The 72,089-nt window shown below is 43.0% G+C and overlaps 1 long non-coding RNA gene across 1 annotated transcript; it reads right to left on the bottom strand.

Moving 5' to 3' along the window:
- Positions 1-63,894: 63,894 nt before the first annotated feature.
- Positions 63,895-66,283, bottom strand: LOC124154754. The gene is made up of 3 exons (XR_006864007.1): positions 66,193-66,283; positions 66,018-66,088; positions 63,895-63,968 (listed from the first exon to the last, which is right to left on the bottom strand). It is a non-coding gene; the product is annotated as an uncharacterized LOC124154754 (long non-coding RNA).
- Between the last annotated feature and the right edge of the window lie 5,806 nt (positions 66,284-72,089).

Here is a 72,089-nt window from a genome sequence, read left to right as displayed (position 1 = left end):
TTAAATGACAATATCTATTTTTCGCGATTAAATGAAAAGTGAAAATTTTCAAGCGCGCGAAAACGCGACGCTCAAGTATGAATGCTGGGAAATATCTCCGTACGTCGTATTTCTGGTTCCCCCTCCCGCCCGGTGAGGTGACCTTGAGGCGAGGCTTAGCGCTGATACGTCGCAGGCTGCCAGCGGGTAGCTGAGTACCTTGCTGAAGGGTAGCGCTTGGCTTAAAAAAGGTTTATTAATACCTTATCAAACGAAGAAAACTTTCTGACCTTAGCCAGTTTTAGTAGGTGATTATTAAGACATGTTTCCCTGAGCTTTGTGCCTCATGCATGCATTGGTAACCTCAGACGATGTATAACTCCTATCCTCTCGTGTAGAAACTAGGTCCCTGTGACGTCACGTGGAGTGGAATCGCATGGGCGCCAATCTGGCCTTTTTCAAATGAGGATAAAATTTGACCCTTGCCATTCGTCTAAACCGGTATTTCAAAAACCAAATAATTTGTGTATTATGAATACACTAATGGTGGGTAACGAATCGCAATCAATGCCTTTCGTTTTCTTTGATGAAGGAAACTACCCTATTACCGTCATATTAAAGGAATTAAGATTAATGGTTACCTTTTGAAGCCTGGGTTGGTGATTTTTCATAAAATTGTGGATAGTTACTTTAGAAGTATCTACCTACCGTCATGGTAAAAAAAATCTCAAATATCTCTCTTCTCCACCATCATTAAAAAAAATTTTTGGGGAAGACCTGAGTCAATATTTTGCATTTTATTATTTAACTTTCAAATGAGACCATATCATACAAAGCAGGCAAATAACTTGTGCCGTGAAAAAACACTACGCGTATTTTTTTCTTTATCATATATTGAAATAAAAGAGGAATTATTTACACCAATGATGAAAGGTGCTATGAAAAAACATTTGGCTCAGTAAGAAATTCAAACCTGGATCTCGCAATTTCCGGTCAGTCATGTTACTACCTAAATCACCAAGTGAATCTGGGAATAACTTGAGTAAATATGAACCCGTGCGTAGCGTAACAAAGTATTTGGACCCAAGAGTGAGACTGCACCATTTTCATTTACTTTTTACATTAAAAACCAAGTGTTAAACTATTTTAAAGAATGCGAATAAGTAGCCGTGAGAATGGGTAGCGAGTCGGTACCCGAAACGTCGCACAGTGGGCTAGAATCGAAAAAAGCTGGCCAAAACCTCAAAATCGATTTTTTTGAGCTGGGAAATTGAAACTTCGCATACATATTCTCAAATAAATTGTACGTACCTTTCCAGATTATTTATTTCCTGTGTTTTCACGTTAACAATATATGTGAGGTCAAAGTTGAACAAATTTAGCGAAAAACGACGACCCTCGATTTTTTCTGAAAATTGCCAACTTTATCCTCGTGCACTGGTTTTATGAATAGTTTTATCGACAAACTGTTATACGATCTTAATTAACATTTCTTTTTCTTTCATTTGAAGGGTTTTTAAAGATTTTGTTTCATCAATACCCATAGATATATAGCAAAATGGCTCAAACGAATTGCCTTACCGTTTATGATTCCCCGATCGCCCCCGGGCCCACATCATCCACTATATTCCCCGCATTTCAGATTTTAAGCCTCCTCTCCAAGCCTTATCTTTCGCAATCCTTTCCTTTTACTAGACGGTTGTTTGGAAGATGCAAAATCTGACCTAGCATCCTCAAGATAGTTTTTCGGACCCGCATTTTCTTTCTGAAAATTTTGTATATTTGGTCTAGAAATGTTTTGGTTTCTCCTTCATCACGGAATGATCTACATCTTTTTATATACATGGATAATGTGGAATGCTTAATACACTTTCGGCACTCTCTGATCACATAGAAATCATCTCATCAGTTGACATGTTGGGAAACCAGGGGGATGTTACTCGTTTTTGCCATTGCATAGTTGCTTCTTCTAATCTTTGCTCGGCGTCTAAACCAAGGACTGGTTACCCGTGAATCACAGTAATAGCGATGTGGGATGTGTAATTTGTGTTGCATCGTGCATGCATACTATCCGCGAAGGAACGTGTCATAGAGACATTATTGTTGCATGGGATAGTCTCTGCAATATCGGCGTTCCTCAAAGGGGGCATTTCTATGGATTCGTGTACCTTTTTCTTTGTTCCCATACACGATTCCATTTGATATTCTTCAGAGCTGCGTGCGATTTCTCAGTCACCCGTGGCTAACCCCTTCAGTCTAATCCCTCTTTCCCCTGTCTCTTTGGCCAGCCACCCCTTCCCCCCTCTTTTTCCTCCACCCTTTTCTTCTCTACTAGTCGTTGGTGTGAGGGTGGGGGGTGGGTGAGTGGAAGGGGGGGGCTGTAGTAATCATTTCCCTTTTGCCCCCCGAGGGCTCCCCGCGCCTACCTTGTTTCCCTTGACGGACGTACTTTGGCAAATCGCTAATCCGGGCGATGTCTTTGGCCCCTATTGATCCCTTCAATCGTTGAGAAGCGAACGCAAGAGATCCCTCAGGGTTTTCCGAGTAACTTTTTTGAGGCTGAGGAAAACTTAATCCACGAGATTACACGCTGACTAAATTCTTAATCTACCTGACCTACGTTCGTTCTTGAGTTTTTTATCCCTTTATTTCTTCGGAGGGATAAAATTATGCAAAATGGCGGGATTCATCGAATAATGCTGTATTTTACGTTAAAATGTTGAGTATCGTGTTATTGAAAGGTAAAATGAACTCTCTCGAAGAAGTTCAAATCCAATTTAATTTTCTGACTTCTCTGACATGTTTAAAGCGTCTTAAAGTATTTTTAACAATGTTCAAGTCACTTCCAGGAAGAAATAGCTACTCTGTATTTCACTGAATAATTTTGTGTAGGCTCAAATGAGGACATCAGGCTTTTTGCAGCCTTATTAGGAAAAAATATGAATGATATTTTTCGACCTTCATGTATTAAAAAATATGCAATAATTAGCATTGAATATTCCAGATGATGACAAGTCATTGATAGTGTTAAACTATTACATGTCTTAAACGATTTTACATTTGTTTCTTGCTGAAATCATACAAATAGCTATCCATGCGGCTAATTAAATGATTTTTTAATATTTTTTCTTAAAATTGGGTTACACTTTTTGGTCAACCAACGCTAGTTTCCTTTCGCCAACGTATTCAAATGCATTCATAATAATAACCTCAACATGTTTGCATTCGGAATTAATTGCATATCATTACTTGGTCTTTAAAATAATAATTATTAACGGAGGTGCACGAATAAAGCTGATGTAATGGAAAGAAATTATTGTTACTGTTAGCCGACTGAAAAATATGTGCTGAGGAGACATTTTTAATATATTTACTCTGTGTTTCAATCCAATGGTTGAATTTATTAAAATAGTGGTCAACTGTAGTTTCATTATTCCTTTAAAAAATTCTAGTTACTTTTTAGTATTGTCTACTCAGCCAACGGTGAAGATGAGAAAGTGGTTTCATCCCATTTTACCTCAGACCTTCACGTTTCCCACCCTCAAGCATTTTTGGTAAAGCGCGTGCGGAAAAATGTGTGTAGACGTAATGTGGCGCATATTTTTATCCGCAGAGGTCTGTCTCCCTTTCTCCGTCTCCTCTTTGTGTGGTCCTCTGACATGGCATTCCTTGGACGCCAAGCGTATTTGCGATGACATCCTTCGGAGATTCAAGAAGAATGGAAGGAAATGCGAGGAATGGGTAGCGGGGAGGAGAACGAGGGGGATGGAAGTGGGAGGGGGGGGGCAAGAGTGGAGGGAATTTGGCGAAGAGCGAATCGGGCTTTAGGAGAAGTGTAGAAGAAAACACAAAGGAAGAGAGGAAAGCGTCAATGGTTATGCTTCGTCATGGGATGAAATTGAGGCAGGCAGGGAAGGTACCAGAATCTCATAAGGACTTTAATGGCGGGAATAGTTTTTAGCTCTTTCAGAAAATATGTCAAAAATTGCATTGACTTTATTATTAAGTATGCACATCAATAGTCACAATGCAGGAAAATTGGAGAGGCTATTAATTGGCTGCGTGAAAAGTTACATTGCACACGAATAAGACTGGCAATGGGTATAGAATTGGCATTAGATGAAAAGTTTGTGGTAAAAGAAATGTTGAATTTTGATTTTTTGAATATTTAAAGATAAAATATTTCACAATGAGAATGTACACAATGTGATCTAAGAAGGCCTATCCCCGAATGATCTCTACTCTAAATAAACCGAATTTATTTTTAAGCCCGAAACGCTAATTTATTGTTCAAGAAAACTTTTTTAATTTGACCGGGTCTAATGGTTTGGTAATATTTATATTTTAACGACGAATAATACGGGGATGAAAAGGGAGTCATTCGCAAAACGCAATTATATATACCATTTCAATAGCCATTTAGTTAGCTAAGCAATACGAGGTTATTACGTGACACAACGATGGTAGTGCTGACGAAAGTTGAGCTCTTGGAATCGTAGATTACTTAGGCTCAATGACAATTCGGCCACGTACGCAGTGGAGTTCTGGCACAGCTCATTGACGCTAACCTGAGCGTTCCCCCTTGACTGTTCACGGGAGAACCGTTTCACATGAGAACAAGTTGAAGGGTGGATGGTAATATTCGATGAGTATCTTGTGACCCTGCTGTGTTCGCAATGGGCGAGTACGGTTCGCATTTCAACTAATGTTCTTGACTCCTTCGAGTGGATCTTCAAACAAGTGACCCATCTGATATTAATGTTACCTTAAGGCCTAGGTTGAAGTTGACCCACGTGTGCAGCAGACAACTGTCACGCGACGGCCAAGTTATCGCAGATGAAACGTAAGAGCGGGACAAAAAAGTAAAAGTAAAAACTTTTCCGTGTGGTAGGTCTTATTCGGTGCTCCGGCAGAAGAGAAGAATTTTGATACCCGAGTCGACCTGATCCAACAATGGGGAAGGGTTCCATAAAGAGCTTGAATATTAAATCTAATTAACCATGGAAATGAAAGCAATGCTGTGCTGGCACGGACCGAAATATCGGTCTGATTGAAAACTTCAAAGAAATAAAGGAGTTAAAAAATGATTTGGGAAGAGAAAAATTTGCACCTCAAACATTATGCATGATACCAATTAGTAAAATTAAATGAGGCTATTAATTAAATGGTGATAATGACGAATTGCCTTTTGTACACCGGATAACATTTTCTGAAGTGATTCATTGGAATATCAAGATCAAAGTTCACTTTTCTACTATTAGCAACTGTTACAGGAGAAATTGATTGTCACATCGCACAATTAGGTTTAGAGTAAATGATGGATCTCGCACATAATCACATCAGCCCCTTCACCTTGGCAACCAAAGCAATTGGTTCCAGCATCAACCTGGCCAGTGATGTGGTACACGTCGTAGGAGCCTGTGGATGAAGTTATTTTAAGAATACTTTCCGTTTTTCAATACGAATTCTAGCAGGGAGCTTGCTGACCACAAACAAACAACAGCGGTGCGACCCCAGCTCCTCAGGGCCATCTCCTCTACAAACATTGAGAACAAATTTAATATGGAGGTTTATTTTTTAGCAACTCGTCCCGTGATTGCATGATTGATCATTTTATCTACGTGCTACCCCGCAAGCCACCTCATTAAGCTCGTGGCGGGGGTGTCAGCATGACAGCCGTTTACAAAGCAAAACAGAGGAGGAGATGAGCCTATTGAGCTCCACCTAGCATTTATTGAAGTCCTCTTTGTTCGGATAATGTCTAAGAATGACTACAGACATTCCTTCGAAAAACATATTTCGTAATTATTCGTTTCTGTCTGTCTGAGAAATATGGTGGGGTTCAAAAGTGTTTTCCTTGTCGCTCTTAGACTTGTATAAACTTACTTTCTCGAGAAATCTAAGACAAGCAAGTAGCCTCCGAATCTCCATTGGATCAAAGCATAATTCGTACATAAAAGAACTAGCTAATTAGTTGACTGTAATTATACAACAAAATGGAAGAATAAGTTAAATTAGCCTTAAAAGACCAACACCAGTATAAATGATGGGTTTAGACTTATTTTTAGCGTAACGCGTGTTTTTTCAGGAAATTGCAACACTGTATTGAATCAGGCAATGTTTATGTATTTTTAGTACATTTATGCATTTAACATTCCTTACTACATTATGAATGGAAGTAATAAGTATATCTGCCATGCGGTAGGCCAGGCAAGGGGAAGCAGGGGCGACGTAAGCGCTCTTCATTATTAATTTATTTTGTAAATTGATAAGTGAAATACTACTCACTTGTATTCATTAATAAAGGAAAAGGTTACATTAAATGACGTAATCATTTGATTTTAACGTAAACAAAAAAATATTAAAAGCAATTACTGTTTGTCAAAATGTTGGGTAATAAGCGTCCATTAATTACGTGAAGTGATTTTGGTGATTTTGAAACCTCCCTCCCCGTTAGTGACATATCGTGAGATTTGGCTCGACCCCCTCACCCCCTCCCTCTAGTCTCACGAAAGATTGTTCAAAATGCGTATTTTCAGTGTAAATACGTTAATGTATGCTTCATTGTGTTGGATTTATTAAGAAGGAAAATTTTAAATCATTTTTATGAGAAGAACAGGTTTTTCTCCATTTAACCAAGTTTTCTCACAATTTTACCCTGTTTCTTGCGGAAAAAAAACTTGCCATGTTCCCACCCCCCCCCCCCAGGAGATTGGTTTAGAATCGGGTTGACCCCTATACGCCCCACATAATTAGTGGATGCACCCTAATGGTCCTTGTGGGCAGCCATACGACCCTGGTCCTTATAGTGTTCTGCAATGGAAAACATCTGTTTCGGAGATTATTTCCTGCCAAATTTATATATGGCATATTGATTGCTTGTTTCTGACGTACGTATTCAATGGACTGTCTCCTTTTTTGTCTAGCTCTGTTTCCGGGGGCTAGTGGTCTGCGCGACGTTCGCATCGAAGTGCCAGAGGCGGTGCGTCGCGGCGACCGGGCGAAACTCAGCTGCCACTCCGACCTCGAGGGCTCGCCCCTCTACTCCATGAAGTGATACTGCGGCGACGAGGAGTTCTACAGATACGTGCCCAAGGAGTCCCCATCCTCAAAGGTCTTCCCGCAGCTCGGCGTCAACGTGGATGTGAGTCTCATCCCTTCTCTAATGTTACGTCAACTATTCTTAACACTGTAAGAAGTTGATAAATGTTTAGATTGAGTTCACTGTGGTAAAAGGCGAAAAGAAATATATATGATTGTAATCACTTTGAGGGCTAATGACGTAAAATTACGTTCTCGCGAAACTTCGTAAACTGCGGGCATTGTAAAAGTTCGTCAGTTTGAATTTCATCGTTTTTTATGTTGCCGCCGTAATAATAAGCGATTTTCCGATTACAAGACCACCACTCGTATGTGGAGCCTCACCATAATAAGTGTTATAATATCGAAATCGTATAATATTTTTCAAGATTCTTATCTATGATAAATAAATAATAATTGCTGTTATCTAGAGGTTTTTGTTTTATTCCATATTTATTAAGGGTTGCTATATTTTCCGCAATATTGTACATGTTTGAATTCAGAACTGCTTTAAAGTTATATACATGGAGCTGGATTAGAGTTGTGAATAATTTGGGTTTATTTGAGCCGAACTGGTTCTTCTGTCTAGAATATCTTAGAATTCCTCCAATTTTATTGTTTGTAGCTTAGCTTAACACTGCGGCAGAACGAAATACATTGATGATTTTTCGCTAAAAATATGCCACAGCTTGGATACCATGTATTATCAAAGCTCCTTATGCTGTGTACGTTGTACCGATAGTATTTATGAAACAGTGTATCATGTACTCTTCTCAAAAAAACGTATTCTAGGGTGCATCTTTTCTTTAATTACCACTTAAGAGTCCACTTGGATAACGGCACACCGCGTACATGCGCCCTTTTTTCAAGTAGGAAAAAATAGCACATAGGTATGACACCCGTGATTCGGTGCTGACTTTGAGCAATATTTTTGCCGAATTTATATTGTATATTGTATGTATGTAACTCTTATGCGTTTATGTTGGAAAGTTTGTTTTCCGTGCGTAGATTTTTGAAATATCACAAGTGAATGCAATCGGTAAGATAACAAATCACTGAATACAAAGAAAGAAATTTACTTTTCACAAAATGTTTTTACACCAGACCTGTACAAAAGGTGTAAGATTGTAACCCCAAAACTATTCAATAAGGGGTGTCTATACCTATATTCCACAATTATTAACGTGTTTTCTGATGTAATATATTTGAATATAAATGGAATAAAGTTATACTATTATTAAAATAATTCTAGCTGTACAGGTCTTTGAGTCAAAAACACAAAATAAACGGACCGCTAGATAGGAGTTTTACATCGTCTGAGAATACCAATGCATGCATGAGGCACAGAGCTCAGGAAAGCATGTCTTAATAATCACCTATTAAAACTGGCTAAGGTCGGAAAGTTTTCTTAGTTTGATAAGGTATTAATAATCCTTATTTAAGCCAAGCGCTACCAGCTAGCATGGTACTCTGCTACCTGCTAGCATCCTTCGTCGTATCAGCGTTCAGAGACTCGCCTCAAGGTCACCTCAGATGCGGCAGCGGGAACCTGAACGACGTCACTCGGAGTTTTTCCTGGCATTCCTACTTACCCGTCGCGTTTTCGCGCGCTTGAAAATTTTCACTTTTCATTTGATCGCGAAAAATAGTATTCGTCATTTTAAAATCTAAAAGCGTTAAATACGTACTCCAGGAGTAATAATCTTTCGATTTAGGCAATAAAAAATTATAGGAAACTACCCTATTGTGGATATTTCCCAGAAACGGTAATCAAATAACGCAATTGTATTCTACACTCAAGCTATAAGCCTACTGGTACTTGGCTTGGTACTGGTACTTGATATTATTATTTATTATTATTATAGTATTCTACCGATTAAGGTAGGTTTCCATGGAGTATTCGAGAAGCGATCTGGGAGCCTCTCTTTCCATCCAGCACTGCCTTCTTTAATTCACTGTAAGGCCTACTCTCTTTCAATTTATCTAAAAAACCTATTCTTTTCCTTCCCCTCCCTCGTTTACCTAACATTCTACCCTCCAACACCATTTTCAGCATCCCCTCCCCGCTAAGCACTAACTCCATCCAAACCTTCTGTCTCCTGCGTATCTCATCAAAAGCTGCCTCCCCTCGCCAACCATATCCAGCACTTGGTCGTTCCTTTTCCTCTCCGTCCATTTCACCCTCTCCATTCTTCTCCATGCCCACATCTCGAATGCCTCCAATCTTCTCTCGTCTTCTTTCCTCAGTGTCCACGTTTCCGCACCGTAGAGAGCTACACTCCAAATCAAACTCTTCACCAGCCTTATCTTTAAACTCTTACACAACGATCCTCTCAGAAGCTCCTTCCTGTTCATGAACGCCTCCTTCGCTAATGCTGTTCTCTTCCTGATGTCCTTACTACTGTATCCATTTTCCTCTAACGTACTGCCTAAATAGTTGAATTGCTCAACCTGCTCAAGTTTTTCATCGCCCACCTTTATCTTGAGTCTCACATTCCTCGCTCGTGATGCTTTACAAAACCGCATAACCTTAGTTTTCTTGTGATTAATCATCATCCCATACTCCTCGCAACGTTCGTATAACGCATCCACTAGGGCCTGAAGCCCCCTCGCTGTCTGGCTGATCAACGCTTGGTCATCCGCGAATCTCACTGATTTGAACATCATTCCTCCCACTTTTATACCAGCTTCTAACTCATCCCACGCGTCCCTTACCATCTCTTCAGCGTACACGTTAAAGAGCAGCGGCGATAGAGGACAGCCTTGCCTCCCACCTCGGCCAATGCTTGCCCACCCAGATTCTCCGTCCGCTATCCTCACCTGCGCAGTCTGGGCCATATACAGATTACGAATCAGTCGTCTATCCCTCCAATCTACACCCATTCTCTTGAGAATAGCCATTAGCTTCACCCAGTTCACCCTATCAAACGCTTTTTCAAAATCCACGAAACACGCATATACGTCCTGGTCATATTCTAGCCTCCTCTCCACGAGGGACCTCATTATTGCTATTGCATCACGAGTTGACTTCCCTTTTCTGAAACCAAACTGATCTTCGCCCAAATGTTTGTTTGTTTGCCCTCGCCTCCATTCGTCTGTTCAATATCCTCAGTACCACTTTCGCCGCATGCGATATTAGGCTGATAGTCCTATAGTCTCCGCATTCCACAGCTTTCTTCTTCTTCGGAAGCGGAATTAAAACCGTCTTCACGAAATCTTCCGGCCAACATCCCTCTTCGTAGATCCTGCGCACTAGTTCGAAAAACCTATTCTTACCTTCCTTCCCTAGATTCTTCAGAAGCTCACATGGGATATTGTCCACGCCTACTGCTTTCCTAGCCTTCATATCACGAAGTGCTCTCTCTATTTCCGAATCTAATATCCCCGGCCCAAGATTGTCCTCCTCCACTGCACTTTCCTCCTCTAGAGTCAATCTCTCTGGTCTGTTCATTCCGTCATACAGGTCCTCCACGTATTCCTTCCACCTACCCTGTACCTCTGCTCGCTCGGTTAGCATCCTCCCATCCTTAGCCTTAATTTTAGACATGGTTTGTCCTCTTTTGCCGCCCAATAGCGACTTAACTTTGGCGTACAACGCGCCTACTTCTCCATCCTTCTGGAACTTTTCCATTTCCTCGCACTGTCCTTTCCACCAAGCCTCCCTTGCCCTCTTAGTTTCACGTCGTAATCGATTATTCAATTCCCTATGCATTCTTTTGCCCTGTTCTGTGTCCACGTTCTTCCACTTCCTTCTCTCCTCCATTTCTTTTACCATTGCCTCCGTTATCCACGGCTTCTTTATCCTTCTACTGTCCACGTAGCCAATTGACTTCTCCGCCGCTTTGACTATTCCCGTTTTAATATTATCCCATCTTTCCTCAACAGTCTTGGTGCTGTCAATGTCCCGCATACTAATGTCCACTAGTTCCTGATATTCTCTCCTCATGCTCCCTTTCAGGGCTTCTACGTTCCATTTCTTCGTCTTCCTAACTCTTATAAGTCTTTTGAATTTTACGTTGCATTTCATGAGCACTAGATTGTGGTCCGAATCCGCATCCGCTGCAGGGAAGCTGCGCGAGTTTTTCACACTATTCCTAAACCTCTGTCTTACCATAATGTAATCTATTTGATATCTCACCGCATCCCCTGGACTTTTCCACGTGTACCTTCGCCCTTTATAATGATTGAACCACGTGTTTGTGATGAATAATTTGTTTCTCCTACAAAATTCTGCTGCTTTCTCTCCCCTGTCGTTCCGTTTTCCTTGACCAAAATCTCCTATTTCGTTTCCATCCCTGCCTTCCCCGACTGAGGCGTTCCAGTCCCCCATTACTACCAGATTTTTCGTACCCGGTGTATCTCTAATTATTTCCTCGAGCTGTTCATACACCTCATCTACTTCTTCCTCCCTATGATTGCAAGTGGGCATGTAAACTTGGACCACCACAAGGTTGTTGGGCCGCGCCTCAATTTCTACCACCAGAATCCTATCGCTTACCTGGTCTATACCTACCACACGCTTACCCATCTTCCCGTTTAGTACTAAAGCTACCCCTCGCTGGCTTTCTTCTCCTCCACTATATATAACCCTATACCCATCACTCCAATAGTCCCCCCCATCCCTCCACCTCACCTCGCTTAATCCTAAGATATCTATCCTCCCTTTATCCATTTCCCTTTTGATATTTTCTAATTTCCCCGCCCTCATCATAGTCCTCACATTCCACGTCGCTACATTTACAGCCGACGTCTTCTTCTCCATCTTCTTGGTCTTATTTTCTTCTTTCTTCATTGCTGCTGCTGCTGCTGATGGTGATGATGATAAGTCTCTGCAAGGATTTCGCATATGTGCGACCCCGAGGACCTTGCCGACCTCGCTGCCGTGCCCGACACCCGCACTTTGCGGACCCTTCGACCTATCTGGCATGGGTGGCCCTACCGGGAATAATTTAGAATTAATCCCGCCAGTGCAGCTCTAGGGGTCATAGGTACGCGCAAGCCTTTCCACCGCGACTAGGTTGTAGCCCAAGGGAAAGGGAAATGGCAATAATTGACAGAAAATTAAATGACAAGTTGTAATATTGTGGGAATAAAACGTACTTTTTGGAAAACATCTTACTTATACCTATTGCATGCGTTTTTGGCAGAGATAATTTTGTGGCGTACAATGAAGTATAATATTATAGAGTCTCAGTGACATCCCATGTGTAGAATACATGCAAAAGATAATTGTGGCACATTTTAAAGTTAGGATTCATCAATCTAGAAACGATAGTAATATTTTTTCTCTTAAACACTCTTGAATATTATTTCGTAAATGTGAAATTTAAGATGAATTACTTGGGAAAATGTTATATTGTCACTTTAGAAGTGAGTCAGTGAATATTTGTGGATAGACTAAATTTTTTGTTATTAAATAAACTGATCAAATGAAATAGTGTGAATTTTCATCTACGTTCCGTACATAACCGCAGTGATTTAAAACGAAATTCGTAGCCATTACCGGTTAATTTAAAACTGAAATATTTTAACTCGCGTAGATGTTTTGTTTGTACCCGATATTGGTTCCAGCACCAGAAAGTTTTCACGCGGAGTCCTGAGGATTTTTCCTGGAACACTAACGTAGATGTTGCAATGAGTTCTAATGCGGTAGAGCACCCCCAAACAATTACAATAATACAATGTCATGAATGAACTTCTCACGTTAAAATAAAATTGGTGAGAAGCTACTGTGCCGTTGGGAAAAACTCCTTCGACTATGAAGTGTATATTAAGCCGAATCTGATTAAGTAAATCACAATTTGTAGACGTGGAAAACTTTGTTCACGATAGTAGGTGTTCTCAGTGAAGTTTGGCCTCCTTAACTAAAACATGATCTTCCTCCCTGGAGTTTCTCGGCTATAATGGCGTGGCCTCCTAAAGCATTACTGTATGCTCATGGTGAAGCATACGTCAATCATCATCCAAATATCTCAAATTTTCTGGCTCCATAGCTCTACTTCCATATATGAAACCATTCACCATGTTCTACAAATACAGTGTGCAGTATGTTATCCTATTAATCTAATGCATCATTATGAATTGCAAATATGTGCTAGTTTTTTTCAAAAACGTGTGTGATACGATTTTTTGAGTGCCATTCCCGTGTTTATGAGGTTGAAATACATATAGCTCCTCTTATCCCTGTACTTAGAAAAAATGAAAATGTCTCAATGTGCGTGTTCGCACGCATTTCACTCGCAATTTTATTAACTTCACTGATGATTCTGCTCGGAAAAAGTCATGGCCATGCGAAGTTGAGCATCTGCAAGGAAAGCAGGATGCTAAATATTTACCATTGGTTTTATCCTGACGCTGCTACCGTTGAAAAAAAATACAAATTCATGTCATAGGATTTTTACTAAGACTACGGCGAGCGAGTTACTGAGGGTTCCTTATACTCCTCATCAACGAGCAAGAACTCGACGTCTAGATAATTATATTTTTACTTGTTAATTTCTTTTAGTTTAGTATCGCTCATTAACGAGCGTGTTATATAGCCAGCGCTTCGCAGCGATTCTCAATAACTCTTTAAGGCTATAGATAGCCATTTAAGGAGAAATTTTAATTGAAAATGGTTACCATTTTTTTATGCAGCGTTAAACACTAATTTACGGGCATACACTCGCTTTAATCCCTCGTGGAGCGATAGCATAACTGCAGTTTTGGTGTGCGCGCGAATAAATAATTGCTTTGCAAAGTTGACCGTCAGTACCGCGGGTGAGGTCATATTTAAGCATTTGTTTAATCCGCACGCAGTCTTTAGAGGACATACAAGACTGCACATTTCACAGTGCGATGTTGAATGAAATTAAGGCTTTATTTTTTATGAGTTATTCATACGTAATCGCCGAAGCTTTTTCCTTGAAAATTTGACTGTTAACTTACACAACCACATTGAGGGAGATCTGGATATTCTGACCTAATGGGACTGAAAACCTTTGCCTTCGGTTTTGGAGGCGAGAACTTTATCCCACCGTCACAGGGGCTGGCACATTTTTTCTCTAATTATTTAACACTAGAACCGCTGAAATTTCCAACTCCACCAAAACCGCGGCATGGGACTTTTTTGTCCCATTGTCCCGTTGATCCTGTCACGTTTAAGTATAATTGACGTTTTTTGTGGTTTGTGTGAACAAAACACGTGTATAGGTAATGCTTAAAACGTTTTATTAAGTTTAACTAGGAAAACAGTAAACTTATTTTGACGTGTTGGTTGCAAGCTCAGACCTGCAGACGCGCCGGGCAGAGGTGACGCGGCCGGCGCAGTGGTCGGAAATCGAAAAACGCGGACCAAAGTCCGAAATGGCTTTTTTTGAGGTAGACAATTGAAATTTGGCACAAATACGGGGATATAGTTGCTGATTTTGAAATAGCAAGTCATTTTTATTAAGTCTCGGCCGTTATAGAGTTACGGAGGCTTAAACATGACGAAATTTCGAAAAACTTGCCATTTATCATTTTTCTTCGAAAATGTAAAAAGTTACGCAGAAGGTAGAGCAGTGGATGGATTTTCATGAAATTTTTAACATGTTTATCTGTCATTATAGTTTCTTCCCTGTACTTTGCATAAGTTTCAGACATTTTGGTTGATATTTGTGTGCTGTAATGTATCAAAATGGCGGAAGCTTTTTTCAAGCAAAATTTCACCTAAAGCAGTCATTATCTTTTTTATAAGAAATATGTATGTCGAGATATTTCGCCCGGCAGAAAAAAACACTGATGTAAACCTTAGAAAAAAAAACTCGGTAAGGATTGCTATCACTCACACTCAATATCGCGAGTAAAAAAATATTTCATCAGAACAGATTTCTCCCAATTCACTTCACCACATCACTTCACCACATCACTTCACCACAAATACCAAGATAGAACTACTGCTCAACATGCATTTTCTATAGGGAAGGTCCACCCAGGGAAAACCCATCATAACTGTTAAAGGGTGCGTGGTGTCATAAAAACTCCCTCAGGGACCGAGTCGTATGGTGCTGTGAAGGCGGAGGGATTTGGCGGCTTGCAGTTTGAAAATGCAAAGAGGGTGGAAAGGGAAAACAGCCAACCCCACACTCTTCCACAAAAGAGGGTATGAGGGACAAAACACCCTCATGTGCACTCAGGAATTGAAGGAGTTCATAATAGGAGGGAACACTCAAAATTAGAAATTGGATTTAGTTATTTTAAACCAAAAAGATTTTTCAGCTTTTTCTCTCGTTTTCTTTCTTATTTACAGGTTTTTTGTATTCGTAATTTCGCTGTCAATGCCAATATGATTTAATTGAAGCTAATGCAAATTTTTTAAATTAATAAAAAATATGGTGGATAAAAACCTGAGGTCGGCGTTAACGTACCTACAGTTTGCCGGCCTCGGTGGCGGTGGGGTAAAGTCCTCGCCTGCCAAACCGTAGGTCGTGGGTTCGAATCCCGCCTGGGTAGGTGATCCCTAACCAGGGCATGGATATTACCTTGTTATTATTGGAAACCCTCGTTGTAAAAGGCCGTTATGTGCTGTTTACGGGGGATGTGATAAATAAATAAATAAGTCTGGCAAGAGTAGTCGCACATTACATTGTATAATTGGACACTTATTCTTTTTCGATTGATGATAGTTCAAACTATTTGCTAGTATTCATTCAGTACGCATTTTCCTTTGGTTTCTCTGTTTTGTTGTAAGATTAGAAAAATTAAAAAAGAAATAAAAGTTATTATTTACTATTTCTGCTTCCATTAATAAATCTGGCGGCACGGTGACTCAAATGTGTTTAGTTCTGCTTGCTTTGAGTAATACGATATCGTAGTATTTCCTAGAGTACAAATTTGTGATTATGATGTATTACTTTGTACTATTTGGCACATCACCAGGTTAGCGTCGAAGACACTTTCCGTTACACTAGTTAGCTTTTAATGCGCAAGATAGATACAAAGAGTGAAAACCGGGGAAAATATGTAGTAAATGCACACGAAATAATCATTAAATCCAACATTAATTGAAACATAATGATGTATTTGCAATTAAAAAGTCAAATTTCCCGTTAAGCGCGTACGTATTTTAGCTAATACGAAATTTTGCTATGTGTAGCCAAAGACAACAAAAGGAGTAATGGAAACTAAATCCCATTGAGAAGCAGAAGAGACTTACATTAAAATGGCCCTCACTAATTCTATAACAGCCCATCTCTGAAGGAATATGCTGTCTCCATGCGACGTCGTACCACCGCCTTCCTCGGTCTGGGTCGTTTGGCACTGCAAAAAAAATACTTTCCTTGTGTTTAACGAGAGGTAGATTCACATTAAGCACACAACAGTACACGTAAGGTTTCCTCCCACTCATTTAAAATTTTCCGTTTCATCTACCATTTATTTATACTCGAAAAAACGCCTGCGATAATGCACTCCTTATGCAAGCAATGCAGACATAATGAGGTTCACACGTCATCAACATGGCGTCGCCCTAGAAATACGTTTTTGGCGCGGAATTCAAGTTGAAACTTCAAACTCCTCTAGGGGCGAAATTATTCAGCGCTCAATGGTAAAACTTGGTGAGAGGCTTTCTTACACCCATTGCTTTATAAATCAAGAATAATATTTGGTAGTGTAATCCCTTCTATTACTCGGAAAATTCCGTGGAGTAACCGAAGAAAAGCATATTCATCACAGTTAGGCATCACAGTCTACAAACACATGCGCTGGATATAGTATCCCTCTATGATAATAAATATATGGCATTTGGTTATCATTGACAGCATGGATGTCTTGAGTAAGGCGAATACAGGACATTAAGGTCCTCAGAAATTCGTCAGTGTGGGGAGTCGGAGTTTCGAGGCCGCGCTGAGCCGAGCCGGGCCGCGAAACGCGATCGAAAATTGGAATTTTTTCTCAGGGTCGCAAACTTTTTCCACAGATTTTTGTAGAATACTTTAAAATTATGTTTACTTAATATCCTGACAAAAAATTATGATATACATTTTTCTAAAACCAGAGATATTGACTACTTTATGTTAACTTTTGCCTAACAAAATGTCCGCCATTTTATGACCTAATGACCAATACTGCTTTCAAAATATCTTCGATAGAGGACCTTAGGGAATCCACAAAAGTGTTTTTTGCTTGAAAAAGGTAAATTTGAGGAATTTAGGTGCAAACCACTTCAACCATCACACGCAATAGATATTACCGGGGTCCGCCGCGTGGAGCCGGACCGCGATGCGCGGTCGAAAATTCGAATTTTCTCTCAGGGCCGCAGCCTTTTTCCCAACCCTTTTGCAAACAAACGTTTAAATATGTTTTCTTAGTATTATTGCGAAATATCTCGACATACATATTTCTTATAAAAAAGATAATGACTGCTTTAAGTGAAATTTTGCCTGAATAAATCTTCCGCCATTTTGATACATTACAGCACACAAATATCAACCAAAATGTCTGCAACTTATGCAAAGTACGGGCAAGAAACTATAATGACAGATGAACATGTTAAACATTTCATCAAAATCCATCCACTGCTCTACCATCTGCGTAACTTTTTACATTTTCGAAGAAAAATGATAAATGGCAAGTTTTTCGAAATTTCGTCATGTTTAAGCCTCCGTAACTCCATAACGGCTGAGACTTAATAAAAATGACTTGCTATTTCAAAATCAGCAACTATTTCCCCGTATTTGTGCCAAATTTCAATTGTCTACCTCAAAAAAAGCCATTTCGGACTTTTGTCCGGCGTTTTTCGATTTCCGACCACTGTGCGGCGCAGTGGACAGATTATTCCCTTCTGCGCTTCTAGCTGGCAGAATAAAGGTATCTGTGCATCGATACCCTTCCAATAAACTGTTATTATGCTAAATACAAAACAAGTGTACCAAAAAAAACTGAAATAGTATGCTTTCCCCATATGGGAAAAAGTCCCATCCCGCGGTTCTAGGTAAATCGTCGTTTTTCTCGCGAACCAAACATCGTTCAATATTTTCGTTATGACAGTAAATTTCAAAGGGATCAAACCACTAGTACATGAATGGCAAACGTTTGCAAAGGGCGATGGGACAAAAAATTCCCGTCCGCGGTTCTAGTGTTAATATCCAATTATTAAGCGCCTTTGTCAAAAATAATTCCATAAGTGTGAAAATGGGACGTATTAGAAAAATTAACTATTACCTACTACAGCTCATTATAATAGTTAGTAAGTAATATAATAGTTTTACCTCGTAATTTCATCACCTTTTAGATGAGTAACTGAGTATTGGTCAGGAGAATATATTTTTACAAGCAGTTATATTCATCAGATTGCTTTTTTATGCACAGCATGAAATGAATTGTAAGCAATGAAAAATTAAATTATTGGCCAATTATTGATTATTCAAAGAAATTAATAGTTATGATAATGCGTTTCGTTAAAATAAATAGACTGGCGAAGATGGTCTTCGACACGGCGGCGGGCGAGGTCACATTCAAGATCTGGTTCTATCCGTTCGAGGCCGCTGTTGACCTTGTAGCTCTAGGAGTTACACCATACGATGTTGACTATAGTTGAGATTGTCCTTTCAATTACAAATAGCCCGAGCCAGGTATTTTGTACGAGAAGTGCTAAAAAAAGAACAATGGGAATTTTCTTAGTAATTAGTTCTTTGAAAAAGTATTTGTTTATTCGTTAACGTTTATGTGGTCGCCTCGGAATAGTCTCCATTTGATATTAATGAGGTCATATGTTCATAACCGCTTCTTTAAATTTTCCTGCATTTTCATCGGTTTTTGGTGTGCCGAGGTGTTCGTCAAATTCAACGTCTTCACGTCTATCTTGGAAGCTCTTACGCCACTCATAAATTCATGTTTCACTATTGCCACACTGTTTTAGCAAACGGAAATCCCTGAGCTATTAAAAAAATGTGTCTAACGTTTGTGGCTGCCACTAAAAAAGTAAACAATGAATACAACGGGGAACTTAATCATATTTCGGGGGAATGTTTATAAACACATTAAAAGTAGTTGACAGTCAGACTCTCCAAGCATGCGAGAAATTTAAAAATTCCCGTTAGTTTCGGAAGACACCTCGTAAATGAGTTTACGTGCACATCCATGCTCAAGTAAGAGTGAATTACGTACCCTGACAGTACACAAGTCGCAGATTCCGATTTAGAAAATGAAAATTCTCCCCCAAAAGCACCGAAGCTGGTCTGTTTTTCTTTCTCATCTTTAAGTGCATTATAATCACATTGAAAAATACATATAAATGTAACAGTGTCTTATTAATATTATTCAACTTATGGATAACTACCTCCTTTAACTAAGAATTGGTTGAGCTCATTATTTTTAACCGGCTTCATTTTTTATGCAGTTTATTAATCAGGAGAGTTCAGCAATTAAATACGACCTTCATGGTATTTAGTAGAGAAATAAATACGCTCATCAGTGTCAATTTTTAGCATTCGTAAAATATTTAAGTTTGAATACGCTGATGATCTACCCCAGATCGATTGAATTTCAGCAAATCTGTGGTATTTAATGAAAAAGCAATTCCCGTGGAGAAGATTGCTCTCGGCGTAGGTCCCATTTAAGCACTTTTTTTGTCCACTCGAAGCTGCAGTTGAACAGGCAGCACTGCGCATTACTTTAAACGGCGTTGACTGAGGATAAAATTGTATTTCTAATGTTTATACTTGTACCGAATAGGCAAAATAAATTATTTATTATTTAGTGAATGATCTTAGCAATGATGATTGAGATTTTATTTGTTACCGTGGAAGGACTTGTTGCCAAAGTTTTGGTTAAGTTGACGAAAATTTTATCTCACCGCCTTCTATTTCTTTCATATCTTCATGTCCATTTTGATTTTTTGACAATAATTCCATAAGTGTGACAGCTTTGAAAAAATTTATGGAAGACAGGTAATTTTGTAACGAGTAACGTGAGGTATTGTCGAGATAAAGCATTTTAGCCGATTGATTTAATTTTGGTTGAGTTTCTCATTCATAAGAGTGCCTTTTAAGTAAAAAAGCCATAAGAATGACTTTTTTATTTACGGGTATTGAACATAAAAAGTTGAAAATTATATTGATAGCCACCTACAGAGACTTTAGAGTGATGAACATTTAAAAATTGTTGCACGCGTTATTTGTCTAAATTAAATTCAATTTTTGGGCAATCTTCGCCTTGACTTGAAGCGATTGCATTAGAGTCATTTGCGTTGGTGATGAAATAAGTAAATAGCCGGGCTGGCAATCCCTTACAAAAGTCTTGCTGTTATCCATACGAGGCCATCATTTAAAGATCATCCATTGTATGGTGCGATCGCGACTCAAGGTAATACAAACTTGCCAGCAAACAATTCCACTGCCCCCTTCCCCTCCAAGGCGATCAAGTATATTTATTATCGGGGACCCAATTAAGGCTTTCATTAGCTGTGATAATTCACTGAGCTCCTCTTTCTACCATCCTGGCCCCCCGTATAGTGCCTCCCTCTGCGTGGATATTTATATCGTGAGCCTCTTCCCACGCAGAATTCCACTCCGTCCGCGCACTTCATAAGGCGAAGGGATCTTTTGTGCCTCTCTGCATAACCGGACGGCCGGCATCCCCACCATCGTGCTCCAGCATCCTCCTGCTCTTCAATTCTGTTGCTCCTCACTATTTCATTCCTTTCTCAGACGACGAAATAACCCCGTACACTTCTCCTGCACCATTGTCCCCTGAACACTCTGCTCATGTATTACGCCCACATTTAACTGAGCCAGAATCGCAGGACGATGCAGAAAAATCAGTCATTTTTGGTCAATATTTCAATTAATAAATGGTTTGCTCTGTCATGTTTTTTTACCTCCCAATATTTGTGCACAAATTAACCATACGGGTAATTTTATTTCATGCAAACATTCAACGCTCATCGTAATACTAATCGAGATAGTATTACATGCATTTGTCACTAATATCACCATTGGCAAGGATAAATAAAATTGGAGATCAGTTTTTAGTTTTTAAGATCAGAAATTAATTTAAAAAAACCTTTATCCCCCCTTATTCCATACTTATTATTGTATATTTACAGGATATAGTCCAACCATTGCCAAAATTCCTATAAATAATAAATACTGTTATTGCTACGATTGTAGTTTTTATTGGTTGCCAATGAATACAAGAATGATTTTTGAGAACAATATGAGATTATTCAACCAAACAAAATAATTTTAGGCGAAGTATGAGACCTTGTGGAAAATCGATGCGAAGAATTTTAAACCTCCGTTATTAACCATCACATGAAGCTCAGCCCTATTTTAGGATTGAAATTTTTATTGAAAATCAAGATATTGATCCGCTACACAATGCTCAATAATTGGACCACGAGGGAGGGCCTTAAGGCTTCTGCTTGGAAAATTATTTTTGCTATGGTTGAACTTAAAGATAATTGACCCATTACATAAGCCAACTAACATGGTGATCGGTGAAACTAAGTCGAAGTATATTAGCGTCTGATATTGGTATAAGAATCTTTTTTACGGCCGTCCGACGGCCTTTCCTTCCTACCACAGAATTCTCTTGGTCCAATTTATTTCGTTCCTTTTCCAGTTTTGTACATAACCCACCATTGCTGCCCTCGCCCGTTGACCGCTCGAAATTGAACGACCGGCTTGCAGCTAGTTGCAATTAACCAGAGATGTCACTTGAATGACAACACATCCTGCGCATTTTCTAATTTTGCTTACTTGATGAACATTTGAATAAATCACTGTTATATTCGCCAACAAAATACCTTTCAAAATACCTTTATTTACAATGCACTTTCGTCGTAATAGAATATAGTTAATTTTCCTTGAAAAGGATTGGTACCCTAACTCACCCCTCCAGCCTTTAAGAATGTTTTACTTTCAGAATAATTTATTTGTGGCAGTTCCGTAAAAAAGTACTCTCTAATTACTTACTACGGGAGGTAATTTATCAATTTTTTAATTAATTTTTAATTTGAATCACTGGTCACAAATCATTGATTTTTTTAGCTTAATTTATTTTACAATACATGCACATAATCTATGATTGATTGTTTTAGTAAAATATATTGTTTTTTTTCCAACATTTTAGATGATTGGTAATAATTCAATATTTTTCTCCTTTAATAACCTAGTGTCTTGAAGATTGAAAATACTCATTGGATAAGTGATCAATTCTCTTTCAAACAAAAGTTACTTCGAGCGTAGGTTTCCGCGGCGATGGTTTGATCTCTGCATTTCTCCAGGGTTTTCTTCCGCGTCAGATTGTTGGTTGACAACAGTTTCGCTGGCTATCCTGCCAGCGTCTTCAGGTCGAAGGTGTCGGCTGCATCGCATCGCATCGCATTTCTGGTTAACGTATTCGTTAATGTCACGATATTCAGCATCAGCTGGTAATCGGCGAGTTGGGTTTTAGTATATAATGGCGTTTGTGTGATTTGTGGTTAATTAGTCAATTTTGTTCAGCGGTTTGGATGTGTAATGGCTCTTTTGGGTCTGTTGTATTTAAAGTGTGGGTTTTCTTCGTAGTTCCAAATTGGTGTGAGTAGCGTGTTGTTTGTTCTGTGCAGAGAGTGTTCGAAGGATTTGGCTATGTCGTGTAGGCATTGTGTAAGTGTTTTAATTTTGAGGTTGTCGTGAATGTATTGGTTGCGGACGAACCAGGGGGCGCCCGTGATGGTCCTTAAGACCTTGTTTTGTAACACTGTTAGTTTGTGTAAGTGAGTGTGTGCTATTGATCCCCAAGCCGGGTAGCCATAGGTGAGATACGGTCGAATCATCGCCGTGAAAAGTAGTTTCTTGGTGTCCAGCGCCAGGTGCTGGCTCTTTAAAAGAGGGTAGATGGACGCTGCTGCGCCCCTTGCTTTTCGGATGGCTGCGGATGTGTTGGCGCTCCAGGTGAGTTTCTCATCTAGAGTGATGCCCAGAAATTTGGTGGTGGCACTTCGGACGATCCTTTTGTTCCCGTAATAAATTGGCGTGGACAGGGATTTTTTCCTCTTGCGTGCAAATTGCATGACCTGGCTTTTGGTTGGATTCAGCTGAAGTTTCCATGTGGACATCCATTCTTCCACGTCATCTAGATGATCCTGGATGTGGTCGGCGGCCGTGTCTGGATCAAAGGACTTGGAGAGAATGGCGAGGTCGTCTGCATAAAGGTAGGTATCGGTGTTTGGATGGGATGGCAAATCGTTGATATACAAGTTAAATAGGGTAGGGGAGAGGAGTGATCCTTGGGGAACGCCAGAGTTGATAGGGTATAATTTGGATTTTGAATTGGAAAAGGATGAAAAGAAGGTTCGGTCAGTTAGGTAGGATAAAATAATTTTGGTGAGGTATGAGGAGACGGGGGAGGTGTGGAGTTTGTGTATAAGTCCCTGATGCCAGACACGGTCAAATGCCTTCGACTGATCGAGGAATACGCCAACGATGTATTTTTTCATGTTATATCCTAATTGGATGTATTCCACGAGCCTGGTAATCTGGTGGGAAGTGGAGTGACCAGTGCGGAAACCAGCTTGTTCGTCACGGATGATGGCGTTGTCGATGAGCTCAGGTAGCAGGCGATTTAGGATAGTCTTCTCCAGGATTTTGCCAAATGCCGATAGAAGACTAATTGGTCGGAAGTTATTCGGGTCCCGTGGAGACTTTCCCGGCTTTGGGATGTGAATGACCTTGGCGGTCTTCCAAGGTTTGGGGAAGTAGGATAGCTTGAGGCAGGAGTTTAAGAGGTGTCTGAGGAACATGGTATAGTTTGGAGGCAGTTGCTTGATCAGGTGGTTGGAGAAGAGGTCCGGGCCTGGGGCTTTCTTTTTCGGCATTTGCTTGACGATGGATTGGAGCTCTGATGGAGAGACCGGCGGAAAAGGCGGTGTAGGACATTGGAGAACGGTGGAGTGGGAAATTTGGCAATCTTCCGCCATGTCTGAATCTGCTGAGTCCCGGAAAGTTTCTGCAAGCAGTTCCGCAAACTTGTCGGCTTTCTGTTGATCGGTGGCCGCTTGTGAGGTACCGAAATCGACAGGAGGAGAAGGGGTTTTTCTATTTTTTAAGGAACGCGCTAGTTGCCAGACGGAATGGTCCTTATGGCTTAGAGAGGCGATTTTATTATCCCAAGACTTTTGACGGTGGTCCCTGATGAGACTGGTAACTCGGTTGCGTAGCGCTTTGTAGAGATTCCGCATAGCTGGATCATGGGTTCTTCTCCAGCGGAGAAGTGCGTTGTTTCGGCGCTGCATCAGCGGAAGAACTGACGGCGGCAGAGAGTCGTCAATGAGGGGAGAAGGTTTGGGCGTGAAAGAAGCTTCAGCAATGCAGTGGTTTAAACTGTTGTTTAGGAGGGTTACATGGTCTTCAAGATCCTCGGTGGTGCTGCAGGTGCGTGGGTCGGGAAGAATGACCTTCGAGGCACAGGCTGTAAATTTGTCCCAGTTCACTATAGGGGAAGGAAGAGTCATCGGGTATGAGAGAGGTAATGAAATTGAAATCGGGATATGATCAGATGAAAGTTGTGGAAGAGTTGTAGGCAAGAGGAATGGAGAAAGGTTTTTGGTAAGGAAGAGATCTAGTATGTCAGCTGAACGGTTGGGATCGGCAGAGATGTGGGTGGGGTTTGGTGGTGGGAGAATAGTGAACGGGACTGTTAGCTCTGCATGATGCAGATCTCGTCCTCTTGAGTTTGTGATGCGGCATCCCCAGGCAACGTGTTTACAGTTGAGGTCACCGCCGATGATTGCGGTGTTAGTTAGTACAGATGCAATGGCGTCAAGATCGGTGCGGCTGATGCCATGCTGTCGGGGGGGGAGGTAGGCACTCCAAACATCGATACTGCCGTTGCAAGTGGAGAATTTAGAGCCGACAATTTCCAGTCTATCGGTGGTTGGTGACTGTAGTGGCGTTTCTGATAAGGACTTCTTGTAGCCAAGCATCACACCGCCTCCACTTGTCCCTTCAGCGCGGTCCTGTCTTCTGATGTTGTAGTTTGGGACTGAAAAAGCATCTCTCTGTTTGAGCCACGTTTCTTGCACGAGGAAAATGTCCGGTTGGTTGCTGTGGACTAGGTGTTTGAATTCCTGGGTTTTTGGCCGAAGGCTGCCCGCGTTCCAGGACAGTATTCGGAGATTGTGGACTGTTCTGTTTTTATAATCCATTGAGAAGGATCATGGCGCCTGCGATGACTTCTTCTATTAAGATGTCCATTCTGGATTTGCCCTGTTCCGGTGCAATGATTTTTTTAATGAGCCCGGAGAGCCAACCTTTCAGTTGACCCTTCCAGGAATCATTATGAACATTTGGGGCCGATGGCGGCTGGCTGTTTTGCGGCGGTTGTGGGTTGCGGCGGGGGAGATTGGTAGTAGCGGAAGATGTCGAGGGTGCTGAGGGCATTGTTGTGGTTGAGGGTGCAGTCTGGGTCTGAGGAACTGTGGGCGGAGTTGTGGCTGGACGGTTTGTCGTCCGTCGCTGCGTCCAGGCGTTCGTAGGAGGAGGTGGAGGAAAATTTGTTTCGTTGTTGACCGGAGCTGCGGGGGCTTCTTCGGTTGGAGCGTGTTTCAAGCGCAGCGCGAGAGCGAGCTCTTTATATTTTGGGCAGCCTCTGTATGTCGAGATGTGCGCTCCTTCACAGTTTGCACATTTCCCCGGCTGTTCCTTAGGCTTAGTGCAAGCTGAGTGGTGATGCGGGCCTGCGCACTTGAAGCATTTGATTGCCAGGGCACATGCTTTGTGTGAATGCCCAAACGCTTGGCATCGTCGGCACTGTATGGGACCGGGAGTTGCTTTATAGACTTCGATCTTGGCAGTAAGGCCAAGCATGTGGTTGATTTTGGTAAGATTAACTCGTTGCTCCGGGTTGTCAAGGCGTACCTGAAACATGGGCAGCGGTTTCAATTGGATCGGTGGCAGTTTAGCGTTAGGATCATCACGACGCATTTGAGTGCGTGCGCGATTCTCAGCTGGCGTTAGGCGCGACGTGTGCAATTGATGCACGTGTTCTGTGCGTACTCCTTTAGATTGGAGTTCGTGAGCGATTAGTTCAGGCGGTGAGTCGGCTGGAAGGCCACGTATCACAAAATGTTGCTTTTTATCCTGTTTGAGTTGATAAGAGTAGTGCGGAATCTTATGTTCCGCAAGAAATTTTGTTGTGGCTCTAAAATCGTCCACTCGCTGGCATTTCACCATGATGTCGTTTTTCCGGAGGGAAGCGACGGGCAGAAACTGGCAGGCCGATTTAATCAGCCGCCATTTTTGTGACCATTTCGTCGTCTCGGTAATAAAGATTGGAGGGATATTGGAATGGCCTTCCCTAGCGTTTTCGGCTTCTTCTTCTTCCTCGGCGTCGCCTTCCTCCATGTCTGTCGGGGCGATGGCTGCAAACTGGTTGGCTGTTTCTATAGATGGCTGCTGCGGCTGGTCTGCTGGCGGAGTGTTTGGGCGAGTCCGTTTGGTGCCCACAACGGGCGTAAAATCAGGTGGAGGCGCGGGTAGAGATTGGGCTGCCTCTGCCTGGCTGGCGAAGAAAGCACGCAAATCGGCACTACGTTCGCTCAGGAGCGCCAGAAAGCGCGGATCTTGGTCGATGGGTAGATTGGCTACCGCGGCGGGAGAGAGTGGAGAGTCGAGGGACTCCATATTGGCGTGTATATGTGGGTTTGACATATGTAACCTATTGCATGTGTGTGTAGTCCTAGCGAGGGGACCCGGCGGGTCCCCCAAGACGTGCAGTGAGGTTTCCCTCTGCCTTGGGGTTGCCGACCGAGAACGACCAGGGTGTAGGAACGGTCAAAGCGCCACCTGGGGATTGCACCCGCCTCCCCCCAGATGCCTTTGCCGAGTGAGTGTACCTAACGTGTGAGTATATTTGTGTAAATAGGCCTCGGAAGGCCAATGTTGGTTGTGAACAAGTGGTGAGTAAATCTACGTGTAAATTGTGAAAAGGCCCTTAAGAGGGCCGATGAGCTTAAAAATTGGGTCTTTATACGAACCAGAAGCCACGGAGGGCTTAGTCCTTGAGGGCGCTGTGCCCGTCTAGATGTCTGGGTGCCGATGCGATGCCTTCCAAGAAATTTTCGATTTCTGGCGAAAAGGTCCTCTTAATGGCCTCTGCGGCCAAAACCCGTGAGGGCGCTCGACTTCTCTTGGAGTCCGGATGCCGGCGCGATGTTTAGTAGACTCTGACCAAGAGTCACCAAAATGGTCCTCTTCAGGTCCTTGAAGGCCTTTTCAGGCAGGCGGAGTTTGTCGTCGGGTGGTGGCAGGAGACCTTCTCGACTGCCGGGGGGTTGGCTGGAGTGCGTTGTTAGACGTCCTCAACGGCCGGGGAGTTGGCGCCGGTTGGCGTCGATGCCGCGCTCAATGCCGCAGCAGAGTTGGCTGACGCGGAGCGTCGATGGCGTGTCTGATGGTGACCAAGATCAATGACCAAGTGAACCAGGTAGCTACCCAAGCTCTTAAGGTTGTAAGCAGTGGAGTCATTCCAGAGCAGAATCAAGGTGTCGGCTGACGACGACGACGATCCTCGCGCAGATCATTAATGGTCGCGCCGGAGGCGCGAATACTGGGGCTGTACCGGTGAGTCAATTTCACCTCAACCAGCCTTTTGACATTTGCATTAAAAATTGGCGCATGTGTACAAAAGTGTCAGAGTAAAGTGTTGTTTGCGTGAAATTAGAAAAACCTAAGTTAAATTAAATTTTGAAAATACATTTGCTTCGGAGGAATGTCAATATAGTCTATTATTTTATTTTTTGATGTTCAAAAGACAATTCTGTTCTCTATCAGTTATTGCTTTTATTTTGTCTTTTTGTATTATTTTATTTTTCCGAAGCATTGAAAAATTGGTAGAATTACTGTTTTCTCAAGAAAAACATTCAGGAGAATTAAAAACACTAGATTAAATTGAATAATGAAAGACATACGAAAGGCTCATAGTCGAGAAATTTAGTAGGCAGTGTAATGTGTTGAATTTAAATGTTTTACAAAATGCCAACAGCCTGGACTCCTACCTAACAATCAGTTAAGGGGATTGAAGCAGTAATAATTGATGGAGTAAGAACGACTTTTTTTCATTTATTGATTTTAAGGAATTTAGTTTTGAGTAAATATTTGAAAACCAGGTAAAAAGTCCCTGGTTTTCATCAGACGGAGCGGAAAGGTTTGGGGGAGAATTAGCAAGAGAAGGAAATGAGTTTTGATATTCCAAAAGCCCCATCAAAATTGAGAGGATCGATCGATCGGTGATTTTGAAAATCAGGGAAAATTGACGATTTAAGTGTATAGGGACCAGTGTTACCTTTCCAGTGTTAGTGAAGGAGAATTAGAAAGACAGGCTTCTAGTGAGCATGTGCAAAAGCACTCTAAAGTTAACAAGACTACATACTAACGGCGACTGAAGCCGTGAAACGGCCCTGAGTGGCCCCAAAATGACACTTCAAAAATTTATATGACACTTCTTTTTTGATTTTTACACAATTTTTTCATTTTTTTGTTGCATACAATGCATTTTGTTCATTTTATTATTTTTTTTTGTACATTTTATCAAGTTTTTATTATTTTTTTGCTTGATTTTGAACAATTTTATATATATTTTTTTTTGTTTTAAGTATATTTTCTTATTTTTTCAACAACAATACAATACTAATAATTATTTTGAAAGAAAAGACATAGGAAAGAATTCGGTATTAGCGAAATAATATTTCTTTTGGAAGTCTGTAGCTTTTGAAGCGTTTAAAATGTACTGGGTAATCCCATAGAGTTTTTGTGAGCGGGTTGCGTGAAAGGGAGTTCTGAAGTCGCACAGCTTGTGACTTGATGAACTCGTGTATCTTGGGTACCTTGTGAGCGCGTCTTATTTCAGTAATTGGTATGAGTCTACGTTGGTTTGTGATGTAGCGCAGAGTACGATTTTGGAATGTTTCTAAGCGTTTGATATTCGTAAGGGAAGTGCTGCCGAACACTTCGCACCCGTAAAGCAGCCGAGGTCGAATGTAGGATTTGTACAGCGTCACCTTGTCCTTTCTAGCGATCGCAGATCGCGAATTTAGAAAGCAACTAAGAGCTATCCTAGTTGCTGTTGCTGATTTCAAGGCTTGCTTTACGTGCGCGGACCAGAGTAATTTGGAGTCGAAATGTAACCCTAAGAATTTGTGTTTTGAAACCATTGGTACTTTGCAGGAATTAAAGGTAAGGGAATTGGAAATAGGTTTTTTCCGTCGTTGAAAGACGACAAGACTGCTTTTGGCAGCGTTGATTGTCATCTTCGATGAAACAGTCCACTTTTCAAGAAGAGAAAGATGGGTTTGAAGTTTACGCAAAGCGTAAATGCCGCTCCAGGATTGAGCCGCTATTGCGGTATCATCGGCAAACATGAAAGTTTGAGTTTGTGGAGAAGAAGGAAGGTCATTGACATAGAGGTTGAAGATTGTTGGTGACAAAATGGCGCCCTGGGGAACGCCACAGTTTGTTTCTCTCGCTTGCGACAATTCACCGCTTTCAGCTACCTGGAATATTCTCTCGTGCAGGAAACTCTGTATAAGTTTCAAGAGATCGGGCGGAATGTTTGCCCTGCAAAGCTTAAGAATTAGGCCCTTGTGCCACACTTGATCGAAGGCCTTGGCGACATCGAGGTAAACCACTGCCGTATACATACGGCGTTGATAACCTTGGGCAACAAATTCAGCTAGTCTTAGGACTTGGTGCAAAGTTGAGATTCCTTTACGGAATCCCATTTGCTCCGGGCGGAGAACGTCATTTGTCCGTAAGTAAAGGTCGAGACGGGTTTTGATGATTTTTTCGAACATTTTTGAGATGTTCGAAAGTAAGGAAATTGGGCGGCGGTTGAGAGGAATGGAAGGGTCTTTGCCGGGTTTAGGAATGAGGACTAAGCGCGCTGCTTTCCATGCAGATGGAAAATAACTGGCGGCCATGCAGTTATTAAACAGCGCTAGGAGATGGAGAATGACAGGTCTTGGTGCATTCATCAGCTGTCTGTTCGACACCTCGTCGAGTCCAGACGCTTTTCTTGGATTGAGATACTTGATGAGTAGTCTCAATTCAGTCTCAGTCGCAGGAATGAATGGAGGAGTAGGAGTATTTGCAAGTGCTGAATACTCTATTTCTGCTTCTTGGTCGTCGTCAGTCACCGACCAATCAGCTTTTAGTGTCATTGTGGCCTGAAAGGCGTCAGCTAAGATCTCTGCTTTGTCCTTAGCGTCATGGATGAACATGTCATTTTGTCGCAAAGGAACCTGAAACGGCCCTTTTTTAGTCAGGGAACGCGCCAACTTCCAAATGGAGTTGTCGTCAACAGAAAGAGAATTAATTTTGTTCATCCATAATTCCCTACGATGTCGTGCAATTTCTTGCTTCACTCGAGCGGCAAGAAAATTGTAAAGTTTTCTGTCAGTAACGTCATGTCTCCGAATCCATCGTCTACGCATTCGGTTTCGTTCCTTCATGAGTTCAAGGATATGGTCAGGAAGGATATTTGGATCGGCCGGTGGCCGGAAGTACGGAAGGGAAGCAAGGGCATGGGCGTCAAGGAGTTTTGATGTTATTAACTCGACATGCGCGTCAATTGCATCAGGGGTGGCTAAGGTTGGGATTGGAATTTGGGAAAAGGAATCGTTAGAATGATTGACAAAAAATTGCCAATTGGTTTTCACTGAAGGTGACGGAGTGAACTCTTCAGGCGAACACCAAACATGCATTTGGATCGGGAAGTGGTCGCTAGAAAGATCGTCAATTACTTTGGGAGTAGAAATTCGGTGGATATTTTTAGTCACGCAGAGATCGAGAATATCCATGTTGCCACAGGAATCAACGTGTGTCGCCGTGAGCGGCACTTCGACATTACACGCGCCATCAGAGACGAAACTGTTAAGAATCGTCCCACGCGCGTTAGTGCGTTGACAGCCCCAATCTACATGCTTTGCATTCCAGTCGCCGGCAGCGATGATTTTTTCGTCGGCGGATAACAAGAAACAAACTTCGTCACGCTGGAGAGGTTTGGCCGCGGGTTGGTACACAGAATACATATATAAATCGCCCGTTGGAGTAGGAATACAAATACCAATGGTTTCTAGTGTGCTAAAGGCATTCGAAGGCAGTGCTTTATGTTTGATGGTTGATTTTACTGCGATCAACACTCCACCGCTACGGTTCGAGCGATCACGCCGATAGAGTTTGAAATTGGGAATATGAATATGTTGTGAGGGAATTAGATGCGTCTCCTGAAGGGCGATCACATCAAAAGTGCCAGAGTTAATAAAATTTAAGAATTCCTGTTGTCGGCGTCGGATACCGTTGCAATTCCAACAGAAAAAGTTAATACCGCTGAGACGATTAATTGTCATTCTCGAGCAGTGCGCACATCTGCCTGAGAAGAAACAATTTCTTCTCGTTGGTCGTCTTTAGAAGACTCAATTGATCACTGATGGTCAAGAAGAAGGTGAAAAGGTTGTCGGAGGAAGTATTTTCGGGTTGCTGGGTCGGGCAAGATTGAGTGCCGGCGGATGTCGGCTGAGGTACTGTGGGAGTGGGTCTTGGGCGAGGCTGGGTTAGAGAAGGAAAGCCACTTTGGTCCGTTGCGGGACCTCGTGACCAAGCATTGAAGGAAGGAGCAGGAGCAGGAGTAAAAGATTTCCCTTGGGCTGATCCTTGGGCTTTATCGCGAGCCAATTTCTGCTGTTGCGCAAACTTAAACGCCTTGCAACCGCGGTAACTGGCAGTATGGTCACCTCCGCAATTAACACACTTCGGTGGTGTGGAGCGGTCAACTCTCAAACATTCGGCTGTTTCATGCGACCCGGCGCACTTAACACAACGTGGCCGAATATTGCAGTAATTTTTAGAATGCCCGAAACCCTGGCACTTGTGGCACTGTAAAACACCTTTAGGCTTTTGATAGTGAGTGACCTTGACGCGCATGCCAAGCAAATAAAAAGGTTGATCTAAATTGATTTTGATAGATTCTTTAGTAAAGATTACGTGGTACACGGGCGTGAGGCGCTTCGCGACCGAGTTATGTCCTAGATCTCTGTCTCTCTGAGTGGGCCTTGTGGTTGTCAGTTGGACAACTGACTTCGGGAGAAAGCCTTTTTTCTCCAAGGCCTCCTTTACTGCTTCAGCCGGGGTGTTCCGCTGGATGTCACGGAAACAGTACTCGGCCAGCTTGTCTTCTGCAGCTTGGTAAGAGTGAAATTCCAGCTTCCTTCCCGTCAGCACGTTTCTGGCCTCATGGTAGTCCCGCGGGGATGACGTTGATATGACCACCGTGTTAGGGCCCCTCAAAGAGCACTTTGGCGGCACCACCAGCTTTGCCTCCAGTTCAGCATACAACGGGACCCACTCAGAGACTCCGTACACAGTAATGTTAGGCATCTTAGGGGACCTAGTTTGCTCAGTAGTCCCAATTGGGGACTCAACAACATTATTGGAATTTAACACTTCAAATGAATTGGCCGTGGGGACGGGCGCAACCGGATCTGCTCGGTTTCGCTTTCTAGCGGCATTTTTCCCTTGGACGACAGTGAAGCCGTCGTCCCCTTGGTCATGCGCGGTTTGCGTGGTGTCATGCGGCATTTGTTGTGCAATAGGGGGGACAGTACTCACCGCCGAAGAGGTGGCTTTGGCCCTTCTTGGGTCCTTGGCTGCCTGCCTGGCGTATTTTGCGGCAGCTGCGGCAGCTGGCGATGGCGGCATCTGGGGAGTGGTGACCGGCGTTGCCGTAGTGGTTGTCCCAGCATCAGGAAGGCCAGGGGATGCATCAGGGGCGGCAGCAGGCGCTGCTTGCTCGTCCGGCAGAACTGGTGAGTTGGCCAGTTGGCATGGAAGAGGACCAATCAGCGTTGTGGTGGAGGCAGCTGCAGATGATGGTGCAGTGATTGCCAGTTGGCACTGTTGTCTCGCCTTGTCCATGATCCACATCACCTCAGGAGTCACCGGTGGCTGGCTAGGCATGATTTCGGCGCCAAAGGCGCATAGTCCGGGAGGTGGACCGCAGTTCGTATATAATAAGATGAATTTCCGTCGGAAATTTTACGTAACGGTCTCCGAAACGGTACGATACCGCAGAGTGCCTTAGAATCGCTATTCGTGAGATGGTCTCCGAAATGGTACGATATCAAAAATACACTCGGACCGCTCTCCGTGAGCGGTCTCCGAAATGGTCCGATACCCTAGATAGGGTCTCGGAAGGAAATTTTTGAAAATTTTTTGCAGGTTTACGGAAACGGATTAAGCGTTTAGATCCTTAAACCGGCTGCTTTGGCTTCCTTGTGTTTTGCACACCCTTTGTAATTTGCCGGATGGGCACCACCGCAGAGAGCACATTTTGCTGGTAACTCAGTCGATTTTTGGCAAGCTGTATTAGGATGGTCTTCCCCGCAGCGAACACACCTCGGCGGCAAATTGCAATGATTTTTTGTGTGTCCAATGCCTTGGCAACGGTAACATTGGACTGGAACTGCAGGTTTTTTAAAGTCGGAAATTTTGATGGATAAGCCAACTATGAAATTTAAATTTAAAAAGGAGGGAACATCAATGGAAGGATCGGCAGATACATGGCAAACACGGGTCGGGTAGGAGGGAACAGAATTGGTACCACTAGCTTTTTGAGAAGGAGACGGACGGGTTGATTTGATGCGATGAACGGTAATAATCGGGAAACCAAGAGATTGAAGATCAGAGAGAATTTCGCTGTCAGGTATTGAAGGTAATATGCCTCTAATCGCAAATTCCCTACGGCGATTTGCTGCGAGTTGGTAAGTCGTGAAGGGCACATCTAGAGACTTGAGGATTTCTTTGGTGTTATTAAAATCTACTACTGACTTGCATTTAATGATCGCAGAGGACGAGCTGGTTGCGTGGGAAACGGGAGGGGAGGAACAAGACTTGGCAATTTTGGGGTAGAATGAAGACCATTTAGTGGTGTCAGCTACGCAAATTGGCGGGATTTTGACCTTTTTAGGTATACTAGGGGGAGGAGCAGAGTCTACGTCATTAGATGAATTTTCATCAATCAAAGGGGCATCCGAGAGAAGAGTGTATTGGTTGGAAATTTTGATTTGGACAGGAGCAGAGGGAACTTTAGTTGCAACGGCCTTTCGGCGAGCTGGCACCACTGTAAAGCCGTCCAGGCTGGAACAATTGGCATGCGCACTGAGAGATTGGCTGGTTGAGGGAATTGGACTCACCAAAACTGTATCAGCGGCAATGGCAGGGCTCTCAATTGGCAGCGCAGCATCCACGGCTTTGGCCCTCTTTAGGTCCTCAGGCTGGCTGCGGGCAGGTTCCGGCGTTGTTGGTGGATGGGTGGGAGAGGCGGTGGAGCCAGATGGCTGTGCGATGTCTTCAGAAGACTGCGGGACGGCTGCAGCTGGTGGCGGCGACGCCCGTGGGGATTGCCAGGTGGTACAGGACGCTGTCAGGAGGTCCGCAGGCAGCTTGTCAAGTTGGTTTTTGATGGCGGTGGCATCCTTGTCCCTGCTCGGTGAAGACTTACTTGCCTTCCTTCTAATGACAGCGCGAGGTCTTTTGCTGCGCTCAGCTGCCCACAGCTGTGGGACGTTGTCTATTAGCAGAGTGTAAGATGGCCCATCGGTCGACGGGGGCTTCGGAGCCATCTCCGGGGAACCCCGCGGCCGGTGGCCGCCGAGGAGTCGACCGCAGGCTCGGAGTTCGGGCGTTGGATGGGTTTTTTAACAAAACCAATATGCCGATTTCGGAAATCACCTCACTCCGAAATGGTCCGATAGCTGTGATATGGTAATATTTCGTTGAAACTACTACTATATAAAGCGTTGATTACCTTTGAGTTGACCGACCGTTGATGACGACGATCCTCAATTTTGGCGGGCTTTTATACCCTTGATTCGTCGATCGATCGATCCCCTCAATTTTGATGGGCTTTTATACCCTATATCCATCCAGCCTCCGGTGAGTATATATACCACCTCTTCGGCGGCGGTGATTTTTTCGCAAGTGCGAAAATCAGGGAAAATTGACGATTTAAGTGTATAGGGACCAGTGTTACCTTTCCAGTGTTAGTGAAGGAGAATTAGAAAGACAGGCTTCTAGTGAGCATGTGCAAAAGCACTCTAAAGTTAACAAGACTACATACTAACGGCGACTGAAGCCGTGAAACGGCCCTGAGTGGCCCCAAAATGACACTTCAAAAATTTATATGACACTTCTTTTTTGATTTTTACACAATTTTTTCATTTTTTTGTTGCATACAATGCATTTTGTTCATTTTATTATTTTTTTTTGTACATTTTATCAAGTTTTTATTATTTTTTTGCTTGATTTTGAACAATTTTATATATTATTTTTTTTTTGTTTTAAGTATATTTTCTTATTTTTTCAACAACAATACAATACTAATAATTATTTTGAAAGAAAAGACATAGGAAAGAATTCGGTATTAGCGAAATAATATTTCTTTTGGAAGTCTGTAGCTTTTGAAGCGTTTAAAATGTACTGGGTAATCCCATAGAGTTTTTGTGAGCGGGTTGCGTGAAAGGGAGTTCTGAAGTCGCACAGCTTGTGACTTGATGAACTCGTGTATCTTGGGTACCTTGTGAGCGCGTCTTATTTCGGTAATTGGTATGAGTCTACGTTGGTTTGTGATGTAGCGCAGAGTACGATTTTGGAATGTTTCTAAGCGTTTGATATTCGTAAGGGAAGTGCTGCCGAACACTTCGCACCCGTAAAGCAGCCGAGGTCGAATGTAGGATTTGTACAGCGTCACCTTGTCCTTTCTAGCGATCGCAGATCGTGAATTTAGAAAGCAACTAAGAGCTATCCTAGTTGCTGTTGCTGATTTCAAGGCTTGCTTTACGTGCGCGGACCAGAGTAATTTGGAATCGAAATGTAACCCTAAGAATTTGTGTTTTGAAACCATTGGTACTTTGCAGGAATTAAAGGTAAGGGAATTGGAAATAGGTTTTTTTCGTCGTTGAAAGACGACAAGACTGCTTTTGGCAGCGTTGATTGTCATCTTCGACGAAACAGTCCACTTTTCAAGAAGAGAAAGATGGGTTTGAAGTTTACGCAAAGCGTAAATGCCGCTCCAGGATTGAGCCGCTATTGCGGTATCATCGGCAAACATGAAAGTTTGAGTTTGTGGAGAAGAAGGAAGGTCATTGACATAGAGGTTGAAGATTGTTGGTGACAAAATGGCGCCCTGGGGAACGCCACAGTTTGTTTCTCTCGCTTGCGACAATTCACCGCTTTCAGCTACCTGGAATATTCTCTCGTGCAGGAAACTCTGTATGAGTTTCAAGAGATCGGGCGGAATGTTTGCCCTGCAAAGCTTAAGAATTAGGCCCTTGTGCCACACTTGATCGAAGGCCTTGGCGACATCGAGGTAAACCACTGCCGTATACATACGGCGTTGATAACCTTGGGCAACAAATTCAGCTAGTCTTAGGACTTGGTGCAAAGTTGAGATTCCTTTACGGAATCCCATTTGCTCCGGGCGGAGAACGTCATTTGTCCGTAAGTAAAGGTCGAGACGGGTTTTGATGATTTTTTCGAACATTTTTGAGATGTTCGAAAGTAAGGAAATTGGGCGGCGGTTGAGAGGAATGGAAGGATCTTTGCCGGGTTTAGGAATGAGGACTAAGCGCGCTGCTTTCCATGCAGATGGAAAATAACTGGCGGCCATGCAGTTATTAAACAGCGCTAGGAGATGGAGAATGACAGGTCTTGGTGCATTCATCAGCTGTCTGTTCGACACCTCGTCGAGTCCAGACGCTTTTCTTGGATTGAGATACTTGATGAGTAGTCTCAATTCAGTCTCAGTCGCAGGAATGAATGGAGGAGTAGGAGTATTTGCAAGTGCTGAATACTCTATTTCTGCTTCTTGGTCGTCGTCAGTCACCGACCAATCAGCTTTTAGTGTCATTGTGGCCTGAAAGGCGTCAGCTAAGATCTCTGCTTTGTCCTTAGCGTCATGGATGAACATGTCATTTTGTCGCAAAGGAACCTGAAACGGCCCTTTTTTAGTCAGGGAACGCGCCAACTTCCAAATGGAGTTGTCGTCAACAGAAAGAGAATTAATTTTGTTCATCCATAATTCCCTACGATGTCGTGCAATTTCTTGCTTCACTCGAGCGGCAAGAAAATTGTAAAGTTTTCTGTCAGTAACGTCATGTCTCCGAATCCATCGTCTACGCATTCGGTTTCGTTCCTTCATGAGTTCAAGGATATGGTCAGGAAGGATATTTGGATCGGCCGGTGGCCGGAAGTACGGAAGGGAAGCAAGGGCATGGGCGTCAAGGAGTTTTGATGTTATTAACTCGACATGCGCGTCAATTGCATCAGGGGTGGCTAAGGTTGGGATTGGAATTTGGGAAAAGGAATCGTTAGAATGATTGACAAAAAATTGCCAATTGGTTTTCACTGAAGGTGACGGAGTGAACTCTTCAGGCGAACACCAAACATGCATTTGGATCGGGAAGTGGTCGCTGGAAAGATCGTCAATTACTTTGGGAGTAGAAATTCGGTGGATATTTTTTGTCACGCAGAGATCGAGAATATCCATGTTGCCACAGGAATCAACGTGTGTCGCCGTGAGCGGCACTTCGACATTACACGCGCCATCAGAGACGAAACTGTTAAGAATCGTCCCACGCGCGTTAGTGCGTTGACAGCCCCAATCTACATGCTTTGCATTCCAGTCGCCGGCAGCGATGATTTTTTCGTCGGCGGATAACAAGAAACAAACTTCGTCACGCTGGAGAGGTTTGGCCGCGGGTTGGTACACAGAATACATATATAAATCGCCCGTTGGAGTAAGCCTTCCGATCGGAAACCTTGGGCAGAAGCAACCGCAGAAGAAGCCGCACCATCAACTACTCCGGCAGCGGACTTCACGCATCCCCCTGTGGGAAGAAGACAACGCTATCGGCTAAACGCCTACTCCCTAGTCGCCAAAAGGGCGCCCGAGGGGCCGCGGCAGGCTGCGCCTGTACCTAAATTTGGGCGTAGCCGTCGCGGTTCTCACTCTCGGGTGGCGTCTTTTCACCTGCGACTAATTCCCTTGGTCTTCTTGGCCGTTAGTACCCGGGCTTCTGGGCCGTTAGAATCGCCCATTGCACCCCCGGGGAAAGCGGCCTTGTCCACTCATTAGGGACTCCAAACAGCCCTCCCTGCCCTCCCCAACGCTACCATCAGGCCGCCATGGACTCCATGGCGGCCCAAATGAGCTCTGCGTCATCAGCAGCTGAGGACACCACGGCCGTGCTGCGGCAAATCACGGAACTCTTCAATACGCTGCCGTCTGAAGCCATAACGGCCCTTATTGGGACCCTTTCCAACATTTATCAAGCGGCAAACCTGAATTCCAATGCTCCGGTCATCCCAGTTCCGGCCGCGTCACCATCTATTCCTCCACCAACCACTCTAAGCCCACCAGCAAACCCGGCCAGCCAGAGAAGGTCCGCGCAGGCCCCATGTCAGAGTCTGGACTCTACCTTTCAGTCGGCTTCTGCACGCAACCGCGGAAAGCAATTCAAAATCACACCCATATTTGCTGACAAAAACAAATTTGCCCCTCTGGCAAAAGTTGATGGAGACAGCGCCAAAACTAATGACGTCAACAACAAAACGACGATCAAAAAGTCCAACTCTAAGTCAAAAGCGACCACCAACCTAGAACCTAAACCCCAAAGACAAAAAACTTCCACCACTGTGTCTAACCAAGCCAAAAGTGACACGGCCCTTAAGGGGACCAATTTCCAGATTGTTACTGAAACTGAACCCCCACACAATGACAATTCCAACGATACCACTCCCGAGGTCCTAGGACAAGCCATTCCAGTAGAGGCCCTTAAGAGGGCCAATTACCAGATTGTTACTGAAACTGAACCCCCACACAATGACAAGTCCAACGATACCACTCCCGAGGCCCTCGGACAAGCCATTCCAGTAGAGGCCCTTAAGAGGGCCAAAATCACAAAATCAGCAAAAACGCCCTCTGGTACCCAATCCATACCTGCCAATCACATGCTTACACCTCCTAACACGGTAAATACCACAATGGCCGCTAAAAGCACCAATGTCAACCCCACAACAGGCGATCTAATGGATTGCAATGCATCCACCCCACAAGATGAGCTTCACTCAACGATGGCAGTCAATAAAAAACAGAAAATTCCCCCCATTCAAATAGCAGATACTTCCAAATGGCCAGTTCTACATGCCCATTTAATTAAAAACTGCCAATTTCCTCCAATCTCCCACGCTACATCGAACTCTTCTGCAATTATCAAGTGCTCTAACGTAGCCGACTTCATTGCAGCCAAAGCAACATTGAACAACCTAAATATCCCCTACAACACATACTGCCTGCAAGAAAACAGGCGCAGAGAATTTTCTCTGCGAGGTACATTCGCCTCAGTTGATGACAATGAAATACTAACCGAACTACAAAATCTAGGATTCCCTGTAATCTCATGCTCCAGAATCTTCTCCACCCGACCGTCTAAAATGCAGCGAGACCTAGGTCATACCTCAGTCCCCAAATACCCAACAAAGGTTGTCCATGTAATAACAGAGCACACAATAGACGCAGCCAAATTCATGGCAATCAACCATCTTGTTGGTCTCGGTATTAAAATAGATACCTTCAAAAAACCAGCCATTCCCGTTCAATGCCATAGGTGTCAGGCCATAGGTCACACCAAGAACCATTGCTGCCTTCCCCCCAAATGTGTGAAATGCGCAGGCGACCACATGTCATCAGAATGCACAAAAACTGATGAGGAACCATTCAAATGCGCTCTCTGCTCCTCTAATCACACCGCCAGTTACCGTGGGTGTGAAAAACATCGAGCGGCAAAAGCCGCAATGGCAGCCCGACGTCTAGCAAACTCAACCAACCAAACCACTCCCAATCCTCCCTCACTACCTCGTTCATATGCCGCCGCCACCAATTCCGGTTTCCCTCCACTTGATCCATCTGCTATTCCACAACCCGCTGACAATGAACTGTTCACGTGGTTCAGCAACATAAGCACCCACCTCTCCTCCCTCCACTCAAAAGTGGAAAAGAAACAATTCCTCCTGAATCAACTGCTACTCCTCCAAGACCAACCATGAACACACACCAAAAAAACACAAATACACTAAACGTTATCTCCTGGAATTGTAACGGCGTACTGGGTAAAAAACATGAACTCCTCCAGTACGCCCTTGACAACAACACTGACATTATTTTGCTACAGGAAACTCACCTGACTCCAAACAAATCGTTATACTCACCACACTTCAACACTTACAGACTGGACCGCTTAACACGAGGCGGAGGAGTAGCCATCCTAATCCGTAAACACATTCCCCACGCCCTTCTAAACTCACCTGACCCAAACATATTCGAAGCTCTTGGTATCTCGATAAACACTAAAGACGGTCCATTACACCTTTACTCTTTATACCGCAGACCAGACACAAAATTTTCAGTGGACGATCTGGATCACCTGTTCTCCTCCCAAAACGGCATATACTTCGGCGACTGGAATTGTAAACACCCAGCTTGGAATAGTAACACGTCTAACAAGTACGGAAAAATCTTACACTCCTACATAAAAAATAAAAATTTTCAAATCCTAGCTCCACTCTCCCCTACTCACTATGCCCGAAATTCTTGTGACGTGATAGACTTTGGTCTTGCTCACAATCTCCCAACCTCATTCACCCCCTCTGTAATCTACTCATTCACATCTGACCACCTCCCCTTATATTTCTCACTTCCTTTACACAATTACCCCATTGCACCATCCGTAATGAACGTCACGGACTGGGACAAATACATCACATACCTCAATGACTCCCTTTCTAAAATCAACACTATTGACACTCCAACCCCTGCAATCATTGACACCCAAGTCAACCTTATTACATCCGCTTTGAACTCAGCCAAACAAAGAGCCTCACGCTCATTCACACCCCGTAACAAAAGCCATGACAAACTCCCCAAGTATCTAGTCGACCTTATAAAGCGCCGCAACATCGCTCGCCGTTTATGGCAAACCCACAGAGATCCCCTAGACAAGACCTTATACAACCGCCTCTCTAATCAAGTCAAGTCTGAAATTTGCATCGTGAAACGTCACCACTGGGAAAGACACATACAAAAACTAACATTTGACAACCCTGTCCCCAACGACAAAAAATCCATCTGGAAAACTGTTAAATCCTTAAAACAAACAAATAAAACTATGTACCATCCCTTATCAGTAAACTCAACTCTTATCTTCGACCCCAGTAAAAAAGTCGAGATTCAAGCAGATCATCTACAAAAGACCATGTCACTGGACAAATCCTCCTCACCAATTGAAGTTGAGGTCAACAACTTTACGAAAAATCTGCCTCTAACCTCCAACGCCCGCATCACTCTTTCCACTCCTTCCGAAATCCTAGCTCTGTTAAATTCTCTCCCAGTTAAAAAAGCTCCAGGCCTCGATAATATCAGTAACTCTCAACTCAGATTTGCCGCCAGATGTCCAAAATTCCCCCTTCTTCTTTCTAACCTACTCAACCACTGTTTCAATCTCCCATACTTCCCTGCAACCTGGAAAAAAGCCAAAGTCATCCTTCTCCCTAAGCCAGGGAAAGACCCAAAAATCCCGGGCAACTCTCGCCCTATATCCCTGCTATCAAATCTCTCCAAGATACTTGAAATCCTAGTACTCAGAAGACTCGACTCATTCACCGCTGATAACAACATAATCCGACCCGAACAGCATGGATTTAGAAAACACACCTCAGCCCTCCACCAAATACTCAGACTTGTTGAGAAAATAAGCCATAATTTCAACCGCCGCCTTACAACGGACGCGGTATTCCTAGATGTAGCGCGCGCATTCGACAAAGTCTGGCATAAAGGCTTATTATTCAAACTTAATCAAATAAAACTACCTCTTCCTGACATACTATTCATAAGGAAATACCTTCTCAAGAGACAATTCCTAGTCGCCGAAGCTAAAACACACTCATCCCTCAGACCAATGAAGGCAGGAGTTCCGCAAGGATCAATTCTCAGTCCACTGCTATTTACACTTTACGTAAACGACATGCCACATTCATCAAACACTTCACTTCACATGTACGCTGATGACACCGCCATAGCGGCGACGTCACGGCGGGGAGACACCAACATTAACAAACTTAACACTCACTTAAAACACATCAACAACTGGACAAAAACATGGAAAATAAAAATCAACGCCGACAAAAGCACACACATTCATTTTTCACAAAGACGTAAATTCGCACCACAAACATCACCTTTCATAAACAAAACACGAATACCAAGAGCATCAACCCACAAATTCCTTGGAGTTCTGCTAGACGAAAAGCTATCATACAACCCTCACTTGAAATACTGCACCGGCAAAGCCAGAGGAGTTAAACAGGCAATAGCCGCATTATGCTCCAAAACCTCCCCCCTCTCTCACAGCTGCAGAGTCAAACTCTACACCTCCACCATTAGACCTACTCTTCTATATGGATGCGAGATATTTGCACTCTCCCCAACAATAAGACGAAAATTGGAAACCTTCCAAAATATTTCCCTTCGCCATCTCCTACACTTATCTAGATATGTCAGAATCGCAGACGTTCTTAAATCTCACAACCTTCCCACAGTAACACAATTCATTTCTAAATTAGCCAAAAATTTTAAGTCCAGGCTCGGGGCAACTCATAACACATCAATTACAGATTTATGGGACTACGACCCAACTACCCACACCACATACAAACTGCCTCAACAAATTACTCGCCTATGAGTCTATCCTATATCTTTCCTTCTTGTATATTTAGTCACTTGGTATAATGGTTTAAGGTAATATTGAAAAAAGACATTACAATATGTAATTCTCAATTCTCAATAGAAAGTTAAATTAAAAATGTCATGTCAAATCTAACAAGTGATGATGATAATATAATATGAAAAGAAAAGAAAATAAAAAAAAAAAAAAAAAAAAAAAACATATAAAGAAAAGAAAAAAAATATATATACAAAGAAAGGAAAAAAATGATAAAATATGGAAAACAAAATAAAAAATTATAAAAGAAAACAAAATCAAAAGAAAAAAAAAAAAAAAAAAAATATACACATGTATAAAAAGAGAGTAAAGTAACTCCATAGTCAAATGTAACAAACTCCTTATCACCAAGGTAAAGATAACCTGCTATTATGTATTATTGTATTGAATTAATCCCAATGTAAATACCTACCTCCTCAATACTTTTAAGCTTCTGATCACACAAACAAATCACTACCCTCACAACACAAACAACTGCGCACCAAAATTATTCATATGTAACCTGGCTGGTTAGGGTGAAATGGGTTCACCGGAACAGCAATAATCGCGCCTTCGGCGCATCAATTAATGACACCTGTAGGAATACAAATACCAATGGTTTCTAGTGTGCTAAAGGCATTCGAAGGCAGTGCTTTATGTTTGATGGTTGATTTTACTGCGATCAACACTCCACCGCTACGGTTCGAGCGATCACGCCGATAGAGTTTGAAATTGGGAATATGAATATGTTGTGAGGGAATTAGATGCGTCTCCTGAAGGGCGATCACATCAAAAGTGCCAGAGTTAATAAAATTTAAGAATTCCTGTTGTCGGCGTCGGATACCGTTGCAATTCCAACAGAAAAAGTTAATACCGCTGAGACGATTAATTGTCATTCTCGAGCAGTGCGCACATCTGCCTGAGAAGAAACAATTTCTTCTCGTTGGTCGTCTTTAGAAGACTCAATTGATCACTGATGGTCAAGAAGAAGGTGAAAAGGTTGTCGGAGGAAGTATTTTCGGGTTGCTGGGTCGGGCAAGATTGAGTGCCGGCGGATGTCGGCTGAGGTACTGTGGGAGTGGGTCTTGGGCGAGGCTGGGTTAGAGAAGGAAAGCCACTTTGGTCCGTTGCGGGACCTCGTGACCAAGCATTGAAGGAAGGAGCAGGAGCAGGAGTAAAAGATTTCCCTTGGGCTGATCCTTGGGCTTTATCGCGAGCCAATTTCTGCTGTTGCGCAAACTTAAACGCCTTGCAACCGCGGTAACTGGCAGTATGGTCACCTCCGCAATTAACACACTTCGGTGGTGTGGAGCGGTCAACTCTCAAACATTCGGCTGTTTCATGCGACCCGGCGCACTTAACACAACGTGGCCGAATGTTGCAGTAATTTTTAGAATGCCCGAAACCCTGGCACTTGTGGCACTGTAAAACACCTTTAGGCTTTTGATAGTGAGTGACCTTGACGCGCATGCCAAGCAAATAAAAAGGTTGATCTAAATTGATTTTTGTAGATTCTTTAGTAAAGATTACGTGGTACACGGGCGTGAGGCGCTTCGCGACCGAGTTATGTCCTAGATCTCTGTCTCTCTGAGTGGGCCTTGTGGTTGTCAGTTGGACAACTGACTTCGGGAGAAAGCCTTTTTTCTCCAAGGCCTCCTTTACTGCTTCAGCCGGGGTGTTCCGCTGGATGTCACGGAAACAGTATTCGGTCAGCTTGTCCTCTGCAGCTTGGTAAGAGTGAAATTCCAGCTTCCTTCCCGTCAGCACGTTTCTGGCCTCATGGTAGTCCCGCGGGGATGACGTAGATATGACCACCGTGTTAGGGCCCCTCAAAGAGCACTTTGGCGGCACCACCAGCTTTGCCTCCAGTTCAGCATACAACGGGACCCACTCAGAGACTCCGTACACAGTAATGTTGGGCATCTTAGGGGACCTAGTTTGCTCAGTAGTCCCAATTGGGGACTCAGCAACATTATTGGAATTTAACACTTCAAATGAATTGGCCGTGGGGACGGGCGCAACCGGATCTACTCGGTTTCGCTTTCTAGCGGCATTTTTCCCTTGGACGACAGTGAAGCCGTCGTCCCCTTGGTCATGCGCGGTTTGCGTGGTGTCATGCGGCATTTGTTGTGCAATAGGGGGGACAGTACTCACCGCCGAAGAGGTGGCTTTGGCCCTTCTTGGGTCCTTGGCTGCCTGCCTGGCGTATTTTGCGGCTGCTGCGGCAGCTGGCGATGGCGGCATCTGGGGAGTGGTGACCGGCGTTGCCGTAGTGGTTGTCCCAGCATCAGGAAGGCCAGGGGATGCATCAGGGGCGGCAGCAGGCGCTGCTTGCTCGTCCGGCAGAACTGGTGAGTTGGCCAGTTGGCATGGAAGAGGACCAATCAGCGTTGTGGTGGAGGCAGCTGCAGATGATGGTGCAGTGATTGCCAGTTGGCACTGTTGTCTCGCCTTGTCCATGATCCACATCACCTCAGGAGTCACCGGTGGCTGGCTAGGCATGATTTCGGCGCCAAAGGCGCATAGTCCGGGAGGTGGACCGCAGTTCGTATATAATAAGATGAATTTCCGTCGGAAATTTTACGTAACGGTCTCCGAAACGGTACGATACCGCAGAGTGCCTTAGAATCGCTATTCGTGAGGTGGTCTCCGAAATGGTACGATATCAAAAATACACTCGGACCGCTCTCCGTGAGCGGTCTCCGAAATGGTCCGATACCCTAGATAGGGTCTCGGAAGAAAATTTTTGAAAATTTTTGCAGGTTTACGGAAACGGATTAAGCGTTTAGATCCTAGAATCGTCAGAATCGTGAGAATCGAGAATCGTAGAATCGTAGAATCGTGAATCGTGAACTCCGGTGCGTATATATACCACCTCTCCGGCTGTGGTGAATTTACGCAAGTGCGTAAAAAGGGAATTTTGACTCAACAAGTGTATAGGGACCAGTGTAACCTTTCCAGTGTAAGTGAAGGAGAATTAGAAAGACAGGCTTCAAGTGAGCGCGTGCAAAAGCACTCTAAAAATTAATAAGACTACAAACTAACGGCATCGGAAGCCGGGAACGGCCCTTAATGGCCCCAAAATGACATTACAATTTTTTCGCTTGTTGGGGTAGCTCCATTGCTAATTTACTGATTATTCTCCTCTGCTTGGTCACGGCTTGGGCTCTTGGACGCGGCACGCCGCCAACGAGGGAGCATCAGCGAGGGACAACGTCGAGGGAGCCGCGTCAACCGGCGCCGAGTCGCTCGGGCCGCCGAGACCGCGCCCGGCGGCTTCCAGTCATCGGCCGACACCATCTGCGCGTCGTCTTCCCATCGCCGGCGTCCGTCATCACCGTAGGAGGCGGCAAGAGGAAAGGCCGTAGGATCTAAAGAGGGCCATTTTCGCACTTCAATCAAAATCATCGGAGAACTCTTCAGTCCCTTCCCGTTGCCATAAGGGATCAACCGGGGGGCCGCGGCTGGCCGAGTTTGTACCTAATTTCGAGCTCGGCCACTGCGGTTCTCACCCTCGGGTGTCGCCCCCTCTGCACGGCAACCATCCCCGGTCGCTCTCGGCCGCTACCCCGGACACCCTTCTGAGCCGTTAGCATCGCTCATTGCACAGTCCGGGGGAAACGGCCGGGTCCCCTCGTTAGGGAATTAGGCCCCTCCCCTGCCCTCCCCCGCCAAAGAGGCCGCAATGGCGGCCAAAACCGACGTCGCCGACTCCCCCACGGAATCGGCGGCGCCGGAAGACGATGATACAGCGGCAATCCTCGCCGAAATCACGCGCCTAACAGCCAGACTAGGGCAAAAGTCATCGAAAGCGGCCGCGGTCCTAAAGAGGACCATTCCTGAACTCCGCCTGGCAGTATCCTCCGCGGGACCAGAAGCCGCTCCACAGCGCGTCTCTTCCAAGACGCCAGCGCCATGCCCGGTTATAACAGAGAAAACCTCCAATAAGTTTAGCCCCAGAACTACACGGCATAAAACAAAAGTAAAATCTACTCTTCAGCCTGCTGCCTCACAACCCGGCCCCTCAGGCCCATCAAAAGCCGTCAAGCAGTCTCCTGCTCTCGAGCAAACAGAAAGCCGTGCTACTCCTGCCAGCCAGTTCAGTCATGCGCACTCCCAATGTAAGAGCCTGGACGAAAATATCTCTACCAGACGTAAAGTCACTTCAGTTACTCCTATCATTGCTGTCAGCAATAAGTATTCCATTCTGGCAACGACTTGCGAAACGGAAACTGATCAGATAATCCAGCCTGCACTCAATAGTACCGAACCTAATGAAAATACTGTTATTCCATCTGCACCTTCAACCAATTCCATTCCCGCTGCCATCCCGTCAACCTCTACTCCATCTGTAAACATCCCCTCTCCTCCTACCAAAGCCAAAATTCCTCCAATCATTATCTCTGATACCACTAATTGGTCCGCCCTTCACGCAAAATTGCTTAAATTCTGTAAATCTCCACCAATATCTCATGCTACCTCAAAATCTGCTGCCGTCATTAAATGCAGCTCTGTCCCTGATTTTAATGAAGCCAAGAGGATTCTAAAAGAAATGAACATTCCATACAATACCTACTGCCTGCCAGAGAACAGACGCCGAGAATTCGCTCTGCGCGGTACCCTCACCTCCGTGGCGGACGAGCAAATCAAATCAGATCTTTTGAACCTAGGCTTCCCCATAATATCCTGCAAACGCATCTATTCAACCCGGCCCTCTGCCACACAGCGCGGCAGGGGAGTGCCGTCAGTCCCGAAATACCCTACACAAGTAGTCCACGTAATCACAGACTCCTCCATCGACGCTGCCAAATTCATTCAAACCAGATATGTAGCCGGACTGAAAATCAGCATTGATAATTTTAAAAAGGCAATTGAACCTGTGCAATGCCATCGATGCCAGGCCCTCGGCCATACAAAAAACTTCTGCAATCAGCCGCCCAAATGCGTACGATGCGCCCAAGGACACTTCTCCTACGAATGTCCAAAGACAGACACACAAACTCCGGCTACTTGTGCTCTCTGTGGCAGTGATCACACCGCCAGCTACCGCGGCTGTGAAAAATTTCGTGCGGCAAAAGCAGCCATGGCTGCCCGCCGCAAAAACTTAGAAACTGCTCCGCAACCCGCTCCACTAACCCGCTCGTTCGCTGCTGTCACCAATCCAAATGAATTCCCTTCACTATCATCCACCGACCAACCCGAAACCAATGACCTATTCTCATGGTTCAACAGCATCAATTCCCACCTGTCTTCTCTCCAAACTATTGAGGAGAGAAAAACCTACATTCTCTCCCAAATGCTTCTCCTCCAGCCCTCGCCATGAACCAACACCATACCACCAAACACTCTTTACAGGTCATCTCTTGGAACTGCAACGGCGTACTGACTAGAAAACACGAACTCCTTCAGTACGCCGTAGACAACAACATAGATATCATACTCTTGCAGGAAACACACCTAAACCCGACTCGTTCTTTCTTCTCTCCACACTTTAACATATACAGACTGGACCGCAACACACGCCGAGGCGGAGGAGTTGCAATCCTAATCAGAAGTAACATTCCCCATTCCCTCCTGAACTCCCCCACTCCAGAAGTGTTCGAAGCTCTTGGTGTATCGGTACACACTCAAGCCGGTCCCTTAAACATTTACACAGTATATCACATGCCAAATAAACTTATCACCAAAGACCACCTTGATAACCTGTTCTCCGCTTCAAACGGAATATACTTCGGCGATTGGAATGCCAAACATCCGTACTGGAACAGCAATAGAATCGACAAAAATGGAAAAATCCTGTACTCTTACGTCAAAAACAGAAACCTCCTTCCTCTCTCTCCACTCCAACCCACACACTATGCTCCCCGTTCCAGCGATGTAATCGATTTCGGCTTCTCCTCCAATCTTCCCATCCAATTCACTCCCTCTCTAATCTATTCTTTCACTTCCGATCATCTACCTCTTTCATTTTCCATTCCCTTAACGAATACTACGCTACTGCCCTCCGAATTTACTGTCACAGACTGGGACAAATTTGTCACGTTTCTAAATGACTCTCTCTCTACTCTCCCCCCAATATCCAATCCCACGCCGGAATTGATAGAAAAACAAACAGAAGCCATCACCACTGCACTTCATTCGGCCAAAACTTCCGCCTCCCGTACATTTGTTCCCCGCGCCAAAAGGCCAGACAGATTTCCACAGTACTTAGTCAACCTCATCAAACGCCGTAACACCGCTCGTCGTGTATGGCAGCAGTTCAGGATCCCTTCCGACAAAACCATCTATAATAACCTCGCAAACTCTGTGAAAAAAGAAATTAAAAAATATAGCATAAGACTCTGGGAGAACCACATCTCAACACTTACCCTAGAAAATCCGACTGATCCCCAAAAGAAACCAATCTGGAATACCATCCGCGCTCTCAAACGCACGGACAAACAGTTATTCCATCCAATCTCCTCCAACTCAACCTTGATATTCGATCCCGCCCAGAAGGTCGAAATCCAAGCTGATCATCTTCAACAAACAACATCCCTTGATTCCTCACTTTCTCCAATAGAACCCCAAATAAACTCATTCTACAATAACCTTCCCCCCTCCTCCACTTTCACTACCATCGCCAATCCCTCTCAAGTCCGCAATATTCTTAACACTCTTCCTGTCAAGAAAGCTCCCGGGCTGGATAACATTTCCAACTCCCAGTTGAAATATGCCAGCCGTTCCCCAAATTTTCTCTCTGCAATCACTGATCTTTTTAACCACTGTTACTCTGCCCCATATATTCCCGCTGCTTGGAAACAAGCCAAAGTCATCCTCATCCCAAAGCCAGGCAAAGATCCAAAAATCCCCGGAAACTCTCGTCCCATTTCCTTACTCTCTAATCTTTCAAAAATTCTCGAAATTCTTATTCTGTCCCGCCTCGAATCTTTCTCTTCCGCAAACAGCCTCATCCGACCTGATCAGCTTGGTTTTCGGCGCAAAATGTCTGCGCCCCACCAAATCCTCAGACTAGTGGAAAAAATCAGCCACGGTTTCAACCGCCGCTACACAACTGACGCGGTCTTCCTCGACGTTGCAAGAGCGTTTGACAGAGTTTGGCATAAAGGCCTCCTGTACAAACTTCACCTCCTGAAATTCCCTCCCTCAGATATTCTTTTCATCAATTCCTATCTGCACAACCGTCAATTCCGAGTCGCCGAAGCCAAAACGTTATCATCTCTGCGACCCATGGAAGCTGGAGTACCTCAAGGCTCCATCCTCAGCCCGTTCCTTTTTACAATTTATGTAAACGACATGCCCTCCACACGCAAAACATCGCTCCACATGTACGCCGATGATACAGCAATTGCCGCTACATCATGGAAGGGAGATACAAACATAGGCAAACTCAACACTCACCTTAGACTAATCCATAAATGGACGAATCTCTGGAAGATTCGCATCAACGCCTCCAAAAGCACACACATACACTTTTCACGCAGAAAAAAATTCGGCCCACAAACACAACCACACATCAACAAAATCCGTATACCAAGAGCCCGATCACACAAATTCCTCGGCGTCTATCTGGACAGCAAACTCACCTTCCTACCCCACTTAAAATACAGTACTGCTAAAGCCATCAAGGCACGGCAAGCGGTTTATTCCCTTTGCTCCTCATCCTCCCCGCTACCGCATTCTTCTAGAATCCGGCTTTATACTGCAATAGTCCGTCCTTCATTACTCTACGGCTGCGAGATTTTCGCTAACAATAAATCCATCAGAGATAAACTGGAATCCTTCCAAAATAAATCCCTCCGCCTTCTACTTAACCTCTCCCGACTCACAAGGACCAAAGATATTCGCTGCGCTCACGGTGTTCCGTCCATTGGAGAATTTATCAACAAACTAGTAAAAAACTTTAAGTCCAGGCTCAGGGAAACAAACAACACTCTCCTTACAGACATCTGGAATTACGATCCTACAATCCCAACAACATACAGACTGCCTCAACAAGCTACTCTTCTATGAGTCTATCCTATATCTTTCCTTCTTCTAGATATTAGTATTGCTAGGTTAGCATTGTTTTGTGTGTCCACAGTAAAAAAGAAAGAAAAAAATATATATATAAAAAAGAACAAAAATAAAAAAAAATAAAATAAATAATAATAATAACAAAGCAACAAAACCAATATGAAAAAAAAAATTAACTAAAAAGAAAAAAAAAGGGGCCAATAAAAAAAATATATATATAAAAACTATTAAAAACAATGAAAAAATAAAACGTATTCAACAGAGGAGGAAAAAAAAAAAAAAATCAAAAGAGCCCATTACAAATGTGGACGTTCTTTCCAACTCCGTTTTAATTACCTTGTACTCATCATTCTTCTGTAAAAGAAATTGCAAGATGTATGTAGCTTAGTGTATTTTGATGTTTAATATGTAAGTTTCTGCTAACACAAACAACACACTACCCCGACAACATATACAACTGCGCCCAAAATTATTGTATTGTAAACTGGCTGGTAGGGGTAAACATCGCTTTACCGGAACGGCTTTAAACGCGCCTTCGGCGCGCAATCTAGTGAAGATATATATACATTACAATTTTTACAAAAAGTATTTTTGAGCTTTTATTATTTTTATCATTTTTTTTGTCGCATACAATGCGTGTTTGCTCATTTTATATATTTTTTTTTTGGTTCATTTTATCAGTTTTAATATTTTTTTTGTCTGATTTTTAGCATTTTTATATTTTTTTTTTGTTTAAGTTTTTTCATTTTCTTTTCAAACCACAATATAATTATTACCATAACAATGATTAAATTTTTGAAAGAAAAGACATAGGATAGAATTCGTTATCAGCGAAATAATATTTCTTTTGGAAGTCTGTAGCTTTTGAAGCGTTTTGAATGTACAGGGTAATCCCATAGTGTTTTTGTAAGCGTGTTACGTGGAAGGGAGTTCTGTAGTCTCACAGCTTGTGACTTGATGAACTCGTGAATTTTGGGTACTTTGTGAGCGCGTCTTATTTCAGTCATTGGCATGAGTCTACGTTGGTTTGTGATGTAGCGCAGAGTACGATTCTGGAATGTTTCTAAGTGTTTGATATTCGTGAGGGAAGTGTTGCCGAACACTTCGCACCCGTAAAGCAGCCGAGGACGAATATAAGATTTATACAGCGTCACCTTGTCCTGTCTAGAGATCCTAGATCTACTGTTAAGCATGCAGCTAAGAGAGATTTTAGCTGCAATGGCAGATTTCAAGGCTTGCTTTACGTGCGCGGACCAGAGCAATTTGTTATCGAAATGTAACCCTAAGAATTTGTGTGATGAAACCATTGGTACTTTACAGGAATTGAAGGTTAAGGTTTGGGAGATAGGTTTTTTTCGCCGTTGAAAGACGACAAGGCTGCTTTTGGCAGCGTTGATTGTCATCTTCGACGAAACAGTCCACTTTTCAAGAAGAGAAAGATGGGTTTGGATTTTACGCAAAGCGTAAATGCCGCTCCAGGATTGAGCCGCTATTGCGGTATCATCGGCAAACATGAAAGTTTGAGTTTGTGGAGAAGAAGGAAGGTCATTGACATATAGGTTGAAAATGGTAGGTGACAAAATGGCGCCCTGGGGAACGCCACAGTTCGTTTCTCTCGCTTGCGACAATTCACCGCCTTCGGCTATCTGGAATTTCCTCTTGTATAGGAAGCTCTGAATGAGTTTCGAAAGAGAGGGCGGAATGTTTGCCCTGCAAAGCTTGAGGATTAGGCCCTTGTGCCACACTTGGTCGAATGCCTTGGCGACGTCTAGGAAAACCGCTGCCGTATACCTACGGCGTTGAAAACCTTGGGCAACAAATTCGGCTAGTCTTAGGACTTGGTGCAAAGTTGAGATTCCTTGGCGGAATCCCATTTGCTCCGGGCGGAGTACGTCATTTGTCCGTAAGTAAATGTCGAGACGTTTTTTGATGACTTTTTCGAACATTTTTGAGATGTTCGAAAGCAAGGAAATAGGACGGCGGTTGAGGGGAATGGTAGGATCTTTGCCAGGTTTAGGAATTAGGACTATTCGCGCTGCTTTCCATGCAGATGGAAAATAACTGGTGGCCATGCAGTTATTAAACAGCGCTAGGAGGTGGAGAATGACAGGTCTAGGTGCATTCATCAATTGTCTGTTCGACACCTCGTCGAGTCCAGACGCTTTTCTAGGATTGAGATACTTGACGAGTAATCTCAATTCCGTCTCAGTCACAGGAATAAATGGAGGAGTTGGAGTATTCGCAAGTGCGGTATACTCTATTTCTGCTTCTTGGTCGTCGTCAGTCACCGACCAATCAGCTTTCATCGTCATTGTGGCCTGAAAGGCGTCAGCTAATATCTCTGCTTTGTCTTTAGCGTCATGGATGAACATGTCGTTTTGTCGTAAAGGAACCTGAGAAGGCCCTTTCTTTGATAGGTAACGCGCCAACTTCCAAATGGAGTTGTCGCTAACGGAAAGAGAATTAATTTTGTTCATCCATAATTCCCTACGATGTCGTCCAATTTCTTGCTTCACACGAGCGGCAAGGAAATTGTAAAGTCTTCTGTCAGTGACGTCATGTCTCCGAATCCAACGTCTACGCACTCGGTTTCGTTCCTTCATGAGTTCTAGGATATGATCGGGAAGGATATTTGGATCGGCCGGTGGCCGGAAATATGGAAGGGAAGAAAGGGCATGGGCGTCAAGGAGTTTTGATGTTATTAACTCGACATGCGCGTCAATTGCATCAGGAGTGGCTGAGTTTGGGATAGGAATTTGGGAAAAGGAATCGTTGGAGTGATTGACAAAAAATTGCCAATTCGTTTTCGCTGAAGGCGAAGGAATGAACTCTTCCGGCGAACACCAAATATGCATTTGGATTGGAAAGTGGTCGCTTGAAAGATCGTCAATTACTTTGGGAGTGGAAAGTCGGTGGATATTTTTAGTCACACAGAGATCGAGAATATCCATGTTGCCGAAGGTATCAACATGCGTCGCCGAGAGCGGCACTTCGACATTACACTCGCCATCAGAGACAAAACTATTAAGAATCATCCCACGCGAGTTAGTGCGTTGACAGCCCCAATCAACATGCTTTGCATTCCAGTCGCCGGCAGCGATGATTCTATGGTCGGCGGATAATAAGAAACGAACTTCGTCACTCAGGAGAGGTTTGGCCGCGGATTGGTACACAGAATACATATTTAAATCACCCGTTGGAGTAGGAATACAAATACCAATGGTTTCTAGTGTGCTAAAGGCATTCGTAGGCAGTGCTTTGTGTTTGATGGAAGATTTTACTGCGATCAGCACTCCACCTCCACGGATGGAGCGATCACGCCGATAGAGTTTGAAATTAGGAATGTGGATATGCTGTGAGGGAATTAGATGCGTCTCCTGAAGGGCGATCACATCAAAAGTGCCAGAGTTAATAAAATTTAAGAATTCCTGTTGGCGGCGTCGGATACCGTTGCAATTCCAACAGAAAAAGTTAATACCGCTGAGACGATTAATTGTCATTCTCGAGCAGGGCGCACATCTGCCTGAGAAGAAACAATTTCTTCTCATTGGTCGTCTTTAGAAGACTCAATTGATCACTGATGGTCAAGAAGAAGGTGAAAAGGTTGTCGGAGGAGTTGTTTTCGGGTTGTTGGGTCGGGCAAGATGGAGTGCCGGCGGATGTCGGCTGAGGTACAGTGGGAGTAGGTCTTGGGCGAGGCTGGGCTAGAAGGGGAAAGCCACTTTGGTCCTTTTCGGGACCTCGTGACCAAGGATTGAAGGCAGGGGCAGGAGCAGGTTGAAAAGTTTTCCCTTGGGCTGATCCTTGGGATTTATTTTCGCGAGCCAATTTCTGTTTTTGCGCAAACTTAAAAGCCGCGCAACCCTGGTAATTGGCAGTATGTTCTCCTCCGCAATTAACACACTTCGGTGGTGTGGAGCGGTCAACTCGCAGACATTCAGCCGTTTCATGCGACCCGGCGCACTTAACGCAACGTGGCCGAATGTTGCAGTAATTTTTTGAATGCCCGAAACCCTGGCACTTATGGCACTGTAAAACACCTTTAGGCTTTTGGTAGTGAGATACTTTAACACGCATGCCAAGCAAGTAAAAAGGTTGATCAAGATTAATTTTGTTAGATTCTTTGGTAAATATGACATGGTACACGGGCGTGAGGCGCTTCGCGACCGAATTAACTCCTCGGTCTCTGTCTCTCTGAGTGGGCCTCGTAGTTGTCAATTGGACAACCGATTTAGGGAGAAAACCTTTTTTCTCTAGAGCTTCCTTCACTGCGTCAGCCGGGGTGTTCCGCTGAATGTCACGGAAACAGTAATCCGTCAACTTATCCTCGGTAGCTTGGTAGGAATGGAACTCCATCTTCCTTCCCGTCAGCACCTTCCTGGCCTCGTTGTAATCTCTCGGGGATGAAGTTGAGATTACCACCGTAGTAGGGCCTCTCAGTTGACATTTTGGCGGAACCACCAGAGTTTCCTCCAGTGCAGCATACAATGGGACCCACTCAGAGACTCCATATACCGTAATGTTAGGCATTTTTGGGGACTTAGGTTGTTCAATTGTCCCAATTGGGGACTCAACAGCATTATCAGTTAACGTTTGAAACGAGTTTGCCGTTGGTTTCTGCCTCGCTTATATACTGTAGGCTGGATGGGAGCTGCACTGTGATCGGCTGTCTGACTGGGTGCTTCTCTCTGGTTGGCTCTCTCTTTGATCACTCTTTTCCAGGCGCTGTGAAGGAAGTATCCATCTTCTCTATTGAAATTTAAAGGTGTTTTTTGAATTTCTATTGCTTCCCTGATTTGTCTAGGGAATTATCGGCACTCCTTAACTAAAAGTTTCTTCTCCTAAAATTTAATGTCATGGCCGGGTTCCGACCATGCATGTTCGGCGATGGCAGAGAGTTGAAACTGCTTGTTCTTGGTCGCCCTCTGATGTTCTATATGCATGGAGCGGCAAGTTTCCCCTATGTAGGATTTTCGGCAGGAGCAGGGCACCTTGTATACCTCCTCATGCAGTTCTTGAGGAATGATATCCTTGGGCCCGGGGAGGAAGTCTCTTATCTTGGTCACACAGTTATATCTGGTGATCACGTCGTGCTTTTTTAATATTCTGGCGATCCTCTCTGACGTTCCAGCAATGAAAGGGATGGTGACGTATAGCTTCCTTGACGATTCTTCTTCTCCAACGTCATCACTCTGGTTTTCAATGGTGGCCTTGCGTCGCTTTTCCTCCTCCTTCGTGGTCCTTTTAACCCCGTGGTCCTCGGAACCCGGCCATGACATTAAATTTGAGGAGAAGAAACTTTTAGTTAAGGAGTGCCGATACTTCCCTAGAGAAATCAGGGAAGCAATAGAAATTCAAAAAACACCTTTGAATTTCAATAGAGAAGATGGATACTTCCTTCACAGCGCCTGGAAAAGAGTGATCAAAGAGAGAGCCAACCAGAGAGAAGCACCCAGTCAGACAGCCGATCACAGTGCAGCTCCCATCCAGCCTACAGTATATAAGCGAGGCAGAAACCAACAGCCGACACCTTCGACCTGAAGACGCTGGCAGGATAGCCAGCGAAACTGTTGTCAACCAACAGTCTGATGCGGAAGAAAACCCTGGAGAAATGCAGAGATCAAAAGTTACTGCCTTGTATATGCATTTGCGCTGTAAATTGAAAAGGTAGTAAACAGAGGATATTTAAGGAGACTCTCAAGCCATAGCACATATTCTGGGCTCTTCACGGAGGACGTGAAGAATAATAGTGCATCGTGCATTGAAATTAAATCATTCACAGTTACGAGGATTATTCCGTTGGAATTCGCACCGCGTTAGGCAAAGGAGAGAGAGAGAGAGAGGGTTCTTGGCGATAGATTAAATATGTTCTCCATGACAGTCAGGAAGGGACTGGGCGGAGGAGTGCGTCATTGAGATGCCATGTAGCTTTCAAATTATGCAAAGGAGGTTATCATCGTTCCGCTGATTACAATATTCCAGGCCGTAAAAAAACGATCCTTCCCGCCGCTACCCCGGAGTGGAGCCCTCTCGCCCTCCCTCACCCTCACTCTGGGATCTCCCACGGCGCGGCAGTGTATCCTCCGCCACCGCATGCTTGTATAAAAAAAATCAAGATAAAGGATTTTACGAGGCGACTGGCACAGGAGACATTTCACGGCACCCTTCGTTCTGTGCTTTATTTTTATTTAGCGCGCGGTCAGGCGAGAGAAAAAGAAAGAAGTAAAAGAAATAAAACAGATAAAAAGTCTCTATTTATTAAGTTGCTATGTACAAAAGTTCAGAAGACCATCCTATGTTACATTCCCCTTCTCTAGGGCTTTGTTATACTAAAAAGGCGACCCACAAAGTGTGGGCCGCCCTAGTAATATGCATTGGCTTTATTACAATTATTTCGTAACCCCTCATTTAGGCCCGTATCCAGAAACCATGCTTCAGCTTGTAGCGGCGCGCTCCGCTGAATGCTGTATCCAGAAACCTCACTACTCCTAAACGCTCCAAATGGGTGGGGGCAGTGTTGCCACATTTATTTTGGGCTGGATTGATGACGTAGACGAATTTAGCGACATTTTGAGTCCCTAATATGCGGGCTTTGGGAGGAACTAAGGGCGACAATTGAATAACGAATATCGCAACGCGACTTTGTTTGCAAGCAAAATGGAAACGGGTTGGAAGTAGAATCTCGGCGTAGGAGAAGAGTTTGATTTTAAAACTAATTATTGATAGGAAAGTTGTATTGGAGTGCAAGAAAACCGATGCTGTGAGTCTTTCTTTAAAGGTTATGGCATGGAAGAAGGTGGAGGTTGAATTTAATCGGCACGATGGCGTAACGAAGGTAAGCACATTATTAGGCCGTGATTTGTGAAATTTCAGCAGAAACTCTTTTGTCTTGTTCTTAAAATCTGAATGGAAATTAATGATAAAATTTCTCTTTTTTAGTGGTGTTCATGGAAATATGGTGTCTTAGGAGATGCGGTATCTCACACGGAATTTATTCTCCGTTCCATGGGATTTTCCTGGTCCTTCAAGTTTCTTCTGTGAATGTGGTTCCGTTCATTGTGTGAAAAGAGTTCCTCTAAATCGGCAAAGTTATAATTGAGAACCTGCTGGTACATGCTGATGAATCTGGGTGCTCAGAAATCCCCCGACGTGTACCAAGTGTCTCGACAGTGTCGATCGCCGATGATTGCCGGCTGGCCTCGGCTCTGCCGCCGGGGAAAGCCGGCCGATGCCCCAGGCCCCGCACGCCGAAAATGTACCAAGCTGGGTGGAAAAGAGTAACCTTATCAAGTTTTGTTCAGGATACCCAAGTTTCGGTGCTGACTTATTTGATCATTTTTTTAAATAAAATGTTTTCATCTGTTACAATTATTGTTGACAATGCGAAATGGAAGGAAAGTGAGCATTTTTTTTAATAGTGCCGTCATTAAGTTGTACGGGTCGTTGCTGCCGATGTTTCGCTCTAATTACTTACTTCTTGTGTTCGCAATGTGTGTGTAAGTAATTTGATTTGTGAATTTAAAGTTAGTGTTTTCGCTCCCGAATTTCTTCGTGTGAACATTTCCTGGACAATTTTATTTGCAATTAGTGTTAATTAGATTTGTGAAGTAACAGTACGTGTCATGTTGATATTGATTTTCTTCGTGAGTACTTTTCTTGGACAAGTGTTCTTGTAAAGTGTGATCATTTTATTTGTTGAATCGAAAGTGAGTTTTACGACGTTAATAAATAAAAGTTTGTGAACTCAGTAATTCTTGTGATGGTATTTATTGCTGAATAATCCTTGGTGTCACTAGCGCAATTCGTCATTGTGGTTGACAAATATACTCGTACAACTGTCGATCGTATTGGTGTAGTTGGATATATTAGACATTGCGGTATTGTAATAGGTACATGTATAGTATTTTAATGACCAAAGGTATACGTGACATTCATTATGAGATGAATATCATGTGCTATTGAAAGCGGACCAAGAAAGCAACATGCCATTTCCATCGACCCTTCCCTTAAACTTTAACTCATCATTTTTGTGACGGCATAAATCACTATCGGTAAGTTTTCACGTAATTGAGCATGGTTTTCAATGGCTCGGAACTGACATTACTTAAACTAGCAGTAACTGAGTGTGGATGTAGCTGACTGGAAGACGGCCTTGTTGCTTTGAGTATTTTACGCAAATTTTGAATGTCAGAGGCGCAAAGCTGGTGATTGCAACTTTATTTGGGCACTTATATATGTGTTACTATTAATGGTTTTCAAGGAAAGCCACGGTCTATACCAAAGTTAATAGCTATTAGAATGGCAAAGCCGAAGAGGTTTCAGTATAGTTGCGTTGACAGTAGTTATTTTTCGTAAAAAAGTATTTCACAAGCATCAAGGCAAGACATTACTATGTCCCTAAGTTGTTTTTCTTTAATTATAAATGGTTTTCAAGGCATGACAGGGCCCGTTTAGAAGTTAATTGCAATTAAAACGGAGAAGCCTAAGAGGTTTCATCACGGTATTGTTGACAGTATTTATTGGTAGTTAAATTAGGTAAAATATTTACTCATTAGGATAAAAGCTGGTTATTGAAGCATTCTTACTATATTTTTAAGCAATAATAAATAACTATCATGAGCTTATAGCCCTTTAAACATCAATAATTATTAATAATAAATGCGAGACGATAAGCAGACGAAACCCGGCGGCCATATTACTTGTAGCGAGTAGCATGCCATGGACCTCACTAGACTTGTGCAGCGGTGAGCGTAGCGGTGCTCGGCCGCTACAGCGGCTACGTCATCATCTGATGACGTATCTAGCAGTAGTGAGGTTTCTGGATACGGGCCTTAGGGGTTACTTTTCCCCGCCGGCTTCGAAGCGAGGCCGGTCAGGAAAAATGTCGGAGTTTTTCGTCCACAACTCTTTGCACAGTGCACTCTTCATTTTTCATTAGCATTCTCACATATACATCTATCTACATCTAAATAATACCCTGCGAGCCACCTCTAGGGTGTTTGGCAGGGGGTGATCAATCACCAACATGCAGCATGCATTTGGACTACCACATGCACACCACACCGTCCAAAAAACGTCCCGCATAATAACAAACCATACTACCACATGCTGTTCGAAACAATAATTGAATGAAGAAACATGCATTAAGTTTTACATAGGTTAGTAGGCTACAATACAAGTCATGCAATCTATTTACGAGGTCTATTGCAGCCGTTATAATCTCTTATTGATCGTGGAAAAAATGACATTCGGAATCTGTCTGTTCTACAATCTATCTTTCTTATTTTATTTATATGATCTGATCTTCCGTAGTATGTTGGCGTCCGTAAGATATGGTTAACTTCGTCAGAAAAGACACTGCCCTTGAATTTATCTAAAAGGTTTAGTCTGTTTTTCAATCTTCGGTCCGACAGAGATCCCCATCCGAGTTTATCTAAGAGGTCAGTTACACTAACAAGACTATCGTAACGAACATTTTCATGAGGGTCCCAAACACTGGCAGCGTATTCCAAATGTGGTCTAACGAGGAAAAAGTAGCTAATTTCTCTCTCTTTGTCGTCGAACTTTCCCAATATCCTTTTAACAAAACCCATTTTACGATTAGCTTGACCGGTTATTTCTCGAACATGTTTATTCCATGATAGATCATTATTGAGTCTAACCCCTAGATATTTCACGGATTCAACTGCCTTTAATTGGGTGCCCCGAATGATATAGTTACGTTGTAGGGAGTTATTCTTGATCCAGAAATTCATTACGACGCATTTTTCCAAATTTAGTTCTAACTGCCATGCATCGCACCAAGTTGGATAGCAGCAAGGTAATTTGTTAGTTCATTTATATCTTTGCTGGAACGGATTTCTCTGTAAACTACAGCGTCGTCTGCAAATAATCGTAACTTACTCTGCACTACTTCGCCAATGTCGTTTATATAAAGAAGGAATAGGAGTGGGCCAATGAAACTACCCTGAGGAACGCCAGAAGTGACTCTAACCTCATTGGAGACTGCACCGCCTAATACTACCTACTCTTTGGACGCGGTCGCTCAGAAATTCTCTAATCCAGGAAATGACATCTTCGTCTAGACAATAAGATTTCAGTTTTATTATTAACTTTCCGTGGGGTACTTTATCAAATTCCTTTTTTGAAATCAAGAAAAATCGCGTCTACTGGAATGTTGTCTTCCCCGGAGACTAAAATATCGTGGGCGAAAAGCGCTGAGTTTCGCACGATCTGCTTTTCCTGAATCCATGTTGAGTTCCCATTGATAAGTTTTGCGCGTCTAGGTGTTTCATTACCGAGCTGACTACGATGTGTTCAAGGACTTTGCAAGAGATGGACGTTAAAGATATCGGCCTGTAATTAGATGGTTGTTCCTTGTCTCCACTTTTAAATATTGGCGTTACATTAGCGATTTTCCAGTCATTAGGTACTTCGTGTTTCTTGATGGATTTACTGAATATTAACTGCAAGTAGGGGGCAATTTCTGAGGCTAGTTCTTTATATACGCGAGAAGGGATTTCGTCTGGACCAGGTGATTTATTTGGACTAAGCGATTTCAATATATTTTCTATTCCGAGCGTACTAATGTCAATAGGTGGAATCTTATGTATACAGGGATTGTCATCGGTCTCGGGTGAGTTTTCGGAAGGCTCCGTGAACACGCTCTTAAAGTAGGAATTTAATAAATTGGCTTTATAGTAACTGCTTGTCAACACATCTCCATTGTCGTTTCTCAGCGAACATACGGTAGATCGTTTACCTTGAACTTCCCTAACATATGACCAAAATGCTTTTGGGTTATCCTGTAACTGCTCTACTAGTGTTTTTCTTTTAAAATTCGTGAACGCATTCCTGCGAACGCTTCCTTCGTGGCGGCTTTAGTCATCCTATATTTTTTAATTATTAGCTCGCGTTCATTAGCGGATAAATCCGTGCTGACTTTCTTCATTTTAGCATGACACGCTCTCTGTCGCCTCAATGATTTTCTCACTTCCGCGTCGTACCATCTCGGTTCGCTGCCTTCTTTTACTATTTTACTAGGGAAGTAGCTATTTATTCCCGAAGTTACGAGCGAAAGAAAAGCTTTCCAAGTATTCTCTACATTTAACTTTAATATTTATTCTTGAAACTCGGGGAAAGCATTTTTCAGATGACTCTTAAACCCATCAAAATCAGCTATTTTAAATACGAAAACTTTACGCTCTTTTTTTAAGTTTACAGCGGTATTTAGAGAACACCTGGGAAAATAAATGTTTGCCATTCACACATGTTTATTTACATTGCAATCGTACCAAACACACATGCGAGGCGGCCACTTACACCCCGTGGCTGCCCGCTCATTCATACTTGCGCCGCGCCGTGGCCACTGAGGCATTTTTCTCCTCCGCGACGTTCTTATGTCTTCCCAGGCGCGTAGAATGCTCCCGTGTTCCACGCGCATCTGGTCCTCGCCGGCTGCTGTCAGCTCACAAAGATCTATGGAAAATTCCATGCCCACGCGCACCTCTGCCGCGCAGCCGGCTGCATGCCCAGACGACGAGGCGGGGGGGACGGGGAGGCCATGGGGGAAGCGGGGAGGGATCGCTGCAGAGGCGGGGTAACATTCCAGGCGTGCCTTGCAAGGCCGCCGCCGCGGGGGGTAGTGGGGGAAGGGTGTATACGGCGCGCCTACCTTCACTCACTACCGCCAGAGCGGCGGAGTTACACACACACATTCAAACATAGAGCATCTGGAGAGGTCGTTAGCTACCCATCCCACGGTAGGAAAGTGAAGCCAGGGGGGCGTGGCACTTCAGCCCGTCCGCCATATTCCTTTACCCCGGGTGAAGCAGAAATACATGGTTCCTTATGGGATATTCGTCAAAGGAAACTCAATATTTTCCCAACTGACAGCCGGAAAAACCCGTTCCCACCGATGAGCGAAGATTATTTGTTGAATATAAAACCGGAAAAAATGCATCTTTTGGATGATATAGACGATTTAACCACGGTGCGGCAAATTAAAAATATGACGCACGACAAGTCACTTGCGACAATAGCAACTAATTTTCGGCTGTAAGCTGAAAAATATCTGATGAATTCATGTGAACCCTTAAAGTATATAACTTCTGATATTTACAATAGAATGTTTTAAACCAAATTCAATTATGAAAGTAAATATAAAAGGATAAATGGACGAGAGAGGAATGGGAGGACACTGACTGCTACGATAATAATCACGTTTAATTGCTATTGCGTGCACTACAAGATTTTATTTGGCTAACAATCCGTCAAAAATATACATAAATCGTGATTCAAGGAAAATAATATGGTTTAGCAAGACTTAAAACATTACATCGGGAATCATGCCTACCATTACTTATGAATGCTCTACAAAAAGTATTGATGAGAAAATTTTAAACACAGCGAAGTCAAGCTTCGATTCTTGGCTCCGGACATTTTTTTCGGATATGTAACTTCAATATCTAAGTGTTACACAGTGTAAATCATTTCCGAAACTACTGTTAATAACCTCATGGCCATTAATCAAAAGGGCTTCCTCATCAAAGGAAAAATTTGAGCATTAGGAAAGTAAAATGTCATCTAAGAGACAAGCTCGAAAGAGATTTCGCTTACAATTCCGAGTAAACTGCCATGAAAGCAATACTGTCTTAAGAAATTGAGGATGGGTCTGATGAATTTCAAGTGCTGACAAATCAGAAATTATTTTCCTTCCCCGAAATCAGACGAACATGCACAGTGGGTAACAGCTGTGTTAAATGGAATCGTTGTAGGAGGTATCAAAAAAGAAAAAATTCCCATTTTCCAACTTATATAATGTACACACCCATCAAATGTTACATTTTCAGATTTGCAGAATGATTAAACAATGCTATTGAAACTAATTATTTATACAATCAATGCAAAGTAACCAAATTCACAATAAATCTCAGGCAGACATGATGTAAAATTCTATTAAGATATATTCAGATTGGCAAGAGAATTATGAATACATGATGAAGGCCGCCACACCTCCGGGATTATTTCCAATGTTTGTACATTCATACAACCTCAATTACATCGGCTACTGGATTAGCTGAACCTGCAATTAAAAATATGCATAAATTCTTTAGCTATATTAAACCTAAATAGGAATTATTTGACAATTTCAATGGGCAGAATCTGTGTGATATATCAAATGCTTAGCATCACCAATCAAGATAAACCTCTAGATATTTATGAAAAATGCTATCACTTAAGTTTCTACTTCATCAGGAGAACAATGAATGAGAAATTTCAATTTCGAGTTCATTTGAAGTTCATCGCTAATTAAACAAGTGATTGAATGCAAGATATTCAGAATAGGAGGACTGATTACTTTCTTTGACCACCACAAAATGCATGAATTTCTGTTGGATGTGTCAAAAGGTGTCACACTTCAAGCAGTAGCCCAATGGTCTATCCACTAGGCCACCGCATTTCCACACTGGTGGTAAACAGAGTTGGTCCTTATCAAATTGGGAACAATTTATTACACATATACAAAATAATCCTATTCCATTTAATGTTGTCTGAATATGCAATATTTTTGTCACCCTTTAATGCCAAAACAGTAATGAAATTGAATTTTTGCAAGCTAGTATTTGAGTAACTTGACATTATGGTGCACATGTGTGGTACAAAATAGGTGCATACTTTTGTTTGCTATGTATTGTAGTGGTGTGACATATGCGTGCACCTAGTGTACATATAGCCTAAAATAGATTGTTTATTGTATCGTAAGCAATAACCTTAATGAGTGTTATTCACATTGATTAAAATTGAAGTGATAATTGTAACGAAAGACAGATATGTTGAGTCAAAGGGGGAAATTCATTGACAGATCATGAGTTCTGGGCGAGTAGTTAGTAGGAAACCACCATATGTGCCACAAACTTTCATCGCCTTATACAGGGTAATTACTTATTTTTTTCAAATTGCAAAAAAGATGAACACATGATTGATCATGATGAATACATTCACAAAGAAGCAATGAAAGGGGCACTAACTTGAAAAAAAATGAAAGAGGCACCAACTTGATCATAGCATAGATCATAGCATGATCACAGCATAGCAAGGAGCTGTTGCTTCAGCAAAGTTGTAATCACAAAAACAAATATAAAAAACACCTGCGAGCAAAAAAAATGAACAAGAGCAAAATGAAAAATGATATTAACCAGAGATTTCTGTAACTCAGCAAAAACTAATTAGAATGTTCCCTCCACTTTCTAAGAGATTAGTTGACATGAATGGGCTATGAAACAAGAAAAAACACATTCTGGGCATGTAAAGTGGTTCATTAATACATATCAACTTATGCTTTTACAACAATATTTTTATGACTAAGCATTTTATTTCTAAATAAGATCAATTAAGGTGTGTGTCAACCCATCAACAGAGGAAGAAGTTCGTGTTCTTTTTTTGCTGAGTAAGTGCTGTTATTGGTCATCGCTAATGATCATAATAACTTTTCGGTCGATAATTGAATTATTGCTAAGCATTCCTTTCGCAACATGAGACGCCAGGCCAGACGTAAGGCCAGTATAATAACTTAACAATTTTGCATTTTAGATCTAATTTCCACAATTTGTAGAAAACAACATTAATTTGCCAATGCTTGGTTGAGAACCACAAATTCCTGTACATGTGTTATGATTTTTAACTAATGTCGAATTTCGGTGGCTAAGAGTGCCATGCGTATCTCCGCTCTAAATAGACCTAATATCTGAACACCAAGTGTTCAATGAAGCACGAAATTCACTCACATCGCGCAACTTGTACCGCGAATTGGCACAAAAATTTTTGTACCATTATGTCAATACACAAAAATGTTCAACAGCGATGGTACGCAGGGATGAAAAGAGTTCCGAAAAAGAACGGATAGTTTTAAATAACTTACTTCATTACGATAAGCATTATCACTCATGACAAAATTCAACATAGTATAATACAATTTTAGCACTGATAAGGATAAGTAACAAATAACCAGTACACTGCCGCACATGAGTCCACCTGCTGCACGCGGCACATACATAGACAATTAACAAGGTTGACCATGCACTTCAAGCCAATGATATAGATATTACTAATAATTGACCATTTTGCAACTTACCGGTGGAATGTGAGTCCACGTATCTGTTTACCGGGGCAATTACTGCACCCGTAAGCCGCGCAGCAAACCATCTGCGAAGGTTGAATAAACATGTCGTTTTCTAGATTAAATACTCACTTTTTAAAGGAGATAATAATATACCAGTATTAAGATGAATTCTAGAAGATCAGCATACCTTCAGAATGCTTCAGCAGCCTCGGTATACTGAAAATTAGGTGATTTTCTTAACACGTACCTTTATGGGAAAACGAGCGAGTGGGGTAACGGAATATGGCGGACGAACAAAAGCGCATCGGGTAAACAGCTTTCTGCTGGCTTCACTTTTTTCACCTAACGCCCTCTCCAGATGCTCTATGCATTCAAAACACTCACACACATTTGCATTTGGCCGTTCCCTCCCCTCCATCGCCAGCGCTGGGTGATGGGCAATGGAGGGGAAGCCTCTAAAGATCTAAACGGAAATTTAGGGAAAAAGAAGGTCTCTACGTGGCCTACACAATTTCCTATGTACACCGCGATTTAAAGCTGTAACAGTGTGCGTTGGCTCGATCAACCCAGCCAGTTTACAATGAAAAATTAAAAATAGCGCACGTGTTCTGTTGTGGGTGTATTGTGTTGTTCGTGTGACATAGAATCTTATAACTAGAATTTTTAATACAGAAATATTGAATTTTTTGTAGTCATAACATAGGTTGGTACCGACCATCTCTCTACACATCCGTCGTAGCAAAGCGTCTTCTCATCTACATCTAGATCTACATAATACCCTGCGAGTCACCTCCAGGGTGCTTGGCATGGGGTGATCAATCACCAGCATGCAGCATTCCATTGGACTCCAACATGCACAACACACAGTACAAAAAACGTCACGCATACTAACCAATTATACTACTATATGCTGTTAGAAATAATAATGAATTTAGGAAACATGCATTCAGTTTTACGTACGTTAGTTTGCTACACCACATGTCATGCAATCTATTTATGAGTTCTATCGCTGCCGTTCCGGAAGATTTCGTGAAGACGGTTTTAATTCCGCTTCCGAAAAAGAAGAAAGCTGTGGAATGCGGAGATTATAGGACTATCAGCTTAATATCGCATGCGGCGAAAGTGGTGCTGAGGATATTGAACAGACGAAAGGAGGCGAGGGCAAACGAATATTTGGGCGAAGATCAATTTGGTTTCAGAAAAGGGAAGTCATCTCGTGATGCAATAGAAATAATGAGGTCCCTCGTCGAGAGGAACGTAGAATATGACCAGGACGTATATGCGTGTTTCGTGGATTTTGAGAAAGCGTTTGATAGGGTGAACTGGGTAAAGTTAATGGATATTCTGAAGAGAATAGGTGTAGATTGGAGGGATAGACGACTGATTCGTAATCTTTATATGGCCCAGACTGAGCAAGTGAAGGTAGCGGACGGAGAATCTGGGTGGGCAAGCATTGGCCGAGGTGTGAGGCAAGGCTGTCCTCTATCGCCGCTGCTCTTTAACGTGTACGCTGAAGAGATGATAAGGGAAGCGTGGGATGAGTTAGAAGCTGGAGTGAAAGTTAGAGGAATGATGTTGAAATCGGTAAGGTTCGCGGATGATCGGGCGCTGATTAGCCAGTCAGCGAGGGGGCTTCAGGCTCTAGTGGACGCGTTATACGAGCGGTGCGAGGAGTATGGGATGAGGATTAATCACAAGAAAACTAAGGTTATGCGGTTTTGTAAAGCATCACGAGCGAGGAATGTGAGACTCAAGATAAAGGTGGGCGATGAAAAACTTGAGCAGGTTGAGCAATTCAACTATTTAGGCAGTACGTTAGAGGAAAACGGATACAGTAGCAAGGAAGAGAATTGCATTAGCGAAGGAGGCGTTCATGAACAGGAAGAAGCTTCTAAGAGGATCGTTGTGTAAGAGTTTAAAGAAAAGGTTAGTGAAGAGTTTGATCTGGAGTGTAGCTCTCTACGGTGCGGAAACGTGGACACTGAGGAAAGAAGACGAGAGAAGATTGTTGGCTTTCGAGATGTGGGCATGGAGAAGAATGGAGAGGGTGAAATGGACGGAGAGGAAAAGGAATGGCGTCCTGCGTCCTCGAGGACCTACTAGTCAGATATTCCAAAACGGAAAAACTCCTTGAGACTACCCCAACTACGATAACCCTTGGGAATTTATCATAGGTTTATGTTAGGCACGTGCTGAAATGAAGTGTACAAAATGTCAATTTTTCAACTTTTTTATATCTTGATCATTTTTGAATGAAAATATTATAACATGCATCAATGAAGATTCAGAGGATGACGAATAAAATTCTTTAGAGAAAATTCACCAGAAATCGATGTTTGACCAGGTATTGTTTATTTTTTATAAGTTTTTTTTGATATTTGTATGCCAAACAGTAAAAAAGTTGAAAAATTGAACATTTTGTACTCTTCATTTTAGCACGTGCCTAACATTAACCTATGATAAAATCCCAAGGGTTTAGCGTAGTTGGGGTAGTCTCAAGTTTTTTCATTTTGGAATATCTGACTAGTAGCTCCTCGAGGACGCAGGATAAATCTCGTACACTTACAAATAAAATTATTCTCAGCTATGAAGGAGTGGGGAAAGGGTTTGGGTGTGTGGAAGCTTTTGATTTTAAATAGCTTACTCGGAGGTTTTCGGAGTCCTGAAGCCATTTCGGCACCAGCATCCACAAAGCTCTGTCCCTTGAGGTTGGAATTACAATCGGCATGAGTTTGAGCGTTAGTGAGAGGACTAAATATGTGCAAGATGGTATGAAACGGGTGTTATGGGGATAAAGGTCATGGGAAAAACAGCAAAAAATGGCCAAAATGGCATATTTTATTTTTTTCGGGGTGTTCCACCACCTAAATGTTCTTTTTTCATTGCATTAGCTGAAAGGTATTTAAATACTCCTTCGAAACACATTTTTTAATTGTGGCGCTTTCAAAAATATTTTATGAAAACTAGCGTTTGAAATTTTCAAATCGCCGCCATTTCTCCTTATGCCCCTGAAAATTTGTGAAGAAAATTATGCTCCATTAAGAGAGCCATCAAATGGCGCAAATTGCATTGAAAAATATGCTTTCTATCTCGAGATATTTAAAAAAGAGTGGAAATCGAAATTCCGAGCTAGCCGGCCCTGGTGGGCCTCTAGCGGGCTGGAAGTGTGGGGAGGTTAGTCCTATTTGATCCCAAATCCTATGCCCTAAGTCTGGGAAAAATCCGTGAGGGGGGACTTTTCAATCTCTTACTCGGCTATGCCCTTTATAACGCATCATCTTCATCTGCAGCTCCAGAGCCCGGTGTGGGCTTTGGCTTTTTGTCCTTCACCATTCTTCCTACATGACCCAACCGTGTCAACCGAGGTGATTTGGCAAATCAAATTACACCCTTCTCTTTCAATGTCTTATATATCTCCATTTTCATGCTATTTCTCCATTTCTGCCCTTCTCTAATTCGGCTTTCATTTTCCGTATGACATTTCTTTCAAATTTTCTTATGGTTTAATCATTGTTTCTTCCCCTTGACAGTGTTCATGTCTAATTGTATGCTTCATAAGTCACAACTATGTGTAACGTAAAATGAAACCTTAAATCGACTACTAACTGGTTAAAATTATTCTCTCATAGCATTAACGTAACTGCTGAGTTGCTTTATTAGACTGTGAGGTCAAATTCCAGTATAGACAACCCGGATCCCACTTCAGCACCCCTACTCCCTTAGAAGCAATATATTGGCTATGACCTCGCAGTGTTTCGTGTTCTCGCAGATGCGCATGAATGGTACATCTACATACTAACCCGCTAGCCTACTCAATAGGCGTGTGGCTGGGGGTGTTTGACATCAATATATTAAAAGAAAATGCTCAAACAAAATTAAGACTACAATTTATAGTCCTTCATGGCTCGGGGCAATAACGAACTCGCATATCTATCCGTTCGGAAAAAATATTTCTCTTAATTTATCACTTCTTTAGGACCTGGGAATATAGTGAGGTTCTAATATGTTCTACTTGTCGCTTTGAGGATATCTATTCTCAATTGCTCCAGAGTTCTTCGCCTAGCAGGAATCCTCCAAGCATCTAGCGGCTCCCAGCCAAACTTGTTTTACGCTTTCTGTACTTCCGTGGCGCTTTTCGTCGAATCACGGGGCTTTCCTTTGCATTTTATTAATTTCACGGATGAAATCTTTCTGCGTCGGAAATTTACCTTTCTGTATCTTGCTGAAAGCCATTCCAAGTAACTTGGGGCAAGGAATGTGCCAGTTTAATGCTGATATATCCTTTTCGGGAAATAAATAATATCGCACTTGACATTGACAAAGCGTAATTTGTTGGCTGAACGAAAATTTATTAAAACATCTCTTCTACAGAGCAGACATTTCAGGTGCCAAGATTCCCCAAACACAAGTTCATATTTGTAGTGTTTACGATATTTGGGCTTCTTAAAGCTCAGAGCTCAAATTTATTTTTACTGCTTTTTAATCATTCAAAACCAAATTAGCCTTTAAAAAATATACCGTCTCAGTGGCATCATTGTATATTGCATGTTAATTTTCTATAGTCAAAGATATTTCTAGTGTAAATATTTGTTCCAGCAAATATTATTTTCAGTTTCTGCAATACTGCGGTTTTTTGCATTTTCATATTGCATTTTTCTGTGCAAAACTGTGTAAACATTCTCGAGTCCTTCGTCAGTCCTATCTATGTTAGTTAATTGGTCTTTCAGGCAAGGCGAATCAAATTGTGTCAGATCAGTGGACTTTTAAGTTTCAGTGTGATGCTGACCTCAAAAAACCTTTGAATACTCTTCTTTGGTGTCGATGAGCAACCATACTGCACTTTACAGCATTCAGTGCCACTGCGCGCCTCCACTTGCCAGAAGGAGGAGGAATAGCTGTGACGCCCTCCCTCTCAAAGTGACCTCCACGCGCATGTGGACGTTTCAAACGCACCCACGGAATGTTTCATGATGTCACGCGTGCGAACGTATGGCGGAGTGGACGCTCATGTTGGGATGCGTGTGTGTGTATGAAATATGGTGCAGGAGTTGGTGCGAGCGTTTGCGAAGAAGAATGGCTGAAGGCGAAATCAAAGCGGGGGCAGTCGGGGAAAGGGAATGCCGGGAAAGATGAGGGACCTCCGCTTTCCAGGTCGACATTACGTATGAAATGATCGCATGGAATAATGAAGCAATCCAAAGCATAAAAAGGTCATTTAGTTGGGGGAGCGATGAGGGTGGGAGGAGGTAAATAAAAGGCGACCGAATTTCCATTGAGCGGACGAAACAAAAACGGGAATGAACTGTCGGGGAAAACAAACAGCTAAGCCAACGACATCCGAGGGACATTTCCATGGGGGAGGGGGAGGGGAGGGATTTGAGGGGAGGGCGCGTTGGAGACGAGACTTTTCTCTCTCCCTTTCTCTCGAGTGCTTTGTTGAAGGGCGAGGAGCGTTTATGTGAAACTGGGGCTGGGCCGATGCAGTTTTATGGGGAGTGAATTGCGATGCTAGTATTTCTTTGATGGTGATGCTCCGATTCTCGAAGCTTGAGCGTTAAAAATATATGATGATACTTGCGCTTTTATCTCTGCAATATGCTTTTATCTCTGCACTAGTCTTGAAAATGGTACAGTGTACCGAAACTAGTCGGCAATAAAGTGTGTGTTTTGTAGAAAAGCAAAGTAATTTTCTTCCAACCAATGTATATTTACGTGCGAATCTCCACTGGGATGTGTGCTGTTATACTTTCGCTGTCCGTCGTTAGTAGTCCATTTATTTAGGAATAAAAGTTCAAATATACCGTGTTTTAGTCATTAGAAACCAAATTAGCATCAAAATTATGCTATTGCATGTCAGTTTTCTGTAGCCATAGGCATTTCCTGATACAAATATTTGTGGCAGTCAATACACAGAAAAATTGCGAATTTGACATCTCATTTAAATTTCAAAGTTTTTTTCTAAGCGAAGTTATTAAGAATTTATCGAGGATACCATCAGTCCTCTCTGTAATACCTGGTCTTTCAGGGTAGGTGACTGAAATTGTGTTACACCGATAGGATTTTAAGCACCATTGTGATGATATC

The sequence above is a fragment of the Ischnura elegans genome, chromosome 2, assembly GCF_921293095.1.
Source record: "Ischnura elegans chromosome 2, ioIscEleg1.1, whole genome shotgun sequence".
Taxonomy (NCBI): Eukaryota; Metazoa; Arthropoda; class Insecta; order Odonata; family Coenagrionidae; genus Ischnura; species Ischnura elegans.
Note: the sequence above shows the minus strand (reverse complement) of the source record. Positions and strands in the feature narration are given on the sequence as shown.